The sequence below is a fragment of the Lycium barbarum genome, chromosome 12 (genome assembly GCF_019175385.1).
Source record: "Lycium barbarum isolate Lr01 chromosome 12, ASM1917538v2, whole genome shotgun sequence".
In the NCBI taxonomy this organism is placed as follows: Eukaryota; Viridiplantae; Streptophyta; class Magnoliopsida; order Solanales; family Solanaceae; genus Lycium; species Lycium barbarum.
The window spans coordinates 39,633,848-39,705,936 of NC_083348.1; the positions used below are offsets into that span (position 1 = coordinate 39,633,848).

The 72,089-nt window shown below is 38.9% G+C and overlaps 1 protein-coding gene and 2 long non-coding RNA genes across 5 annotated transcripts; 2 read left to right on the forward strand and 1 right to left on the reverse strand.

Moving 5' to 3' along the window:
* Nucleotides 1-11,254: 11,254 nt before the first annotated feature.
* On the reverse strand, nt 11,255-14,614 carry LOC132623734 (uncharacterized). Of its 2 annotated transcripts, XR_009576365.1 has the most exons (4): nt 14,441-14,614; nt 11,986-12,302; nt 11,683-11,844; nt 11,255-11,590 (listed from the first exon to the last, which is right to left on the reverse strand). It is a non-coding gene; the product is annotated as an uncharacterized LOC132623734 (long non-coding RNA). The 2 variants fall into 2 exon arrangements; XR_009576366.1 differs by lacking the exon at nt 11,986-12,302 and having other exon boundaries at nt 14,441-14,598.
* A 6,420-nt stretch (nt 14,615-21,034) lies between these two features.
* LOC132624221 (RING-H2 finger protein ATL8-like) lies at nt 21,035-23,092 on the forward strand. The gene is made up of 3 exons (XM_060339032.1): nt 21,035-21,403; nt 21,611-21,749; nt 22,854-23,092. Exons 1-3 carry the CDS (start codon nt 21,035-21,037, stop codon nt 23,090-23,092), a joined length of 747 nt encoding a protein of 248 aa, XP_060195015.1.
* A 10,204-nt stretch (nt 23,093-33,296) lies between these two features.
* LOC132622314 (uncharacterized) lies at nt 33,297-57,080 on the forward strand. Of its 2 annotated transcripts, none has more exons than XR_009575862.1 (5): nt 33,297-33,455; nt 33,923-33,984; nt 53,624-53,674; nt 54,372-54,818; nt 56,818-57,080. It is a non-coding gene; the product is annotated as an uncharacterized LOC132622314 (long non-coding RNA). The 2 variants fall into 2 exon arrangements; XR_009575863.1 differs by having other exon boundaries at nt 54,372-54,506.
* Nucleotides 57,081-72,089: the final 15,009 nt, after the last annotated feature.

Genomic DNA, 72,089 nt, shown 5'->3' on the forward strand with positions numbered 1-72,089 from the left:
TTAGAAAGAACCTAGTCTGATATCAATTTATAGGTTGTGCGCTCACCAAACAATATATGGAGGGAACTGGTTGAGTACCAGTTCCCTTATGCAATGCAGTGAGTACCGAAGGCAAGAATTTACCATGAAAAACTCCTTGCTCAAGGGATTAAAAATCATGACCTACCCCAGTAGGATTTCAACTCAACTACATCGAGCAACTTCAGATTACAAGCTATTGCAAACTAGGAATTAACTCCCATTATCCCTCACCCTTACAATAGTTGCAACCTAGGAACTAACCTCTGTAGTCCCTCTACCCTTGCAATACTCCGATTGAAAGAACCTACACTTGACTAACTCTAGCCAAGGAAACTAATACACCTAGACTGACTTTATCCTAGTATACCACTCAAGGTTCTTGTGAAGACACTCTTCCAACAAGCCACATTTGAGAATTCAACTAATACAACTAAGATAACTCTAGCCTAGTGTACCACTCAAGAGCTTATGAAAGCAAACTTGAGACTTTAAAACACCTACACACAGCTTCTAAACAAGAAGAATAGGTTTACAGTTTTAGCATAAATGACAAAGCTCAACAGCTTAAGAACTTGAAGTATCTTCCTTTGTAATGAGGGAGCCCTTCAATCTATTGTAGCTTTGTCTTTGATGGTACTTGAAATAACCTTGTGACGGCTAAGCTTTGTTGTGAATTTAGGTTTTTCAAGACACACCAAAAGACCTTGCAACATGTTGTTGTTATACTAGACTGCTGTGCAGTGAGCAGTTACTGTTTTATAGCTGTGGTTGTTGACTGTACAGACCGCTGTAGCATGCATGAAAAGAGCACCTGGAGGACCAGGTCTCATTCTGGTTCTTCATAGTTTGACAGTCATCTAAACATGGAATAAGACATTTCCTATCTAAAAGCATAATAATAAACTCGTCCACCCCCGGACTGTGTGCCTCTACAGCCACCCTGACCAGACTGAGCTCCACCTCTCACTGCTTGAGAACTGCCCCTGCAGCGCAGATGGCCACCTCTCTCAAACTGATAACCACCTCTACTTTGCCGCGAACCACTTATACCCGAAGATCCATCTCTACTAGCGGATGGTGCTGGAGCCCTGGGAGTCTAAAATCGATAGCCCTGCTGAGCTCCACGTTGTCTGGGTCTAGGAAACTCTCTTGCGAAATGTTTTGGGTCACCACACTCCAAGCAACCCCTGACCAACCGGAGCCGTGTCACTGAAAATGACAAATTAAAATATCTGCCCTGATTTAAGGGTCGAGGGTAAGAACCTCGAGAAGTCTGTCCAAAATTGAATCCATTCTGCCCAAAAGAGCTACCAACTAAAATGTGTAATGCTGAAGGAATGGGGCGGCCAGAATGGTACTCATGACCCTTTCCCAAATGGCCCCCATCCCTGGATAAAGAACTACTGAAACTACGAGATTGATGCATCCTCTTATCGCCACCCCCACTATGAGCCTGAATCCTTGCAGACTCGACCTCAGTAGCATGATCTACAACAAACTGAAATGAAGAACCAGAAGCCACTAGTTGTAAGGTCGCCAACTGCAACGGAAACACCAACCCCTTGACGAACCTCTTCACTTTTTTCTGCCTCGGTAGGGAGTAACTGAACTCCATAACGAGCCAAGGAATGAAATCTGGACTCATACTCTGCGACCGACATCCCTCTCTGCTCTAGACTATTAAACTCATGTCTCTGTCTGTCCCTCAAAGTCTAGGGAACGTACTTCTCTAGAAACACCTAATAGAACTGGGTCCAAGTCAAGGGAAGCGACCCAGCTGCTCGGCACTCAATATAGGACCTCCGTCACATATTTTCTTCCCCATTCAACTAGAAAGAAACATAATCGATCCCATGCGACTCCACCACACCTAACTTGTGAAGCCTCTCATGACTGTCAACGATGAACTCATAAGCATCCTCCCCACGGGTATCATAAAATTCATGCGGCTTCATCTTGGTAAACCTCGAAAACAAATCCTGCTCCTCATGAGTTATAGTCGGGCCAGCAACGGGCCTAAGAGTAAAAGCATGTGGTGGAATCTCATCAATACAGCGTGCCATAGCTGATGCAGGTTGTGCCCTGTGGGTCTGGTACTACTCTGGGGTCTTTCCTCCAGCTCTAGTCTGAGACCCTTCTGGTGTAGCTGGATAGACGCCCGCCTGGGTCAACCCCTCAAGAAGACTCAAAATTCGAACCATGGCATCCTGCAATACTAGTTGAGCCTGGGCTGGTCCCAGCTCATCCTCTCCCATGGGCTCATCATCATGCTAAAATACTGGCTTGAGCGATAAAGATCTAGCTCGGGCTTGGCTAGCCACGGGTGCTCTACCCAAGGCAGGTGCTGCCTCACGACCAATATATATCTACCACGGCCTCTAGCTCAGCCTCAGCCTCTGGCAGCAGGTATTGGCACCTCGTCTCTCCCGACTGTCGCGCGTGTTCTCACCATCTGTGAAAGAATAGGAATAGAAGTCAGATACCAATTTGAATTGTGTAGATACCAATTTGAATAAAGTAGCACGAAAGGAGTGAATAAAATGAAAGTTTCCTAAATGTCCTATATCCTCTCGCAGATAAGTACGGAGCTCATCGTACATATCACAAGACTTTACTAGACATTGCTCTTGTACTTATAAAATCGGTGAATCTAGCGCTCTGATACCAACTTGTCACGACCCAACTCGTGAGTCATGCGGGCACCCACACTATCCCCCCTGGTGGGCGAACCTTTCCTTTAGTTAACACTTATATATATATAATTGTCAAAAGTGCGGAAACAATAATAACTACCATCCAAAACCTGATCTGGACTCGTACAAGAGCACTAAGTATATACAACATTCGGTGTACTAAAAGTTAAAATCTACAAAATATAAACAAGTCTGTCTGTGAAATCAAGAGATAGATATAAAGAGAGGGAAATTCGGGTTGCAGATCTAGTAAGTAGCTCACCCTGGAATCTCTAGCAAGTGGCTCGGATAACTCGCGAGGTCGAGAACTGGAACCCTGAACAAACTCTGCACTCAACAAAAGTGCAACAAGAGCAGTATGAGTACAACACAAGTACTCGTAGGAATCATAGGCCGACAACGATTAAGTCACAATAGAAGGAATTAACAAGTAGAGCAGATAAGCATTCAAATACAGTCCTGAAACATGTTTAAATATATATATATATATATATAGGATCAGATCAAATGTATGAAAAGCCAAGTAAATAGTCAAAAGTAGATGAATGAATGTAGATGCAATGCAATGCACTGACCAACTTTCCATAACCGTACACACATGCTAAGAGCAATGCCTCAAAGCCATGACCCATGGGGGACCAACAAAGCCCATGTACCCTCGTTCCGGCAAATGACCTCAGACACGAGAACTCACTCGCTCCGGTAAATGACCTCGGATCACGAGCACTCATTTCAATCTAATAAAGACCTGGGATCACGAGATCTCATCTCTATTTTACGCTCTTCGGCAAAGACCTCGGAGGCTACACTCTCTCACTGATCATCATTACCTATCACCATCATATCAATCAACCATATGAAATATGGAATGCATGCCTTGCATGATATCAACCTCAACAACAAAACACATCGTAATCTCAACAATTATTTGCCATGAATTGCATATCAAGACTCAATTCGTCAACATTATCCTTCTTTTCCAAGAGATAAGTGAGATATCAAGAGACAGGGATGAATATAATCAGTTCAGAAGTATAACAAATATGACGATAAGCCCATGTAACAATATCCATACCAAACCAGTAGGTTTATCACCACAACCATGCCCGAAGGCCTATCATACTTTCCCCTTCAGCAACAACTATCTATATATGTTTCTCTAATCAGAGTCTAGACATAAGTAAGCCGTAACCTACCTTGAAGCCGAACATGTGCAACTAACTAATCCACTTGAGCCTTGCCTTTCTGAATCACCTCAAATCGATTAAAGTAGACCAAACTAATAATCTATATTAGATTATGGGACTAACGATACCTATATTACCATGCTTCTAAGTCGAAATAAAAAACGAATATAAAAAGGAGACCCTGGGCCCACAAGGGCGAAAATAGATATTCATGTCGAAAATGGTTCACCCATAGTCCAGGGAGTCAAAATACCAAGTTTTATAAGAATCTAATCCCAAATAAGCTTAATTTTATCATTTTGTCAAAACCCCAAAATATGAAGAAAACCCACGAATTTAATCCATTGAAAAACCCCTTTTGAAATCGAAATTTGAATTAGAGGAAACTTATCAAGGCTTTATCAAGGTAATCACTAGGAAATCTACCCCAAAACCATCAATGATTAGTTAAGAAAAATCTATTTCTAGCCTAGGGTTTTTAGTCATGAAACCCCCTTTCAAAACAAATTCCTCTTAAGAAAATTCTTAGTCAACCCATTTTTAAATCATAAAAGAAAGTTAAGAGGCTTACCCACTTGAAGAAACCCAAAAGTCTCCACAAAATCACTCCTTCCCAAACTTCTAGGTCTCAAATTTGTGAATAGAATGAAATAACTCGAATTAGGGAAATTTATGAGTTTCTCATCAGCGATTTCCGCACATGCAGACCATTCCTCGCAGGTGCGGCCTCACATTTACGGAGAAGTGACCGCAGATGCGGCCTTACTTAAAACCCCTCTTTCCCGCACCTGCGGACCAAACCTCGCAGAGGTAGGCCCGCAGGTGAGGTGCTGTGTCCTCAGATGCGGCATACCAGAACCAGCAAAATTATGGGTTTTCATCAAGTTCAAACCAAAACCCGAAACTCATCTGCGATCTCCCAGATACAAACCAAACATGCAACCTCCTATTAAAAGACGCTACGAATTCCCCCGCTCCCTTGGAATTCCTAAAAAAGATCATCTTGAACCGGTCAACCCCAAATGCCCAGAACAATCTTTCCAACCATAGGACCAACACACCCCCGAGTGCCTCGGGAACTAAACCAATCATCTTATCAAGTTATAATCGACCTTCCAGACCTATTAGAACCGACGAAAATTCCAAAACACTCATTAACCTAAAAGTCAACTATTAGTCAATATTTTTCCACTTGTTCACCTAAAAGCTTCTAAATTCCTCAAAATCAACCAAGACTCAGCCAAGTACTTTGGAAACTGGGCCACCCATCCTCGCAAGTCAAATACACTCTAACGAAGTGTTACATCCCGTACTTTTGTATGTTGAAATCGTCATGAGCTAGTCGACATAAGTTAAATAAAAGATTGTCCTTTAGGTTGTAAAGGAAGGGAACAAGTTGGATCCTTGAAAGTTGCAAGAATTCAAGAGTCGCTAAGCCATTATACTTGGATTTGTTACGTCGATAGCGTGTGAGTAAACTAATGTCATCCCGGATGAGTTAGGGTACCCATATGAGGCTAAGTAAGACTTTAAACAAGTGTTAAGTAAGTCTCGTAAGAGATCGAGGGCTAAATGAATTGAAGAAATTAAGTTCGTCGAAACTCAGGAAATGGTAGGCCGAATTCTGGACATGATTTTTTTAGTTAAAGTTCTAGGGGTATATCTTCTTGTATATAAGGAGTTATGGAGTGCATAACCTATTTAAATTCAAGTTCAGCGTGTCTACTTTCCAATGCAACAAACTGTTCGTAAATCAGAGCTTTGTACAAAAACTTATGTACATTTTAATAAACGCTGCAAGTAGCTCGCTTTGGGACCCACAAAGTCGGTGGAAGCTTATCTTGTTATAAAAAGCGGTAGCCTTCATCTCCAAGTCTAATTTTTGATCAAACCAGACCTCCAAGCACCTCTAAACTCTCTAAGCATATCCTAAAGGTTCATACACAAATCCAAGGCCAAACACACCTAAGTTCTTCTAAAAGTGTTGTAGACGTGGTGGAGATAACTTATATGATGTTGTTGATGAGTTGTGAGTTCTTTCAAGTTGAAGGAGTGTTGTTCTTGGAGTTTTTCTTGCTGTTTAAAGGTAAGCTTTTCTTCTCCTACATGGGTTTGATCATATCTAAGTCCTAGCTAAGTTGTTTGGTTGAGATGTCGTAAGATAGCACTTGAAAGTTGTTTGAAATGTTCTTGGGATGTGTTGGGTTTATGATGGATATAAGGCTGTAAATTATATGAATATAGTTGTTTGTGTGCTGGACATGTTGGATGATTTAATCATGTTAGTTGTTATAAATTATGATTAATCACATGAATATGTTGTTGTTGTTGTTGTTGTTGTTGTTGTTGTTGTTACCATGTTTGGGATGTTATTGCTATCATGAGCTAGAAGAAGGAGAGAAAGAATCGAGTTTAACTCTAAATTGAGCTAGTTGAATTATCGTAATTGTTACTAGTTTGAAGAATAATTGCAGTGTGCTTGTGTTGATGTAGAATGAAGGGTAATACGAGCTGATTTAATGGTGTTATTGGATCTGTTTAACCAAGGTATGTAAATACTATTCCCTTTCCTTGCTTTTGGCATGATTTCCTTATCTAGCTAGTTCCGATTAATCGCACAAAGATGTGCTAATTGTAGAGATAGAAATCAGGTTACCATGACCCTATTCTAGTAGTTCTTCCTTGTCGGGAATGAGTTGTAGTTAGCCATGTTTAGCTATACAGTTGAGACGATAGAAAGTTTGATAGTTGAACGTAAGTAGTTAAATCATCGCCTACGGGGCTATAGCATTACACACTTTGGGGCTATTCATCTCTTGATCTACCTTCGGGGCCATTTACTTATTGAGTTGCCTTCGGGGCTATATACAGATGCGCGCTTGCCTTCGGGGCTATGCATTCGCCTTCGGGGCTATTTACGTATGTCTAGATGCCTTACACGAGGCTAAGTGGTTGATATCATGTTGTTTAGCTATTAGATAACATATGCGGGTAAGTTTAGTCAGATTCTTTATTAGCTCTTCAGATTACATTCAGATTATCTTATATTTCAATAAAGTTCAGTTTCAGTCGCCTTACATACTTGGTACATTATTTCGTACTGACGTCCCTTTTGTCTGGGGACGCTATGTTCATGTCTGCAGGTTCAGATAGACAGTCGGAGTGATCGTTTCAGTAGATTTGCCGAGTATCAGCTAGCGTGGTAAGCTCAATGTCTTTCGGAGTTGCCAGATCCAGAGTTTTGTGTATATACAGATGATGGGTAGGCCGGGGCCCTGTCTCGACCAAGTACGGTTATCTTTCAGTAAAGGCTTATAGACTTGTTTTGTCAGTACAATATGTTAGTATAGAGGCCTTGTTGGCCCTTATATATAGTCTGTTTTGGGTTTTGCTACCTGTAGAGACTTATGTAGGCCTTGTTGGCCGTTCAGTTATGTATATACACGGGGATGATCCCGCGTCAGTCGAGTTGGCTATCATTTACAGATATTCCAGTGTATGGCCTTGCTGGACTAAGTTATGATATTGCACTCATAGATCAGCCTCCTTGACCTAGTTTGTCCTTCGGGACACAGATTATACGAGTTTCAGCTTGGTTCGCTTGGGCCTAGCAAGGTACTGGGTGTCAGCCACGCCTCACCTAGGTTGTGGTGTGACACGAAGATAGGGGAAGGGTCAACAGGGGTAAAGGGGTAAAAATGCCTAAATGATCAAATGGATCGTTACGAATTTCAAGTGGGTAGTCGAAAAATGTTGTTGGGTTACCAAATTTGAATCTGAAATTCTTGTTTGTTGGTGATTTGTTGGTCAAACTCAGTTGGGTCTTGAATTTGAGCTGAAATTTCGAGTTGCTATATTCATGTGAAAACCAAGAGTTTGGTCACTGTTGCTGAGCTTAAACTAACACGAACCCAATCGGAGTTGAACTTTTTTATTGAAATTGAGCTTATAATTTTGAACACCCAAGTGAAAGTCAAAGGTATATTTAGCTGAAAATGGAAGAGAATTCCATTGTTGGGTCTGAAAGTTCAATATCTGCGATCTTTTCAGTTTTTTTTTTTTTTTGGGAAAATCATTGAAGATTCAAAGCTGAAAATCAGTTTGGAGTTCAAATTCGACTTTGGTGTTTCTTTTGAGCTTCAAACCCATGAAAACACATCAATAGCTGTTGATTCCACCTAGGAAAATATTAAGAACTTCCATTGTTGAAGATCGAAGAACTTGAAGGCTCGGTTGTGAATCTAAAATTGAGGATCTGCGAATCATTTGAATTCAAACTTTTTTTTTTTGGTGGTTGATTGAGCCTAGTCATTGATAAATCTAGCATGGTATTACAATTTTTCAACTGAAGTTTGGTTGTACATCACTGTCCCAATCTAAATTGGCGATTATCCATTAACTGGGTTGTTGCAACTTGCAAACTTGAAGAGAACTGACTTTTAGCTCCTGGAGTCCCTAGCTTATACTACTTGGGCTGACATCAGGATTAAAATATTATTATGTTGGACTATCTAATTTTCACTTTCCTTTGAATTTCATAGCTAGATTACATTTAGGGCTTGTTTGGAAAGACATCATGTAATTGAAATTGAGTATAATTGGGTGTAATTTGACATGTTTGTCAGGCCAAGTGATTAAATGATCAGCATGTAATTGTGTGTAATTGGAATGTAGTAATTATACTCTTCAATTCTAAAGCGAGGTTGAGAATTTGGCGTAATTATAAGGTTACTTCTTAATTTCTTTTATTTTAAATTTAAATTTATTTTTATTTCTTTTTTATTTTTACTTTTAAAATTGTTTTTATTTTAAAATTATATTTTCTTTTTACATTATATATCTTTCATTTATTTCTTCTCATTTTCCAACCTTCTTGTGATTCCATGTAATTGCTCTTTTTTTATTTCTTATTTATTTTACTTTATTTTCTTCATTTCGCGTAACTGCGTTATTAATTTAGTTTATGAAACTACACTTCCTAATATATAAAAAATGAGTTATAAACAAACTTGACATATAACGAGTGATGACATTAAAGTAGAATTCCGTTGTCGAAGTGAGGTTATAGATACATATTTCCCTTGTCTTATGAATTATATTTATTTAAGTTGTGTTTGAAACTATTTTATGTTATGTTGGAATTTGACATAAGAATATTATATTAACAAAAATGGATTTTGAATTTATGTTGTATTTTCGGTTTCAATTTATTTGCTTTAGTAATAGTGACTTGTTATTTTACATTGCATGCCGTTCTTTTTTCAATAAGAATTGATAAATTATATTTTTGTCAAATATTTGGATAATGTTTGACATTGTTTATTATATTTATAAATATTAATCTTTTTCTTAAACATGTCATCCATGATATTCTTATGAAAAGTATGCTTTTAGTTTTTCTAATTAATTAAGTTAAAATATTTTTAATTTGATAAATATATATCAATTATTTTTTATAATATTTTTTACAAATATACAACTAATAATTAATATATTTTTAAAAAATAATATGTATCCTAAACACCTAATTTGATATCATTTATAAAGGTACATATTTTTCAAATATTAACTTTTAATTTTGATAATTAATTTTTATTTTTAAAATTTACTCAAACTGTGTAATTACACTTGTTCAACCAAACAGTACGATTGTAATTACGTTATGACTAACAAACAGGTCTTCGTAATTATTATACTGTGTAATTACTAACCTGTGTAATTACTACCCTAGTAATTGCACCAATTCTAATTACTGAGTGGCTTTCCAAACAGGCCCTCAGTTAGGGGTGTTCATGGGTCAGTTTGGGTCGGTTTTGGGTTAAAACCAAAACCAAACCAATCTAGTCGGTTGTTAAAATTATTAAAACCAAACCAAATCAAATATAATACATATCCATCGGTTTTATTGTAGGCGGTTTGGGTTGGTTTTTGAATTTTTAAGAAAATTAACGGTATTTCTCTCTTTCATGTTTTTTTCCTACAATTAGGAGAGAATTTTCTATCTGTTTCCAACTTATAATACGTTATTACCCTTTTATTGAGAAAATATCTTAGAATTTATGATTTTAATTAAGTGAATAAAGTTTATAAGAAATACAAAAAATAAATCTAGGTAAATCTCATATAGTTGTTTCTTTGAATAAATGAGTTTGAATTCATGGATTTCTTTTTTAAAATTGGCTTAAGATATAAAGTTCATTAGCCTGTTAGAGATAAATAAAATTTATTATTTAAAAATATTTATAAAAATTAATATATATATATATTATGTATGAAATTTTTCGGTTCGGGTTTTTCTTTGGTTTGCTGTTAGTAAAACCAAAACCAAACCAAATATTATCGGTTTTTAAAAATTCAAAACCAAACCAAACCTAACCCAAATAAATATCAGTTTATTTAATCGGTTTGGTTTTGATTGTATGTTTGGATCGGTTTATAACCAAACCGTGAACACCCCTACCTTCAGTAATTGTTCCTACTTGTATTATCTAGTTACTTGAGTCCGTATTATTTTTATTACGTGCCAATTGTTTCTTGCTTTGCTATTTTATTTTCGTTGTGTGTTTCTTGGTTCCTAGTCTGTTAGTTTGTTTGTCCTTTCATTTGAACAAAAACTCCATTCCGAGTTCTTTCTCCTCTTCCATGGATTTCCAAAGTTCTCCAATATTTGCTTTTGTCTCTGTTTATTCTATTATTAGTTCTATTGTTCCGATCCGCTTGTGTTTCAGGAAATCAAACCGAAGTAAATTCATTCAACAATGCCCCCTCGGGACATTCTGTATTGGATTTTGCCAACACCCTTTCACCTTCCTTGCTTTCTGTTCTGTCTTGCATTTCACCATGGCACACTCTTCCTTTCAAACCTTATTCTATGATTAATTACTATTTTAATTATAGAGTTGTCCTTTCTTTCTTCTAATTGCTTGTTACCTCTTTCTCTACTTGCTCTTCATTATTTTGTTACTTTCAATTGCTTCCGCATATTCGGTTGTTATCATTTGGATTTATTTTATGACGTTTCAAATTTTTTCTGAGCATGCAATTTAGGTGGTGGGGGGTAACAACTTTATACCCTCCCTGTGTGAGGCCTCTTGGCGAGTATGACAAATTTGATGTCTCAATCATACCAGTTGCATCACCTATCAAGTTGATAATTCTTGTCCCAGTTATTGTTTGTGCCTGTTGTCTATTCTGAACGCTTGTCCTTGCCTCTGAAACAACTTTAGGTCTCAGGTCAGACTCCTCTTCATCTGCAAATTATGAAAAACCAAAGCATGGATATGAATTGCTAGTGGGCTTGTGAGGATTCAATGTTGGGTAGGCATGAAGACAAAGAATCGTTGGATTCCTGAGTGGTCTAAGTTGCCTCTGGTCTAAATAGTTGTGTGTCCACATCAACGTCTTCAAATCAATAGTTGGATTCTTCCTTTCTCACTGGCCGTTTTTCCTTAACATGTTATCATAAAAACAAGAAAATGATTACAGAATTAAAAATACACTGTTAATGGATACTGAAAGTAACATGTACGTTCTTGCACCCTTTTGCGTTGTTGTTTGTCTCTGCACTTTTGTTGCACACCATATTCCTCTTCCTTGAAATAGACTATGCTCTTTGTCTTTTGATGGTGTCATCTTTTTGTCTATTCCTCTTCACCTTACGCCTGCCAGCTAACTTGATAATTGTGTTGGCTTCATTGCATGAAAAGAGACTACTTTTCAGAATTTATCACTCCTAACAGGCTGCAAATTATATGAATAAACTCTTAAGGTTACCGTACTACCAATGAATTTCTGTCAAGGGGTCATCCTCTTATACATCAAAGCTTTGATAGCATGAGGACATGGTATGCCAGAAAGTTGTCGTGTTCTGCAAGCGCATTGTTTTGAACTCAAGCTCACTGTGTGTCTATCAGCCCCTTCAATAATCTCATATCCAAAGTCACCTTTAAAATGAAAAACACAAGTATGAGCAATTCTCAAATAATCAACATAAAGCCTCACACATTGGACTGAAGTTAGTAGGCCTCATCATGTTGATAACCTTGAATCTAATGTTCTTTAGCATTGTGATTATGGGTTTGTACCTTGCATCTAAGATTCATGTATTGAATGACTTTGAAACGTTGTTATCCACAACCATATTTTTCATACAATTTCAAAAATGTTCTACACAATGATTGAGGAGGATAATGAATCAAATCTCGTACAACATCTTCATACATGTCCCTTAGCTTCCTTAGTTGGTCATCAAACTACTCCTCATAGGTGGACCATACATTCCACCACATCAGCTTCTTCATTTAACAGATCTCCACCTCTTCATCCAATTAGACTTAATGTGTCTAACACAATTATTATGGTTAGCTTCTGGGAGAACAACTTTCATTACCTCAAGCAAATTCTACAATTCATAAGCAAAGAACATAAAATAAGATGTAAGTAAGAACATTATAAAACAAAAAAGTGGACAAAACTGTAATAAGAAAGACTGGACCATTTATATTATTAAATAACAAACAAAAAAAAAAAGTGGACAAAACTGTAACATGGAAAAGTGGACCGAAATTATAGAAAATATAAATGGACAGACCAATAGAAAATAGAAATGGTTCCTTTTGCATATCTGGAATGCAAGTGTATCCCTCTCCCATGTTTAGTTCCTGTGACATCTTCATCAGTCTCAAGAACCAGTCCCAGGTTCTCTTTGTCTCTTTGTCAAATACATCTCAAGCTATAGGATAAAAATGACTGTTTGAGTCAAGTGGAACAACAACCAAAACCCGACCTTTAGCTTTTCCCTTGAGAAATGTCCCATCCAATTCAATGAAATGTTCTAAACCTTTCTTGAAACCCATCTTCAATGAATGGAAACAAATGTATATTCGATAGAATTTCTTCCTACCTTCGAGAAGTTCATCTTTTGATAAATTGATAATTATATCATTTCCATAATTACTGTCCTCAACTTATTGGCATAGGCTTCTAGCCTATTATAATCATCCTTAAAGCTGCATTGCAGTTTATCCAGAATATTTTTTTTTACCCTCTTGCACTTGTCATGACTTGAATTAAGCTCAAATGCAGTTTTAAAGTCAGCCCGCATCTCTTTCACTTTATCTTTAGGATTATCTTGCAACTTCTTTTTAAACTAGTGTGCAATGGTGAAGTAATCAACTTTACTGTTATCATAAGAAATGAACCAATTATGATATATTTTTAGAATCTTCTAACCTCGGGGCAGTCCCCATCCTTAGAAATGAGACAAACAAACGGGCAACCTACTTGACTCATACCCCAGCCTTTTTGTTGTCACTTTTAATAACCTCAACTCTTTCTTATTTGCCAAAGCATACATTTCAAACACTTCCTAGCTTCAAGAATGTCCTTGAAGATCATACTGTTGTCTAGTTCTTCGTAATCTAACAATTGATCAGTAATGCTCTCAGTCTCAGTTGAGCTATAATTAGTAATAACTCCTACACTAGGTTCAATAGTCTCAGGGATAGGTTCAGCAGCATCATCATTAGGTTCATCATCAATTTGATTAGGTTCAGAAGGCTCAGTATAATTCAGAATATCAGATATATCAATTGCTAACTCACAATTATCAATAACAAATTAGTTAATCACAAAGTAATCAGTACTAGCCATAGCCAATAAGCTCCTAATACCACTACCCCCCTCAATTTCATAGAAACTACCATAAGGGACAACTACTATAAGTTGTTGAACCCCAATAAACCCTAAATTATTACAGTACTCATCTACAATCCTAATACAATATAGATGGTTAGAGTCATAGCCTGCCCAAATATGAAATTACTTTTTATGATACTTGACTTGTGGCTCATAAGTCCATTCCCAACCGTAGTTGAGTATTACGTCCAAGTTAACCATGATAAATAAACTGTAACCAAACACATAATAAAAGGATCAACTATTGTTTGCAGTAATAAGGAAATATAGAACAAGAAAGAATAAGAGATTGACTTTAAGGGACCAATAGAAACTAAACTAAGACATGAACTTCTCTTTTTAAATAAAGGCATGAAATTAAGCAAAATTAGGAAGAAACAAATAAAAAAAGTAAGTTAAGTTATATTCAAGTCAAAGCCCTATCCCTAAACTATCAATACAGAAACACTAAACCACTGACCCATAAACCTTAAACCAGCACGGACATTTAAGTTCACGGGACCACCACAACAGCCAAAACAGCCCTAGATTTGGATCTAATATAAATCAGCAGAAAAATCCATCCACATTCGGGACCACCACTTCAAGCACATGATATACTAATATCCATAAAGTAAAAGCCAAAATTAAGCCCCCGAGATGAATAGAATAAGTTAAAGTTACAGATTTTCTCATATAAGCCAAAAACATACATGAAATCACAAACAAATTGACAAAATCTCAAAACTAGTACATAATCTGAAAATAATTGAGAGAATCTGAAAACCCTGGTATAATCACTAACACTCAACATATTACAACAACAACAAGCAACAAAATACGATTTTAAAAGAGAAATCTTACCTTGAAAAGATGAGAAGCTGAAAATCCTTATCTCCAACTTTCTCTAATCGCGGCTAAGTTTGATATGAAATGAGGTTTCTAATTGAAACCTCAGCTTAAGACGTAGGTGATGATCGAGTCGGGTATAGGGAAGCTTCGGTTTAAAACAATTAGTTGGGTAAAAGATTTAATTAAATAAAAGGGATGGGAAATTGAGATCATGACACGTGTCCAGGGGAAAGGGGCCATTAAACGTGGGAGTACAAATATTAAAAAGCTAACGGCGAGGATAAGGACCAACAAATAGTATGAAAAAGGATATGTACAACTATTTTCAGGTAGTACAGGGATATATATGACCTTTTTCATATACTTTTAAATTTTTTATTTTACCCGTAATGAGATGATTTGTAGCCACACAAATGTCTATTACTTTTTTAGACCACAAGTTTTGAAAATCTTCTTTTCATTCTTAAACTCAATGTTCCGTCAAACACCTTCACATAAATTGAGACAGGGAAAGTATTATTTTTTGACACACTAAGAAAACTACTCTCTTTACTCCATTTTATATGCCCTAGTGGAGAGCCAAATGATACTTTCTCTGATCATGATTTATTAAATATTTTAAATTTGTCAATTATTATGAATTTATAATTTTTTTTTACATAATTTGTAAATATTAATTTTATTTAAAACTAAAAATTTTATGTTTGAATTTATAGAAATAATAATTAGTTTAATTTTGGTATGCAATATGCGCGACCAGTATTTTAAAAAGCGTGGGCGTAAGGCGAAACGTTTTTACATATGCCTCGGCGAGGTGTAAGCTTCATGAGCATTTAATTTTTAGTATTTTATAAATTAATAGAATAAATATATAAATTAAAAAAGATTGAAATTATAAAAAAAATAAAAAAATAAAAAAATTAGTAGAAAAGTGTAAATATATCAACATGCTAATATGTGCACGAATCATTAAACAAAAATCTTGAAAAAGTGAATGACGTAACAATGCATTATACCAATAGCATGATTATGATGAAACATAATTAGAGTTGTAAAAATGATACTCTATCATAATAATTCAAAGATAAAAACGACAACATTATAAAGCTATTGTTTTAAAACTTACAACTATATAATAAATTAATACTCATTATAATACAAATCGTCAGAATAGAGTCTTCAAAACATTATCTAAACTAGAGCGATACCAAATGAAATTATAAAACTAAAAACCCTCATGAAAAAGATAACTTGAAGATTGCTAAAACAAATCTTGAAGAAAATAAAGCATAAAGAAGGAAAAAACAAGCATGGAAGCATAGTAAGAATTAGAGGATAAAACTATTGGCTTTTAGTTTGCACTTTGTGCTAAATAGTGTAAATATGTAGTAAAAGAATATTTTGTAAATCTTCTATTTTAGGTTAGTATAGTTTGTATCCTAATAGGACATTGTAACTATGGTATATTTACCAACTCAATCAATGAGAATAATCACAGAATTAATCTCTTTCATGGTATCAGATACTAGGGTTTCTTTTCATTCTCTTCCGCTGCCCTAATTCTCCAACGTCCTCTACCCACTTTTCCGACGTCTTCTTCTTCTTCTTCTTCTTCTTCTTCGATTTCCATCCATTTTTCTTCCCTTCCATCAATGGCAGACACCAAGTTCCATCCTGCTTTGGCTGTCTCCAACATCAAGAATCACATCCCAATCATTCTTGAGATGGAAACGGATCATTATTCGGCTTGGGCCGAATTATTCAAACTTCATGCCCGGTCTCACCGTGTCCTTTCCCACATTCTGCCAACCGGAAAGGAGAAGGCTCCTATCACCGACGACGAAAAGGAGTTGTGGTCCACTTTGGATGCCACGGTACTTCAATGGGTATATGCAACCATCTCCACGGACTTATTGCATACAATCATCGAAGAAGACCTATCGGCAAAGGAGGCCTGGGATCGCCTCCATAATCTTTTTCAAGACAACAAAAACTCCCATGTCGTTGCTTTGGAACATGATTTCTCTCATGTCAAGATGCGGGATTTTTCAAACGCTTCGGCGTATTGCCAACGTCTCAAGACCTTGGCTGATCAACTTAAGAGTGTGGGGGCTCCGGTGACCGACAACCGCCTCGTTCTCCAACTGGTGGCTGGACTCCCAGAGGCATACAAGAATTTGGGTACCTACATCCGCCAAAGTAAGCCTCTTCCACCATTCTCCGAAGCTCAGTCAAGTTTGTGCCTTGAGGAAAAGGCGTTGGCTGAAATGCACGATGACTCGGCCGCGGCTATGGTGGCTAATTCCAAATGTGATTTTGATGACTCTTCTCATCTGGAAAATTCTGGTCGTTCTCACCATCATCGGGGCAAAAATAACAACAAAAACCGCGGCTCTAGCGGCGGGAATAATAACGGTGGTGGTCGTGGTTCGAGCGGCGGCAGTGGCAGCCGACGCCGTGAAGGACGCCCCTTAGGTGACCAACAGCAGTGGCAACAGCCCTCCTCACCGTGGCAGTGGGGTTGGATGCCTCAGTGGGCTCCCCCTTGCCCGTATCCTACCACGCAGTGGGCTCGGCCACAGCAGCAGTGGCAGCCGCCATCTTCTTCGTCTGGCCCGAGGTCGCTGGCCCAGCCTGGCATTTTGGGCTCGCGACCACAGCAGCAGGCATATGCAGCCGCGGGCCCCCCGACGCAATGGACTCCGACGGATATTGAATCGGCCATGCACACGATGACGTTAAACCAACCCGATTCGAATTGGTATATGGATACCGGCGCCACGTCCCATATGACATCCACAAAAGGTACTCTCTCGTCTTATTTTAATTTGAGCAATCGTAATACTGGCATTGTTGTTGGTAATGGTAATTCAATTCCAATTCGAGGTTGTGGTCATGCTAAATTGCCACCCCCGAACCCTCCTTTATTGTTAAACAATGTCCTTCATGAGCCAAAACTCATAAAGAACTTGATATCGGTTCGTAAATTTACTACTGATAACTATGTGAGTGTTGAATTTGATCCTTATGGGTTTTCTGTGAAGGATTTCCGGACGGGGATGGCTCTCATGAGATGTAATAGTAGGGGTGCTCTCTATCCACTGTCCACCTTCAAATTTTCCACCAATTCACCGTCGACTTTTGCTGCCTTGTCTTCTACCCGTTGGCATGATCGTTTGGGCCACCCGGGAGCTTCTATTTTGGATTTTCTTAGGCGTAATAAAAGCATTGAATGTAATAGTTCTAGTTCATCTAGTATTTGTCATTCTTGCGTTCTTGGTAAACATGTTAAGTTGCCATTTGCTAGTTCTATTTCCGAAACTTTGTTTCCATTTGACATTATTCATAGTGATTTGTGGACTTCTCCAATTTTGAGTTCTATGGGCCATCGTTATTATGTTCTGTTTTTGAATGATTTTACCAACTATTTGTGGACTTTCCCTTTGGCTAGAAAATCTGATGTTTACTCAAAATTCATGGATTTTAAGACCCATATTCTTACTCAATTTGAACGTCCTATCAAGAATGTCCAATGTGATAATGGGAGGGAATATACTAATAGTCAATTCGGAAAATTTTGTGCATCCAATGGGATGTCCTCATACATCCTCTCAAAATAGGAAAACAGAAAGAAAAATTCGTTCACTAAATAATGTCATCCGGACTCTTCTTGCTCATGCCTCCATTTCTCCGTCTTTTTGGCATCATGCATTGCAAATGGCGTCGTATCTCATTAATATTTTACCAAGTAAGCTATTGGGTCACAAATCACCTTTAGAGGTCCTTTACCAACGGAAACCATCTTATTCTCATCTCCGAGTCTTTGGGTGTTTATGTTATCCCCTTTTTCCGTCTACTACTATTCACAAGTTGCACCCTCGGTCAACTCCATATGTCTTTTTGGGATATCCACCAAACCATCGTGGCTACAAATGTTTTGATTTATCCGCAAATAAAATCATTATTTGTCATCACGTTTTATTTGATGAGACTCAATTTCCGTTTTCCAAAATCCATACTCCGGCTCCCACCTCTTATGACTTCCTTGATGATGGCCTCTCTCCTTACTTGATCCATCATATAGCCGCCAGCCCTCCACCGCTGCCCTGTCCCCCTCCGTCGCTGCCCGTGACTCAGGACCACGCCGACCCCTCCCCACCTGGGCAGCAACCTCCATCGTCCTCTACGCAGGACCAGTCCGCCCCTCTCCCCCACCAGCTTCCCACCACCCCGCAAAACTCGACCATTTCTCCACCTGTCCAGCCCAATACCCACACACGCATGGTCACTCATAGTCAGCGCGGGATTTTCAATCCCAAGCACCCATTTAATCTACATGTGGCGGTTACCAAGTCCCCCATACCTCGTAAACCGTTGGATGCTCTACGTGACCCGAATTGGACATTGGCCATGGATGATGAATATGATGCTCTTATTAAAAATAAGACGTGGGAGTTGGTACCCCGTCCACCTAATGTGAATGTTATTCGTTCTATGTGGATTTTTACTCATAAAGAAAAGTCTAATGGTGATTTTGAGAGGCATAAAGCCCGTCTTGTAGGTGATGGCAAAACACAGCAGGTTGGCATTGATTGTGGTGAGACTTTCAGTACAGTCGTGAAGCCAGCAACGATCCGCACTGTCTTAAGTCTAGCTCTATCTAAACATTGGCCCATTCATCAGTTGGATGTCAAAAATGCATTTCTTCATGGCGAGCTCAAGGAGACGGTTTATATGCATCAGCCTATGGGTTTTAGAGACCCATCTCGTCCCGATTATGTGTGTTTGTTGCGCAAGTCCTTATATGGGCTTAAACAGGCACCGAGAGCTTGGTATAAAAGATTTGCTGACTTTGTTTCTTCCATTGGTTTTGCTAATAGCAGGTCTGACCACTCCTTGTTCATCTATCGCAAAGGGCACCACTTGGCTTACATTTTACTATATGTGGATGATATTATTCTTACTGCTTCTTCAGATGCTCTCCGCTGTTCTATTATGGGCCTTCTTGGCTCAGAATTTGCTATGAAGAACTTAGGTCCTTTGAACTATTTTCTTGGCATTGCGGTGACCCGTCACAAGGGTGGTATGTTTCTATCACAACGAAGTTATGCTACGGACATTATTGAACGTGCAGGAATGTCCTCGTGTAAGCCTTCTTCCACTCCGGTTGACACTAAACCGAAGGTCAGTGCCTCTTCTGGCGATCTGTGTGACGATCCCACTCATTTCCGGAGCCTTGCAGGTGCTCTTCAGTATCTTACCTTCACCCGACCGGATATTCTTATGCCGTACAGCAGATTTGTCTTCATATGCATGCTCCACGAGATACGCATATGCTTGCTCTTAAGCGGATTATTCGGTATATTCAGGGTACTCTTGATCATGGTTTGCATCTCTACTCATCTTCAGTTACTGATTTGGTTTCATACACTGATGCTGATTGGGGGGGATGTCCAGACACCAGACGCTCGACGTCGGGTTATTGTGTGTGTTTTGGGAGATAATTTGATATCCTGGTCATCTAAGCGCCAACCTACTCTTTCCCGCTCTAGTGCGGAAGCAGAATATAGGGGGGTTGCTAATGTTGTCTCTGAATCATGATGGATACGTAACCTCCTCTTGGAACTACATTGTCCGATCCCTAAGGCTACTTTAGTTTATTGTGATAATGTCAGTGCCATTTACCTGTCAGGAAATCCAGTCCAACATCAGCGCACCAAGCACATTGAGATGGATATACATTTTGTTCGTGAAAAGGTGGCGCGCGGCCACGTCCGTGTCCTTCATGTTCCGTCCCGATATCAGCTCGCCGATATTTTCACTAAAGGACTGCCACAGGTCTTATTTGAAGATTTTCGGGACAGTCTCAGCGTTCGTAAACCTCCCGTTTCGACTGCGGGGGTGTGATAAATAGTGTAAATATGTAGTAAAAGAATATTTTATAAATCTTCTATTTTAGGTTAGTATAGTTTGTATCCTAATAGGACATTGTAACTATGGTATATTTACCAACTCAATCAATGAGAATAATCACGGAATTAATCTCTTTCACTTTGCATTCAAAGGTCTAAAGTATATCTCTTACTCCGTAAACAACAAAGAGAAAATATTATGAAATTAGGATAAACAATTAGAAAAAACTTTTGACTTTTGTGATTTTTAGTTTAAGAATTTACTACTCCTATTAGTTAACTTTGAATATTTATCTTTTAGAAAATGATTTATTAAGTAATTTTGGCTCAAATTAAGTTCTCGAGGCTTACATCCCAAATAAATGCCCAAAATGTTGGTGCTTACGCCGAGACGAACACCTGGAATGTCGAGGCTTATGCCCCACCAATACGCCTCCGTGACTTTTTGGCACTCCTCGTTTCGGGGCTCGCAAAAAATGCATTTTAAAACACTGCACAACTGGATCACATAAATTAAAACTGAGAAAGTAGTATACTTGTCTAATTTATATTCCATCTTCACTAGTACCTTTCAACACTCTAGCTATATATACACTCATTCTTGGCTGACCCAATTTATTTCGTTTTCATAGCCATAACCGACATTTCAACCCCCTCTTTTAATTATGTTTCTCCCCGCTAATCCGAATAAATTATGGCGTGTCCAGTACTTAGATTTCTTCTAAGCACCAACTCATCATCTCCCTTAACTTCACCGCCACCGTCATCGGATCATGTGTCAATGGAGCCAGACTACGTCATTATCATAGCAGCGCTACTCTGTGCACTGATGTGCATCATAGGACTCAGCGCAACAGTTCGGTTCGTTTGGCAACACCGGGCCCGGCAAGGAGCTACCGGAGGTCAGTCAGCTGCGTTGGCAGCGGCGAATAAAGGATTTAAGAAGAAAGTGTTGCAGTCATTGCCCAATTTCAGTTTTGACCCTTCGGCAGCGACTGCAACTAGTTCGGCGGCGCTGTGTGCTATATGTCTGACGGACTATACAGACGGAGATGAGATTAAGGTAATTCTGAAGGAAAATATTCTATTCAAAATGTCAATGCTTACAATTCTCATATGAAAATAGCTATCAGCATTCTTATTATACAAAGACTATTTTACCTTAAAACAGGAAATTTATTTCTATATATGTTGTAACTAGACATGAATCAAATTGTCAAATCGTAATTAATTTTGATTTCCTATCACTTTGAATAATTTTTTTCAATAGGTTCTGCCACAGTGTGGACATAGGTTTCATGTTGAGTGTGTTGACACGTGGCTGGGTTCACACTCGTCGTGTCCGTCTTGCCGTCAGATACTCGTAGCTAGTCAGTGCCGGAAGTGCTGCGACTTCCCTGCAGTTTCCGGCAATTCCATTCAGGGACGCCGGAGCCGCCATATATAAAAGGATTCAAATTCAACTGATTTTTGTTTCTTCATCAGGAAATTATATGGCACAAATAGGTAAATTAATTTTCCTTTTGGACATGGATAATTTTCGCTTTTCTCGGAAAGTTTATTCCGAATTCATGTTTTGATATTTTGAAAAACTTCAAATAGATATGTTCACATTTTCACTCCAAATTAATCACAAAAATTGAATATTTATTGTTTTATGTCCAAACACAACTCCAATTCCCAAATACAATTTTCCATCCTATCCTTTTTCCAAACGCCCACTAAAACTATACTTCCTCTGTCTCAATTTACGTGGTACTTTGGATAGTTAATTTGATTAAAATTCGAAGCTAAATTGAATTAGATTTGTATACGGGTAAAACCGAGGATATGGATATACTCGGTTTCCCGATGTGAATGTTATGTTCATCATGCTCGACCAGGATAAGACCGGTTTGTAGGGGATCGGGCGCCAAGCTAGATCTAGAACGAGACATTAAGGCAGGATGAAGAGGCGGTTAACCACCATGAGGAGAAGACCGGAATATCCGCCCTCAGCCGGATATTTCGGCACCAATCCCGGCAACAGCTGTCAATAGATTCCTTTTCTTACTTAGAATTGTACTAGGGTTAGGACTCCTCTACTATATAAAGAGGAGACCCCCATTCATTTGAGGGGTTCCTTTTTTCTGGGCACATAAAAGAGAGATCATGTACTAAGCAAGGCAATACAATCATCTGAGTTCATTCATCTTTTCTAAAGTTCTCTTTGTTACTCACTGTTCAAACATCCCATCATAAGGATTCGACCTTGGTTATCAGTACCCCAGGCCAGTCATTATTCATTTTGGTCAGATCTATATATTTCATTTTACTTATTCGTTTATCGTGTAATCTAATCTCGTGTTGAATTAAACCACATATCCTTAGCACCACATACAAATTCAATTGTTTTCTATTTTAAGGCTAAATTGTTTGGCGCCCACCGTGCGGCCAGGGATAATAGTGGTGGTTTAATACAAGTTCTAATTACACTCGATATTTTATACTTGTTCTTTGAGGTTTGATTTCAGGTCTACCAGGCATGTCAGACTCCCATTCTGTCAATTTTCAAGTTGAGTCAAGCCATCACGAGCACAACGATGAGGGCGTACCTAACAACAACGTACCCCCAGTTAATCCTGACCAGGTAGGGTCATTGGTGGGAAACGTGCCGGCCGGTGGGGATAATGGATCCATGCTGCAACAACTCCAAAACCAGTTGGACATGGATATAGCCCAACTACATGCCCAGCAAGAGATCATAGGATAATTACAAAACCGAAATCAAGCACCCGATGTTGCTCCATCGGAACAGACCGAGAAAACGGAAGAAAGGCACGCTGCTCGGAATAACGAGAACCATCTCGGGCAGAGTGTCGAGCTGGTAAGGATGCTCGAAGAATTGACGCAACGAGTCGAATCCGGCGAAAAAAAGATAGAGGCGAACGATAAGAAGGTGGAGAACTACAACTCGGAGGTCGACCAGATTCCTGGGGCACCTCCGGTGTTGAAGGGACCGGATTCGAAAAAATTCGTCCAAATGCCTTTTTCGCCAAGTGCTGCGCAGATGAAAATCCCGAAGAGATTTCGCATGCCCGATATCCCAAAGTATAACGAGACAACGGACCCAAACGCACATATGACTGCATAGACGTGTGCTATTAAAGGCAACGATCTCTCCGACGATCAAAGGGAGTCGGTGCTGCTTAAGAAATTTGGGGAAACCCTGTCTAAGGGAGCAATGATATGGTATCACAACTTGCCCGAGCATTCGATTGATTCATTTGCCATGCTAACAGATACTTTTATCAAAGCTCACGCCGGAGCTATCAAGGTCGAAACTCGGAAATCGGACTTGTTCAATGTTAAGCAGCGAGATGACGAAACCCTCCGCGAGTTTGTGGCCCAGTTTCAAATGGAACGCATGGACTTACCTCCAGTCATTGATGATTGGGACGTTCAGTATTTCGCTCAAGGGCTCAACTCAAGAAGCTCGATCACATCTATGGAGCTAAATCAAAATCTAACAGAGTACCCGACAATCACTTGGGCTGATGTACACAACAGGTATCAATCGAAGATCAGGGTCGAAGATGATAAGATTCTGAGAGCCGCCTCAGTATCATGGCATTCCGATAAAGGGAATGATCGATCGAGGAGAACAACATATCGAGATTCAAAACCATCATATGACAGGTATCAACCTTACCCACTTGATCGAAGGGGCAACGGGCGCAACAGTGAATCGAGCAAGAACGATAGGAGGAACAATCGAAGGAACGATCGAGGCCAAAGTAATCGCGGACTGATGAACAGAAATGTTGTCGATAGAACCTCGGGAAATAGAGAAATCCCAAGGTTGTCCGAGTGTAATTTCTGCGTCGATCTAGCGACCATAGCAGTGGTCGTTATCCGTAACAGGGAAACGAGACACCCAAGGCCAATCCAATATGATCCATAGAAGCGGGATAAAAGCCTTATTTGCAAATACCATCACACTCACGGCCATCGAACCGAAGATTGTAGGCAGTTGAGAGAGGAGGTTGCTCGTCTGTTTAATTTGGGACACCTTCGAGAATTTCTAAGTGAACGAGCAAAAACTCACTTCAAGAACATGGACGCCAACAAGCAAGATAGACTGGAAAAGCCTCAGCAAGTGATCCATATGATCATGGGAGGAACAAACGTCCCCCTGGGGCCAGTAGTGAAACGCACCAAAGTTTTCATAACAAGAGAAAAGCGTATTCGGAATTATGACCCCGACGGTCCTATGTCGTTTAGTGACTAGGACATGAAAGGCATCGTTCAGCCTCATAACGACGCACTGGTAATATCTGTCCTTGTCAATAAATTTAGAATTAAACGTGTGCTGATTGATCTAGGTAGCTCGGCTAATATCATCCGATGAAGAGTCATCGAGCAGCTGGGGCTACTAGATCAGATCGTGCCAGCAATACGAGTCCTCAACGGATTTAACATGGCCTGCGAAACGACGAAGGGTGAGATCACCTTACCAATCAACACGGTCGGAACTACGCAGCAGACCAAATTTTATGTGAGAGAGTGAGACATGGGATACAACGTATTATTGGGAAGACCGTGGATTCACCTCATGAAAGCGGTCCCCTCAACTATGCATCAGGCGTTGAAATTCCCTACCTCAGAAGGGATCAAAACCGTTCATGGTGAGCAACAGGACGCAAAGGAAATGTTCGCGATCGAAGAATCTGTTACGAAGGCAATGATACCGGAATGGAACGAAGGGGAAAGTGCCAAATACAATCACAGATTTCGATCCTGGTGTCGTCGGAGGATCGGAATAGGAATACACTAGATGAAGAGTTAGAGTTCCGAGTTCCGAGGACCTTTGTGGTACTCGATGATTCAGATGCCACTAAATTCATAGTCGAAGAGCTCGAGCAAGTCATACTGTTCGTTCATCTACCTGACAGGAAGGTATACCTGGGCACGGGGTTAACCCCCCGAGCTCAGGAATTTTTTTATTGAATTTCTTAAAAATAACTCAGATTTCTTTGCCTGGTCCCATTTAGACATGATAGGTATCCCACCGGAGGTAACAATGCACAAGTTGAGTCTGGATTTGATTTTTCCTCCCGTCAAACAAAAGCGGAGGCGTAGCCCGAGGTAAAGCATGCGTTCGTCAAAGAGGAGGTAACTAAGCTCCTTAACATAGGATCCATTCGAGAGGTTAAATACTCGGACTGGTTAGCTAATGTTGTAGTAGTACCTAAAAAGGGAAATAAATTTAGAATGTGCGTAGACTATAAAGATTTAAATAAGGCTTGCCCGAAAGATTCATTTTCTTTTCCCAGCATCGATCGCATGATCGACGCTACTGCGGGTCACGATACACTGAGTTTCCTCGATGCCTACTCCGGGTACAAGCAAATATAGATGGACCCGGAGGATCGAGAAAAAACCTCTTTCATAACTAGATCTGGGCACGTATTGTTATAATGTAATGTCCTTCGGCCTAAAAAATACCAATGCCACCTATCAGTGGCTGGTCAACCATATGTTTGAGCACCAAATAGGGAAATCAATTAAAGTTTATATAGAGGACCATTTAAAGTATTTACAAGAAACTTTTTGTATATTAAGGAAGTATAACATGAAGCTGAACCCGGAAAAATGTGCCTTTGGTGTTGGTTCGGGTAAGTTTCTCGGATTCATGGTATCGAATCGAGGAATTGAAATCAACCCAGATAAGATAAAGGCAATTGAAGACATCACCGTGATAAACGACATCAAAGGGGTACAAAGGTTGACCGGGCGGATAGCTGCCCTAAGACGATTCATCTTCAGATCCTCGGACAAAAGTCATCGGTTTTTCTCATTGCTAAAGAAAAAGACCGACTTTGCTTGGACCCCCGAATGTCAGATGGCCTTAGCAGAGCTCAAGAAGTACTTATCAAGCCCGCCTTTGCTTCACACGCCAAAAGCGAACAAACAGTTGTATCTGTACTTGGCGGTGTCTGAGATAGCGGTAAGTGGTGTCCTTATTCGAGAGGAAGAAGGTACGCAATACCCGATTTATTTTGTAAGCAGAACCCTAGGTGACGCTGAAACTCGATACCCGCATTTAGAAAAACATGCTTTGGCTTTACTGAGCGTATCTAGAAAATTAAAACCTTACTTTCAATGTCATACCATATGCGTCGTAACATCATACCCCTTAAGGAATGTCATGCATAAACCCGAACTCTCTGGCCGATTAGCAAAATGGGCTGTAGAGATTAGCGGGTATGATATTGAATATAGACCACGAACTGCTATTAAATCCCAAATACTGGCGGACTTCGTGGCCAACTTTGCGTCGGCCATGATCCCCGATGTTGATAAAGAGATGCTTCTTACCTCGGGGACTAGTTCGGGAATCTGGACCCTTTACATAGACGGTGCATCTAATATAAAAGTGTCCGGGTTAGGGATCGTTCTCAAACCTCCCTCGAGTGACATAATAAGACAATCTATTAGATCTACTGATTTGACTAATTACGAAGCCGAGTATGAGGCTATGATTGCAGGTTTAGAACTGGATAAGGGCTTGGGAGCCGAAATCATAGAGGTCAAGTGCGATTCTCTCCTGGTGGTCAACCAAGTGAATGGAACATTCGAAGTCAAGGACGACCGAATGCGGAGATACCTAGAAAATCTACAAGTTATCCTTCGCCGGTTCAAGGAATGAATATTGGAACACGTGCCTCGAGATCAAAATAATGAGGCAGATGCTCTTGAAAATTTGGAATCATCGGTAGAATCGGATGGGTTCAATTCTGGAGCTGTGGTGGAGTTGATGAGATTGGTCATCGAGACCGGTCACGCCGAGATAAACTCGACCAACCTCACTTGGGATTGGAGGAACAAATACATAAACTATCTTCAAATAGGAAAGCTACCGTCTGATGCCAAGGAATTAAGGGCCCTCTGAACCAAAGCAGCTAGATTTTGTTTGGTCGATGGCCAGTTATACCGAAGGTTATTCCACGGCCCCTTGGCGAGATATCTAGGGCCGGGAGAAACCAACTACGTTATGAGAGATATTCACGAGGGGACTTGCGAAAACCATTCAGGAGTTGACTCACTAGTCTGCAAGCTGATCAGAGCGGGTTACTATTGTAATGAGATGGAGGAGGACGCCAAAGCCTTCGCTCGAAAGTGCAACGAATGCCAAAGGCACGCTCCGTCAATACACCAACTCGGGGAAGATCTTTATCCGGTCTTTTCTCCATGGCCATTCATGAAATGGGGTATGGACATAGTGGGGCCTTTGCCATGGGCCCCAGGTAAGACACAATTTATTTTACTTATGACTAATTATTTCTTTAAATGGGTTGAAGCACAGGCACTCGAGAAGGTCAGGGAGATTGATTTCATTTATGACCGTATAATCTGTCGATTCGGGGTACCCGCAGAAATTGCATGCGATAACGGGAAGCAGTTCATAGGCAGCAAGGTTAGCAAGTTTTTCGAAGAATACAAGATCAAGAAGATCTTGTCCACCCTATATCACCCAAGCGCGAACGACCAAGCTGAATCTACCAATAAGATTATACTGCAGAATCTAAAGAAAAGATTAACCGGCTCTAAGCACCGGTGGAAAGAGGTTCTGCCCGAGGTCTTATGGGCTTATCGCACGACGGTAAGATCAAGCACCGGGAAAACTCCATTCTCCCTGTTATATGGAGCCGAGGCTCTAATACCCGTCGAAGTTGGTGAACCAGTCTTAAGATTCAAATATGCCACTGAAGACTCGAATCGTGAAGTAATGTCTCCTAGTTTGAATCTCGTGGACAAAAAGAGAGAAACTGCTTATACCTGGATAGCCGCACAAAAATAAAGGATGCAAAGATATTATAACCGAAAGGATAACTTTAGGCATTTTCAGATTAGGGACTTGGTGCTGAGGAAAGTCACACTCCACACCAAGAACTCTCACGAAGGAAAATTAGCCCCAAATTGGGAAGGGCCATATCGAGTCACCGGAATAACTGGGAAAGGTTCCTATCAGCTTGAGAACGAAGACGGAAAACAATTGAAAAATAACTGGAACGTGGCACACCTAAAGAGGTATTATTGTTAAAGGTACGAATAACCTTTTTTTTGTTTGAATGAATAAGTGACCATGCAGGCATACAACCTAATGGGCATCGGGAGCTGCACAATGGAAACCCGAGTGTCATAGACTTAAGACTGAAAGCACGTGTTGCACTCTTTTTCCCTTCAACCGTTTTTGTCCCGAAGGGGGTTTTCCGGCAAGGTTTTTAATAAGGCAGCGCCGAACAGCGTGCTACGCAAATAGAGCAGACCGATCGAAGACCAGTGTGCTCGGTCTCCGTATTCATCAGATCACAGGAACCAGACTTCTATGACAGAATGTTGTCCATGTCCGAGAGGCCTTTTGCTGAATTAGTCAAGATGGGAGAGGCCATAGAAGATGGTCTCAAGGCTGGTAAGATCATTAGCGTCTTCAACAAGGCATTTGGACAAGCCACTGCGTGTTACACCTTAGAAATTTCATGTCATCGTGTAGTGAATGAACCAACGCGAGCTTAAGGATAACAGAAATTTCTCAAGACTATAAGAAGGATATTTAGTAGTCTTAGAATGCATACGTTAAGATTTTGAAGTCATATGAATTGATGACATAAGGATTGATAAGGATAAGTGAAGTATAAGTGGGGTTTAGGAAAGGTTTCGTAAATTATTGCATTAAGAATTGTTGGTAAGGACTTGAGGATGAGTTATAGGGATGTTTATATCATTAATGAAGTATTAAACAAGTGTCAAGAAGGTTGTATAAGGATTGGAGATCAAACGAAACGACGAGAACAACTTCGGAAAAGTTGTGAGTTACACGGTCACCGTACACGGACAATATAACTTTATACGGACCATATAAGGGTCCGTATAACCTAACAGAAAGAAGTTTTTCCATGGTGGTAAACCACGAACACTTATACGGACCGTACATGGTTATACCGACGTACAAGTGGTCTGTATAGTACCCGACGGGCTGGACAAGTTGTAAGTATAAATACATGTTCCCACTCTTATTTTCTCATTCTTTTCACTTCTCCACTTCACTCCAAACTTATAGACTATTCCATACACTTCTTCAACATAAATTCAAGGGAAACCAAAGATCAAACACTAATATTCAAGGGAAATCAAGTATATGGAAGCTTGCTAGGGTTATGGAAGTTAGAAATTCCTTTGGAATTGAAGCAAGGGTTTTCTCCAAGTGAAGCAACCCCAACCAAAACCCGTTCCTACACATTCAAAGGTGATTTTTATGATTATTTCATGCTATTAAGAGTATTGGATGGTTGAGAAACTTGAATTATAGAAGAGGATAGAAAGCGGGGTTCAAATGTGGAAATAGTAGTATTCATGAGTGACAACTTGGGTTGAATCATAGTTCTTGGCATGTTATGATTATGGTTTTGTTGTAAATATTATTGTGAGTGTGGAAGAATCACTGTGTGTAAACGGACATGACGGAGAGTGTTGGCCATGGCTATGGATGGATTTGAAGTGGAATTATGAGAATTGGAAAATGTATAGTTTGATAAAAGCTATTGATAATGATATTGTAGCGTTGTTATTGATGTTTGGGAGTTGTTTGCTATATGGGGAAGCTGTATAAACAAGAGAAATGTTGCCCAATTTTTATTAGCCCTTAATTGATTTAGCTTAAGCTTGCGAACATTGCCGATTATCTAATTTTAGTATGAATATTCTTGAATGTAGAATCGCGGGCCGGAAAGAAGTCATCTAGTTGATAGAGTAAGGAGATATAAAGGTATGTGAGGCTAGCCCTTTCTTTCTAAGGCATGAATCCTATGACATGATTCTCTCTATTTATCTATGTCTTTCCTAATTTCCAAGAATTCATAAGTCCGTGATTTCTAAAGGCTTCTTACGAGGCGAAGATAAGAGAAGTGCTATGAAGACGAATATGATCATGATATCCATAATCTAATCGGAGGGTACCGACCTTACGTCACTCCGATAGAACTATAACTTTCACTTGAACCCCTATGCATGTTTCATGTTGAGTATATTAGGATGATTACACCGTGCCTATATGGCCGGGTAGCACCGCTAAGGTGGGCGGCTTGTACACCGTGTCTACGTGGCACAGGCAGCACCACTAGTGGGCAGCTTGAGATGATCGTCTCGGACGCGGGATGCCCGGATGCGGGATACTGACGATAGATGATTCAGATAGTTATATATATGTGTGTATGCATACATGACATGATGTTGATTATGATGTAAGTGAGCATGCATGATCCGTCTCCAGAGGCAAGCAATCACAGTTGTTACTTTCCTTATGTTTCTGTATTTCCTTACCATGTTATCATATATGCCTTACATACTCAGTACATTGTTCGTACTGACGTCCTTTCTTTTTGGACACTGTGTTCATGCCCACAGGTAGACAGGGGGACGACCTAGATCCTTAGGAGCACATTCAGCTGACACACAGGAGCACCCCTTTATTCCGGAGGTACAGTTTTGATGTATTCTTTTGTGTATATATTCGGGCATGACGGGGTCCTGTCCCGTCCTCATGTTCAGCACTTCAGTTAGAGGCTCGTAGTTACATACGTATGGATTATAGCTAATAGGTGACATCTCAGTGTATATCATTTTGATAGCCATGAGGGCCTACGTATATATATATATATATATATATATGTGTGTGTGTGTGTGTGTGTTTTGGAAGTAATTCATGAGCAGTTTATTATAAGTCAAGCCTTGAAGCTTATGTGTGTATAGGTTGAGTATTAAAGTCAGTATGATAGGTGGTATTCGGTAGCCAACTCCGGGTACCAGTCATGGCCCCTAGCTGGGTCGTGACACTGCGGGAGTCTTCCGTAAAAAGAAAGAGGACGTGGCGAGCATATCCCACATACCAAGCGTAGACCCTAAAAGGCGGGAAGAAGCACAATATTCTCTACCAACTCCACTCCCTGTCAATTACCCGACTTCACTTAACAGCCCTATGCCTATATTTTATGCACAACCAAGCTTTACCACCACTGAATCAACTTATGTGGCTCCACCAAGTGCCTGAGTACCCGCTTCTATTTACTAAGTACCACCACAACAAACCTATAGACCACCATAACAGAATTATCAGACAGTAGCCCATGATTACCACCCACCGTAAAACAACCCACCACACTACCAAATCAACCACCACCACCAGCATACAATGCTCCACATCTTGCTTTCGAGAGAAAGCCAGCGAGAGAATTTAAAATAATGCTTGAGCCGAGGGCTCGACTCTTTGAAAGGATACACGCCGCAGGTTTAATCCAAAAAGTCCCTCCAAAACTGGCTCAGCTCGGGAATAGGTTTTTCAGGGCCGATCGGACTTACGCCTATCATTCAGAGGGCAATGGGCATAGCACAGAAGTCTGCATAAATCTCAAACATAAGATCTAATATGTGATTGACAAGGGGGAGTTTATCCTGGAAAACACAGCTCCCAATGTAAACACGAACCCGTTGACCAACCATGAAAACAATGGAGTCCACATGATTGAAAAGGACGAAGACTGGGAAGTTTCCAGGGAATTGGTCACCATAACGGTTAAGTCCATTGAACAAACAGTACCTTCCCTCAGACTCCAAGATTGTCCCAATTTCAAGGTCCTGATCCCGGCACTAGAAATTCCAAAGGCTATACCAAGTTTCAGAACCTTAGTCCCAGCACCGCTGGTGGCTCAGGTGGCATGACAGATAGTGCCCGCTCCCAAAGAATCAGTCACTATGCAAGCAGCCATGGCCCAAGGCATGAATCGCTCAGGAAGATGTTACATCCCTGAATTCTCGTATAGCCCGAGATATGTAGAAACCCCAAAAGCCAGGGTCCGGCCACATGTGTGAAAATTGCATAATGTTGAGAGGTAGAATGACTCGGGTCGGTCAAAAATTAGGGTTAGTCAAATTTCGTTGCTCAAGGATGGTCCCGCCATCCCTAAACACCAAAAGGGCAGTTAGTCCTTCAAATTGATGAAGAGATCTTTATGGCATTATAAATTATTTAGAAATTAATTGGTATTTATGGCATTCATGAAATATTTTGTTAGGATTAATCAAAGGCAAAACAATTTTTGAATAACTATTCACTTAATCGCTAAATTGTCAAAAAGACAAATTAACTACTTTCTTTAAATCCAAGGAACTTGAGTAATTAAGAGAATTGACCATTTGCCCTTCAGCCTTTAATTATGTGTGTTTGCTTAATTGTTTGAAATCAATAAAACTGTTTTAGTGCATTAGATTAATTAATCAATTAGAGGGTCATTATTCAAAATTGGTTTTTATTACTAATTGTTTACATTATGGCCACAATTGAATTGATCAATTCATGGTTTAAGACAATTATGGTCATTTTTGCAAAGTTAGCCTTTGAGTGGCCTTAATTGAAATGACCAAATCCATTGGCAAAGCAATTGAGGTCATTAGTGCAAATCTAGCTTTAATTGGTTAATTAGGATAAATGAGGTCACAATTGAAATAATTAATTGGATTAAGTTTAACTAAAGGACATAAATGCAACACTCATTTAGATTTAAATCCAATGAAGGCTATACTTGAAATCAAGGTTGTTTAAATAATTATACATGTTTTAAAATTAATTAAAAATGCTAATCATATCCTAATTTCTATAATGTGATCAATAATCGACACTTTAGCATTTTTATTTATTTTAGTCTACCCATTTTGCCCCTCGTAGGCGTATATAAGCATGATATACGCAGATATATACACATAATATACGTATATAGGGCCCCTTCCTTTTCTTATTTAATTATGGACCGGGTCCAGCCCACTAATTGGACCGACCCGACCCAATACCAAACGACCCCTAAAGCCTATTCCTCTCTCCCCTTTCCTCTTCCCCCCCCCCCCCCCCCCCCCCCCTCCCCCTCCCAAAAAAAAAACCTAGCGCTGCCCCAATATTCCTTCTCTCTCCATGCCAAAAATGGTAATAGCGTAGAGACCTCAGGCTTTTTGTAGTCCTTGCATAGCTATTTTCATACAATAATTAATGTTTCAACATTGTTTTCGCTCAAATTCGTCCAAACACGGTAATTAATCTTTTAGTTTTACTCTTTCTTTTGATTTTGAGTCAAACTTAAACTTTCTGTGTTTTTATTGTTGTATCACATTATTATTTTCACGATTTCTTATTGGTCCATAGTTGTTGGTTCGGATCGATACGAAACAAGATAAATATGACCGTATACATTCGTTTCTTTGTAGAATCTAGTCGTTAATTTCATAGACTCACATTTTTCATCTGAAAAATCATTTTGTACCACATCGGTGTTTTAAGTCTTTGGAAGTATTTTGGGATTCTATTTACCCTCTCAATTTCAGAAGTTTTGAACTCTCACAGCTTGAATTTCGAGTGAATAGCTCTGAAATTTCGAGTTCTTAGTGTAATATTTTTTTAAGACTTAACTGTTAAAGGTAGAGTCTCACTAGTCTAAAATATTCATTTACTTGTTTTTTTTTTTTTTTTTTTTTTTTTTTTTTTTTTGTGGGGGTTGAGTCTTGAGATTGGAAGCACAAGGCTTCAAGATCCATTCTTGACACAGGCTGCACCAACAAAAGGTAATCTTTTATCTTGCTATTGCCCCTTTTTTTCATTCATGTCCTGCTTATTATGGGATGATGCATTTTGTTATGAGTAATTAGATTAGTCGTTAGTTTGTTCAAGCATGATTCCTGTTTAAGTTAGTTAGAGGTCGAACCTGGCTTATTGTTAATATACTTAGATTAATCTTTATTCTAGTTGCTTAAATGATTAGTGTAGCACTGTATAGTTGGCTTAAGGGGTGATTTGACTCATTGGTAAAGCTTGAACTAAGATTTCTCTGCTGAGTACTGATAGGGACATTGTTTGATCCTGTGCTCTCTTGATGGGATGATATTTAACTGTGAACTTAATAGTGTATGACTTGAGTAATTTCTAAGTAACACTGCTTGATCTAGTTTGAATCTCTAAATCCTTTGTGTTTGATCATAGAACAGGAATGATATATGCTAGATGGGACTGTGGTGTGTCTTTTGAATTGAATAGGAAGGGTCTGTCAGTGTGCCAATCAAATCAGAGGCTCCTGAACCTTTTGATTTATTTCCTTGATCCAAGCATGATTGTCTGTGTTCTGTTGATCACATCTAGTGCTAGTAAAGTGTTGTTACAGTTCGTATTTTTGCAGGCGGGGTTAGCGCTCGGAAAAGCTACTTTGAACTCGCTGGTACTCTTTCGGACTTTGTTTTAAAAGAGTCGCCACCTAATTTTTAGTAAATTAGGAAAACCAGTTTTGAAGGGTTTATTCATACGCCGTGAAAAATCCTTCTTAATCCAAAGTTCTAGTTAAGGGTTCTGGTGATCCCCTAGGGAAGGTATTAGGCACCCTAGTATTAAGGATTCGTACTATACGGTTGACCTTTGAATCCCAATGTGTGAGCATTTGCATGAACTATTTATTTGGTGTTTATTTCCCGCAAAAGTCTGTCATGTTGCATATCATTTTTGAAAATAATTGAATATATTCCCCTTACATATAGGGTATTTAGGTTCGGATTTATGATATCCGGATAAAATTAGTTCCTTTTACATACAAGGATAATATTATTTTGTAAAGGCAACACGTTTGGAGTAAATGAAACTCGTTCATGCTTAGACTCAAACATGGTCCAGGTTAGTCCGTTTAGGACGTTTTTTAGAACACCTTTAAAACTTTTAAGAAGAATAATTGGCACGAGTTTAATAAAGCTCGGGTTTATAATCAAATTTATAATCTTGATATTTTATCTTAAAACTTGATTTGCTTGTAATAAAAAACCATTTGTCATAAACCCTCAGGGGTTGGCCTGGTGGCAATTGACTTGAGCCTTGGGGTGCTCCCCTTCAAGGTCTCAAGTTCGAAACCCGCTGGGTGCAAACAATTTCTGGGGGCCATCGGACTGGGGAAACCCTGAATTAACCGTGGTGCACTTGCGGGAAACTCCTTGCCGAGGGCCTGTGCACCCCCGGGATTAGTCGGGGCTCAAAGAGACTCGGACACCCGGTGCTAGTCAAAAAAAAAAAAACCATTTGTCATAGGCTTAGACCCAAATCACACCCCTTTTATAAAGTGATTTAAGATTGCTCAGTTTTGGCCAAAAATTTCTTACGCCTTGCTTCTGTTCCTGGGCTAAGCCCAAAACCTATTTGTTTTACTTTGTCCAAAAAATTGGTTAAGTGGAGCTTGAAATATGACCTTTGGGTTGGGCCTTGGCCCTTAAACTCTTAACTTATTTTCGGAAAAATAGTGTTCGTGCTTCAGTACAAGCGATTATATAGATGTACATATATGCCTAAGCCTTATTATTACTACAGGATTCGTCTGATTTTGGTTTTAAAAGAAAAGCAGAACCCATTTTCATAGAACATGTCTTTTACATAGTTCTAAAAAATGCTTTCGTCTGATTTGATTTTAACAAAATAGAACTCATGTTTTGTAAAGCGTATTCGTTAAAAACAGTTCCGAAGACTACCTTTTTGCTCGAACAAAAGCAGGGTTTTCGAAAACTTATCTGTGAGAGGCATTTTTTCTTAGTTTTGCAAAGATGAAACCTGATTTGGTAAAAAGGTAATAACAATATACTATTTCCTATAAAGATGGGAACTGATCCTTTTATTTACTTCTTTTAGCCGTTTTTATTTCTTTTTGGAAAATGTTTACGCTAATCCGGATTTTAAAATTGCGTTGGAGCCTAAGGTCTGACTAAACGACATATGCACCATTCACCTACGATGCCTAATTCAAAAGTAAAGATTCCAATAATAATGTAAGTTTGTACAAGTACAACATTTCAAATAAAGGAATAGATTGACATGCTGAAATTTAAAAGAGGAAAGAAGTGAGTTAGGGGTGTGCCAAACCCCCTAAAAAAAACCATTCTCACCCATGGCTGGGCCTTCATAATATTAGCTTCCATTTTAGACTTAATCAATTTGAAAGAATATTCCTGTTGGGCCAAATCCCTATCTATTAAATATATGTTTGACGGACCTAATTTTGTCATAATCATACATAATATATACATATATATCCACATATTTCCCCATATGATCACAACTGCACGACCAAGGACTTAATCATATACCATTGCTCCACTGGAAATTTCAAGCCATGATATACCAATAGGAAAAGGTTGTCACCACCCTTTTTCCTGACACCGCACAAGTTTCAAGGGGTTTCATGAACCCCCAGCATGGCTGGATATCGAGGAGTGGTTAGACCTATCCCCAAAACCTTCTCAAACTCCCAAACAAACCAATGTAGCCATAGTATATGATCATAGTCTCAAAGCCGTGCACAAGTATCAACTTGTGGGAAATATTTTGAATACAAGTGTCTTTTAAATGAATTCAGAATCAAGGTGAAAGACTGGAACAAGTACAGTAATGTAATAATATACATTCAATGTATACAACACTATTAGAATTCTTGATTAAATGAATGACCCAAACAAGTCATATTTTTTTGTTAGCCTATGTGTACTGCCCATAATCAACCTACTTTCTTATAGGTATACACATAATAAATCCTTGTCATACACATGATATGTGTATACCATGTTTATACTCCCCTTATTTTACAAGCCTAGGTAGATTCGCTGTTTAAATTATATTCTTACTTGTCCAAATGCTATGCACAAGGCAAAGTTAATTAAAATCCCAAACTTAATTTCCAAGCACATCAAAATAATGATTTACCAATTCACATATTCATAGCAGATCTAGGAATAGAAGTTTAGTTTGTTCAAAATGATCACAGAAGCACAATAGAAGGGTGCAAATAGAGGAGAAATTCCACAACTTGTAATCCTCAAGAAATAGGGTTGTAACATCAAAGGACCTAAATAACAACACCAAATGAAAACTGGGACTGTCCAGTTATAGATTCCCATAAAAGACCACATAAAACCTTTGTATTAATATAGCAGATGCATGATCATGTTACAACAAAGCTTCACACCAATTACCATTTAAAATGGACAGGGACAGAAACCAACTACATATGCACTAAATGATCTAAAAAGAGAAAGCATGAAGTTCAAGACTCAATCTTCACATTATCTAATCCCTTTAAACTCCTAACAGATGACACTTGCTACCTACAAACTAAGACTAGTTCATTTATTTTAGACACACTAAAGACTACTTCTTAAAATGATCTTATTCATTATTCCTAGTCCCCTAGGTGCACCCTAGACCTTTGATCATGCTGAGTTTCCTATCCCTTTTATCCTTTAAGTCCTTTTTTTTTTTTTTTTAAGATGGCGGGATTTAAGGAAATCTTATCCCTTTAAGACAAGGATGTCCCCCATGGCATGTAGACTGGTCATGAATCCCCTTATTTGGGGGTAGATACTATGAGTCAAGCTGAGTTTGGCTCTTTTCTGCCCCTCTTGAGGTGTCTTGAGAAGACCAGTCTAGACCAAGTGGCCCATGTTGTCCTTGGGAGTGCTTGGCACACCTCCATAACCAACATCAGACCAACTCTCACTGAACACCATTCACTTTAGCATAGGCACAATAACACTAGTCATTTCATTCTTCTAATTCTGTGTTTAAGAGGGCTTTAAAATACTAATGATGTCGGATTAGTTGTTGCTAGGCAGATCACAGTTCTTATTTAGGCTAGGTTATACTGCAGTTTTCAGCAAAGTCTAGGTGACACTAGTTAATTCAAGAAGTGGAAAGTCTTTACTAATTTAAGATCAGTCTAATGTTCATTTCCAAGTTTAGATTCAGTCAAATGTCTTCTCGTGACCACAGTCCTCACATAAAAATCATACCAACCTCAATGCTCATTTCTTAGAAAAAAAAAACAAGCAAACAAATAGACAAGGCAACCTCAGGAAAAGAAGAGTAACATGTATGCAAATATCAGGAAAAAAAAATATAATTCACCTCTTTAGGACTTAGTTAATGGTAATTCAACCTCCCTAATAAGGACATGACAAACACCGACTTTTTTCTAAACTTGGTTTTAGGCAATATAAAATTCAAAATCCCCAGGGCATGACAAAATATGACAAGTGACTGTCCCTTTATTCTAACTCAGTTTTAAACAACAAAGAATCACAAGGATTTCCCCCCAAGGCTGGGCAAACCACCATTGGCCTATTACAAGCTCTTACTGAACCTCCATAGTCCTGAGAACAAGGTCCAAGGAGTTGAGAAAGCCTTAGGGTGCTTAAAGAAGGGCAGGATAGGCTGAGCTCATCACCTCCCTATCCCTTTCCTGCACCTCACTTTCAGCCAAAAAAGATCCTAGGTTCCACTGGTCATTACCTCCAGCTCATACCTAGGCTCACCTTTTAATCTCCCAAAGCAAACCCCACCCCTTTACCTCACTCTCCTAGACCAACCACCAAAACTCATGGACAAAGATGGCTTGCCACTGCCCACCCCTTTAAAATGAGCCTCATCTAAATCCTAACTAATCATATGAATCAAACAGTTTCTAGCCAACTTTAGTTTTAAACTCGTACCATATGAGACCTCACGGAATACCTTTAGTCATTAATACTCAAGAGAGTGGTGCAATTAAGTTACTTAAGAGTTCTAAGCAAAATTAGGTTGAATATCAAACTTCAAGTTCAGGACAATTCCAATTCCAACTGTTCAATCATTTCTTTAGACAGTTAAATAGACATCAAGACCTTAAATTACCCTTTTTAAATCTATCTTAAACTTCCTATGATAAATCAGACATAAAACAGAAAGGAAAGTAAGGCAATATGAATGCAGGGCCCAAATTCTACTCAAATGAAACCCAACATGACACTTAGTTCTGTTAATGGCACAGGATGTTCTCTCTTTTGTTTCAAAGCAACCTTAACAGATTCTATAGACTCTTATCAACTCCTAATGGGCCCTTGACACCCCATTATCTCATCAATGGTCCTTAGTTTTAACTCCATTTTAGGCTGTCCTGCTCTACTCTAAGATGTCATTTCCTTTAAAGCTACCTTTTAATGCACAATATACCATTATTCAGAGTCATTTGACCATCTCAAATGCATTCAAACAGACCTGGGGAGATCTCAGACCCAAACAAATATAGGCAAACACAACTTCAAATGCTTTAGCCAATTGCCATAGATTTCTAATAAACAAGTTCAATTCTTCTAAGCTTGTTTTAACCTAGTCATGATCTTTCCTAAGCTTTATACCAATCAAAGACTCATATCCTTTAATTGACAATCAAATAAGAATACAAGATCTCAGTAAAAAAAAACAGGCTCAGAAAGAAAAGAGTCACATTCTCATTAGAAATAGGAAACAATCACTTCAGAGTCTCCAAAATAAACACCACAGCACTATGAATGTTCCACTACATTGAGCAGGATTTACATTAGCTTAAAAATTTCATCAAACTATCATAATTTATGTGATCCTATTCTTATCAGACTCAAGCATTTGGACATCAAGAAAGTGACCTTCAACATTCATAACTACACTAAGTCTACTGCAGGATATTCATGGAGTCTACTCTAGGATATTTAAACATTCATTGCATTGTTTAAGCATATACATTCAAACTATTTCGAAGAAGACCACTTGCTAATGTCAGACCTAGTTTAAAAGGTAAAGAGTAACAAACTCCATATCTGTATCCTAACAAAGAAGCAGGGTAAAGCATTACCTTTTTGTGGTGCAGCCTGATCAAAAATGAATTTGAAAACCTTAAGTGCTTCCAAATCACACAACCCAGCCTCACAGACCAAAAGAAAGAAAAAATGATTTTTTTTACTCAAAGAAAGACTTCACAACTAGTGCGGCCTTAAAATTTTACTAAAAGAGGCTTAATATTTGAAATTTGCCCCTCTTTAGATTTCTCCAAACCTTTTTAACTTCCGAAAACCTTTCAAAAAAAATTAAACTTGAAGAAAATCAGATTTTTTTCTCAAAAATCCTGTTTCTCCTTTTTCTATTTTTTTCGACCTTTTTCAAAACTCGTTTTTGCAAGGGGGTTGGGGTTCTTCTTATAGAAACCCCAAAATCACCTAAGACTTTCAAGTAGACGATGTGGGACAAATGCAATCACCAGAAAAATGCCTTTCAATACTAGATCTACGCATCACATGATTTCTCAAGCATATGGATGGTCAGATTTGAACCCTACCTGGTTCGATCCGACCTTTTCCAACTCGACCGATAAGATTTAAGCATAGTACAACAATGATATTGCTAAGTTCAGCATAACAAAGTAAAAATAAAGTAGAAAATTGATTTATTACCATGTTTGTGATTTAAAATCGTGAATTCGAGTGCCATATTAAATGCTTTAATCAAAATGGACACAATAAAGCTGCATGCAATTGCTATATTATGCAGATTTGCCATTTTTGGCATGTGGAGAGAGAGAGAGAGAGAGAGAGAGAGAGAGAGAGGCGACGATTAGGGTTTTTTAGGAAAGGGAGAGGAGAGAGAGAGAAGCGGGGGTAGGAGGCGGGGATTGAAAAAGAAAAAATATAAAATGAGGGGTGGGGTGGGTGTTTTGATGATTTGAATTAAAAGGGGATTTGGGTCGGGTCTCAGCCTGATTTGGGCTGGACTCGGTCCATATCCGGATTTTTAATTACATGGGGCCTTGTATGCATATATATACACCAAGTGTATACATATATGTATGCTTGGTGTATACATATGTATACCTATTGTATATAAAAAACCCAAGTAACTAAATAAAAATTTTATGATTGAAAAAGGTTTTAATTGTGGGAAAAAATTAGACCGTAATTATTTTATTAAAATAATTAAAGAGAAGTCGGCCAAATTACTAATGGGTCTAAATTGGCCTTAATTAATTAACCAACATAATTATTTAAAATAAAAATTAAACTATACAATTAGAAATTTTGAAATTAAATTAAACCAATTATTCGAAATAAAACATTAACAGACGTATTTTGCAAGATAATTCTAATTTCTATAAATCTTGGGCTGGCTAATTTAATTATGGACAAGACAAGACATATTTATATAAGAAGGATCAATTTTGCAGTAATTATCAATTAATTAACTAATTAGCCTAATTAAAACATTTACGGGCAATTACGCCTATTTTGTTTTTTTGACAAATCATGCAAAATATACAAAATCAGAAGTTTTAAAAGGTTAAACAGTTGATCACTTAAATTATTTAAATTTCTAAAACTTCATTAATTTAAATGAAAATAAAGTATTTGCACATTTTTGATAATTTTAAATAATTAAATAATGAAAACCCCTCTCTCTCTTCCCCTCTTTTTTTCTAATTAATTAATTAAATTCAAAAATATCTCATAAAATATCATGGAAATATTCATTAATTTCTAAATAAATTTATGATGCATGAAAATCCCTTTTATCAATTAAAAGGGGTGAGATATTGACCTGGACAATTTATAAAAAATCATTTAAAGCTTTCGAAGTGCCCAGTTCATTTTATTTATTATCCGGGGACTCTGAGTGTTTGAAATAAATTACTGGAGGTCAAAAATTAGGTGTTAACAAGTGTTATATACAAGCTTTGAAAGACCTTAATGAGGTGAAGCATGCCTAAACAAATCCTGATATTTGGGTAAGATGCTTGAGAGGACCTGGGTAAGGTCAATGCATCTAAATAGGACCAACTTTGATCTAAGAGGAGATTGTGAAGCCCCTTTTTTTAAACTTGTCTAGGGTATGTGTGTAATGGTATAAACAGGACCTAGCATAATCTGACTAAGCAACATAACTATAAGAGAGGAAGTCAAATAGAGTAAAAGTAGGGGGAACATAGAGGTCTTAAGATTAGACCAATTAGGATTGATCTGGAACAATGTCTGTATGTTGAATGTCTATGTGTAAGAGGTGTTCCAGTATTGAAACAATAAAATCCTGTATGCTACATCCATATTCAAATTGCATGAAGTCCTTGATCTGAGCTCTGGTAGCCTGATTGAGATGAATGCAGTGCCACAACTCAGTTGTTTCTGCTTGCTTGTACTTTTGAGAATGTTGCTTATATGTTTAGTTATCATTGCTTGGCTGTTTAACTGATATATACCTCTAAGATGTAGGGGAATGAGATTTATGATATGATTGTGTCATGACCCAACCAGAGAGCCATGACGGGCACCCGGAGCTAACCTACCGAACACCTCTTAACATACTTTTCATAATAGTATCTAGGTGAGCCACATGACTATCTCATATTTACTACGAATTGAAGAGACGAAAGTTCCATCAACACATATACACATCTATATAAACAAGGGTAACCATGCCCATATGTACAAGCCGACAAGGCTATCAAAATAAAATATAAAATGTGAACCGATAAGGCTATAGAATATCTAGCTGTGTACATCTGTCTACGAGCCTCTACATGGAGTGTGTAATATCATAAAGATGGGATAGGACCCCGCCGTGCCCAAGTATGTACACAAAAAGAATAATACCAACTACTGCAGCTTCAGATCAAATGGAGCACTTCTATGAAATCTCTGACGAAGCAGCCTAAGGGCCTGGTCTGTCTCCCTGTCTACCTGCGGGCATGAACGCATCGTCCACAAACAAAAGGATGTCAGTACGAACAATGTACTGGGTATGTAAGGCATGAATAGCGACATGATGAAAGCATGAAGATATCATAAGATAAAGAGAACAGGTTATACCTCATAATACCTCTTAATACAGATTTTCATGTATACATAACCTTTCTCTAAAGGAAACATTTCATACATGTACATATAATGATACCATACCCGGCCATGTAGGCTCGGTGTCACCATACCCGGCCATAACAAGGTTTGGTATTGTCCATACCAACCATATCAAGGATCGGTGTTGTCAATACCCAACTGCAATGGTGTGCGCGCAATAGATATCATATCAGGCTATATAAGCTCGGTGTCACAAAATAATTATATACATATATGACATACATGAGTATCCAAAGAAAGCATTACAACTCTATCAGGGTGACATAATGTCAGTAAACCCCTGATTTCTATTATGGAATCACCATTATCATCATTATCATCGTCATTATGAAGAACTCTATCAATACTATCATAAGAATCTTGGAAGTCATGAGCTTCTAGCTTATTCTAGGAAATAGGACATTATGGATGTCGTAGATAGAATCACAATAAGGAAGTCATGCCTTTAGAAGGAAAGGGTTAGCCTTAACATACCTTTACGTCTTCTTAATTACTTACGTTCTCATCCAAAGTCCTTAAAATCTACATTAAAGAGGATTCATGCTAGGGTTAAGTCTTGAAAACACTCTTAAGTTCAAACTAGTGTAATTAACGAGCTAACGAAATTTGGGCAGACCTCTCCTATTTTGTCAGCTTCCACTATATTACATAACAACTCCCAAACAACAACAATAACATCTATAATATCATAATCAAGAAGTTATATTCAATTTAGTCTCAAATTTGTCCAAAATCCCCTTTCAAGTTCATCTCATAGTCATCAACTTCACTCCAACACTTTATGACGTCTCTACTTTAATTCTTTTCCTTTACAAGGGTTAATAAATCTCTTCATCAACTCAATCATGTAATAATAGGAAGAACATACCTTATAATAGAAGAACTTCACCTTACTCAAATCTTTCCAAGATCAAGTTTATCACCACCTTAAACAGAAACAAGAACAATCATCTTCCATGGATTATCTTTGATGTTGATCTTCTCTCTTGATGATATGGAAAGGTTTGGAATTTTATGGAACCATCAAGAACTCTCAATAATCCTCTAGATGTGTGGGGAAATAAGTGTGGAAATTTAATGTTAAAAATGGGGTCCTTTGGGATTTAAAAAGGGCTGAAAATCGCCCCACCGCTCCGTGTTGCGGTAAGTATGTGGCTCAGCATACTGAGTATGCGGCCGCATACTCCCTCCACAACATGGGGGTGGTGTTAGTCAGAAATCTCAGCCAAAATGGCCAGTGTTCTGCCAATATGCGGCCCAGCATACTGAGTATGCGACCGCATATAGCTCTATTTTCCCCGGTTTCGTGAAAATGTATTCTTTTCGATTCGTTTGACCTCCAATCCTTACAGAACCTTCTTGGCACTTGTATAAAACTTCATTAATAATATAAGGGGCCCTACGATCCCCCTAAAGGCAATTCTAAGCAATGTATAACTCAAATGAAACGATATCTTCCCAAAACATGACTTAATTTTCCAATCTCTCAACAAACTTACTTCCGCCGCTTCATATGACTCTAGAACCTTAAGGTACATACTTATAATTATTGGATACCCTACTTAACCCTATAAGGGATTCATTCCCCCTTTGCGCTTACGTTATTTTACTCATAATGCAAATGGGCACAAAATTTCCAAGGTGTAACATTCCTCCCTCGGTAAGAACATTCGTCCTCGAATGTTATACTCTTAGGGATCCTACAAAATTTTTGCCAGAGTTTCCCTTATAAATATGCCACTACCATCTTGTCACAACAATCCAAAATATACAACGCCTCATAGGGATACAACGATAATAACAATAATGGCCACTCACGACCAATAAATCATCAATAGAAAGCATTACGTACCTGAAGGCAATGATGGCTCTATCTGAACCTCCTCTGGGAGTGGAAACAGATGTTGATACCTGAACTTCATATCTTCCTCATCTTCCTAAGTCATTTCTTCTCTATTATTGTTTCTCCATAAAACTTTAAATGAAGTTATATCTTTAGTTCTTAATCTCCGAACTTGTCTATCTAGAATAGCAATGGGAACTTTTCCATAGGATAATTTCTCGGTGACCTAAACATCATCCATTGGTCCAATTCTGGAAGGTTCTCCAATGCACTTTCGAAGCATTGACACATGAAAAACTGGGTGACACCTGGCCTACCTTGCGTGCACCTGGCCTACCGAAGGTAGATTTAACTCATAAGCCACCTGGCCTACCTTGTGTGCAATCTTGTAAGGTCCAATATACCGAGGACTAAGCTTACCCTTCCTACCAAATCTCATTACACCTTTTATAGGTGACACCTTCAAGAACACCCAATCATTAACTTGGAATTCTAAGTCTCGTCGGCGATTATCTGCATAAGATTTTTGGAGGCTCTGAGCTGCCAATAATCAATCCTGAATAAGCTTGACTTTTTCCATGGCTTGCTGGATCAAGTCTGGCCCTATTAATTTAGTCTCTCCCACTTCGAACCACCCAACTGGTGATCTACACTTGCGCCTATATAAAGCCTCATACAGGGCCATTTGGATACTTAAATGATAACTATTGTTATAAGAAAACTCAATAAGCGGTAAGTGATCATCTCAACTACCTCCAAAATCTAAGAGACATGGCCGTAACATATCCTCGAGAGTCTGGATGGTGAGTTCAGCTTGTCCATCAGTCTGTGGATGAAATGTTGTGCTAAGACTCACCTGAGTCCCAAACCTTCTTAGAAGGACTTCCAGAAATTAGTCGTAAACTGTGCTCCTCTATCAGAAATGATGGATACTGGAACACCATAGAGTCGTACTATCTCTTTGAGGTAAAGCTTTGCATAATCTTCAGCTAAGTATGTAGTTCTGACAGGCAGGAAATGAGCTGACTTTGTGAGTCTATCCACAATTACCCATATAGAATCTTGCTTATACTGAGAACGAGGCAAGTCTGTAACGAAATCCATATTAATCACTTCCCATTTTCAAGTTAGAATTTCCATGACTTGCAACAATCCCCTAGGCTTCTGATGCTCAATCTTTACCTGCTGACAGTTAGGGCATTGAGCTATGAATTCTGCTATGTCGTTCTTCATTCCATCCCACCAATATATGGATTTAAGATCATGATACATTTTTGTCACTCTCGGATGAACAGAATAGCGGGAACAATGGGCTTCCTCCAAAATCTAGTGACGTAATCCTGCCATATCAGGATCATATAATCTGCCTCTATACCTGAGATCTCTATCTGTTGATATCTCAAAGGATGACTTTTTCTTCTAAGGAAGTGTATTTCTGTAATGAACTAATATGAGATCCTCATACTGGCGCTCTTTCACCTCTGCTAAGGACGAAACAGCTGAATTCTTGATGGTAACTCCCATATTGCCCGAGTCCATTAACCGAACTCGCAAGCTAGCTAACTTCTGAAGCACACAAGCTAAATCTCTCTTCTCTGGTTTAACATCACATAAGCTAGCCATAGATCTATGGCTAAGAGCATCAGCTACAACGTTCGTTTTTCCTGAATGGTATAGAATGCTAACATCATAATCTTTTAACAGCTTTGACCATCGCCTTTGTCGTAGATTCAACTCTTTCTGCTTGAAAATATATTGAAGACTTTTATGATCTGTATAAATATCAACGTGAAAACTATACAAATAATGCCTCCACATCTTCAATGCATTAAACACAACAGCTAACTCTAGATCATGGGTCGGGTAGTTTTTTTCATATTTTCGCAACTGTGTTGAAACATAAGCAATAACTTTACCATGCTACATCAACACACAACCTAACCCCATGCCTGAAGCATCACAATAAACAACATAGCCCTCCGGTCCTTCTAGAAGTGTCAGAATCGGGGCCAAAGTCAATTTATCCTTCAGTTCCCAAAAACTGCGCTCACAAGTATCCGTCCATTGAAATTTAGCTAATTTCTGAGTTAGCTTTTTCAATGGTGTAGAAATAGAAGAAAAGCCTTCTACGAATCTTCTGTAATAACCTGTCAAGCCCAAAAAATCACGAACCTCCGTAGGTGTTGTAGGTTTCGGCTAAGTCTTTACAACTTCAATCTTCTGGGTATCCACCCGAATTCCATCAACTGAAATAATATGCCCCAGAAAAGTCACAGAATTCAACTAAAACTCACATTTTGAAATTTTTGCATATAGCTCCCGAGCCTAAAGAACTCTAAGGACAGCACGTAAATGATCCGTATGTTCTGCCTCGGATCGAGAGTATACCAGGATATCGTCAATAAACACAATCACAAACAAGTCTAGGAAAGGCCTGAACACATTGTTAATCAAATTCATGAATATCGCCGGTGCATTAGTCAATCTGAACGACATTACTCAAAATTCAAAATGATCATATCTAGTTCTGAAGGCCGTCTTTGGAATATCTTTCTCCCTAACTCTCACCTGGTGGTCCCCGATCTCAAGTCTATTTTTGAGAACCATTTGGCACCCTGCAACTGATCAAATTAATTATCGATTCTTGGGAGCGGATATTTATTCTTGATCGTTACCTTATTCAGCTATCTGTAATCAATACACATTCACAAGGAGCCATCTTTCTTTCTTACAAATAACACGGGTGCTCCCCGCAGCGACGAACTAGGCCTAATAAAGCCTTTCTCAGCATATCCTTCAATTGCTCCTTCAACTCTTTGAACTCTGCAGGAGCCATTCTATAAGGAGGAATAGATATTGACTTATTATCCGGTAGCACATCAATGGCAAAATCAAGCTCTCGCTCTGGTGGAAGGCCTGGAAACTCATCTGGGAATATGTCCGGAAACTCATTCACTACTGCGACAAATTGAAGAGTTGGTGGCTTTGCTTCTATATCTTGAACCCGGATTAAATGATAAATATAAACTTTAGCAATTATCTTTCTTGCCTTGAGATAGGGAATAAACCTACCTCTCAGAGATGCTGTATTACCCTTTCACTCTAAGACTGGTTCTCCCGTAAATTGGAAATGAACTATTTTCGTTCTACAATCAACATTTACATAACAAAGAGCCAACCAATCCATACCCATAATAATATCAAAATCCACCATATTCAATTCAATCAAATCTGCCATGGTGCGACAATCATAGACTATAACCACATAATTTCTATATACCCGACTAGCTATCACTGGGTCACCAATTGGTGTAGATACTTCGAAAGGTTTAAGTCACTCATGTTTCATCCCAAGTCGACCAGCAACATAAGAATTAACATATGACAATGTAAAGCTTGGATCAATCAATGCATATACGTCATGCGAAGATACCGATAATATACCTGTGACAACATCGGGGGAAGACTCAAGATCCTGTCGCCCAACCAATGCATAAATACGGTGTTGAGGACCACTTGAACTGGGTACTCCTCCTCTACCTCTTCTATGACCTTATGGTGTCTGTGAGCTTTGCCCCGGAGGGCGTATAGATGATGAAGCACCAGCTACTGATCCTGTGGGTTGAACCGTACCTCTACCACCTCGGAATAGACACTCATGCATAGTATGGCCTGACTGGCCGCAAGCATAGAAAACATTCAGACCTAATCCGCATTGTCCCTAATGTAGCTTACCGCACTGAGTACATCATGGTAAGGGTGGTCTCATCTGGCCTGAATCGCCGCTCGACTGAGAACCCGAATCTCTGGCTCGGTCCTGAGTGAATAGTTCTATCAAATCTCTGGCCAGCAAGTTATGGAGGTGCACTAGTTGCTGAATGGCCTGAGTGCCTAGAATACTACTTCCTCTGACCCTCTCTGAACTCACTAACAGAACCTGAGGATCTAGCCCTCTTACTATAATCCCTATCATGCTCACGCTCACCTCTCCATTGTTGCTGCCGCTCTTTCAGATTCTGGGCATGGGACTGAATGCGAGAAATATCCATACCTTCCTAAAGTGAGGCTGTCAGACACTCATCCATCAAATGTGGCCCTAAACCATTCACAAACTGGTGAACGCGATCTCCCATATCAGCTACCATGGCCGGAGCATACCTGGCCAGAGAATTAAAATAAAGGCTATACTCTAGGGCACTTATATTCCCCTGTCTAAGATTCAAGAACCTATCAACTCTAGCCTATCGAACCTCTGGCGGCAAATAGTGTCGGAGGAACGCATCTACAAACTCTTGCCATACCGGTGGAGGTGCGTTAACTCCTCTAGATGACATCCAAACAGTATACCAATGAACTGCAACATCATGTATTCTATAGGAGGCCAAATCCACCGACTCAACATCTGAAGCATGTATTACCCGCAATATTCTCAGCATTCCATCTATGAAGCTCTACGGGACCTCATCCTATTTTGACCAACAAAATTTCAGAGTGTTCAAACTAATGAAATCACGGGCTCTGACACTGACAGCTCTATCACCATGACCTGCACCTTGCCGCTGGGCCTGAGCGACGACTAACTGCGTCAGCAAATGGATGGCCTCCCTTATCTCCTGGCCGGAGGCATCTGGTGGAAGAGCTGGGGGTGTTGGAGCTGGGGCTGAGGCTCCTCCGTGCTCCTCTAAAATGGGTAGAGTATGTGAGGACCGAGATGACATCTCGTTCTGGGACTCACCCTCATCTACTTCTGTTGGTAGTACTTGCTCAGTCCTCCTACCTGCCACTGTCTTGCCCTTCTGGGCTACTGTAGTTTTTCTCTTCACAAGTATCACTGAAAATATAATGCACGGTTAAGAAAAGAGAGATTCTTACATCATGACTCTATCGCACGATCTATCATTTGGAAGAAAGGTCAATAATTCCTAAATGCCCGCAGCCTCCTGTTTATAAATGTGGCATGCTTCACACCCATAAACAAGACTCTACTAGGACGAACTGCTCTGATACCACTCTTGTCATGACTCAACCGGAGGGCCATAACGGGCAACTGGAGCTAACCTACCGAGCACCTCTTAACATACTTCTCATAATCGTATCTAGGTGAGCCACATGGCTATCTCATATTTACTACAAATTGAAGAGACACAAGTTCCATCAAACATATGCACGTCTATATAAACATTAGTAACCATGCCCATATGTACAAGCCGACAAGGTCATCAAAATAAAATACAAAATGTGAACCGATAAGTCTATAGAACATCTAGTTATGTACATCTGTCTATGAGCCTCTACATGGAGTGTGTAATATCATAACGACGGGACAGGACCCTGTTGTACCTAAATATGAACACTAAAGGAATAATACCAACTACTGCAGCTCCGGATGAAATGGAGAACTTATATGAAATCTCTGACGAAGCAGCCTAAGGGTCTGGTCTGTCTCCCTGTCTACCTGCGAGCATGAACGCAACATCCACAAATAAAAGGACGACAGTACGAACAATGTACTGGGTATGTAAGGCATGAATAGCGACATGATGAAAGCATGAAGATATCATAAGATAAAGAGAACAGGTTATACCTCATAATACCTCTTAATACGATTTTCATGCATACATAGCCTTTCTCTAAAGGAAATATTTCATACATGTACATATAATGATACCATACCCGGCCATGTAGGCTCGGTGTCACCACACCTGGCCATAACAAGGATCGGTATTGTTCATACCCGACCACATCAAGGATCGGTGTTGTTCATAACCAACTGCAGTGGTGTGCACGCAATAGATATCATACCCGCCCATATAAGCTCAATGTCACAAAATAGCTATATACATATATGATATACATGAGTATCCAAAGAAAGCATTACAACTCTATCGCGGTGACACATAGTCGGTAAACCCCCGACTTCTATTATGGAATCACTATCATCATCATTATCATTATCATCATCATTATGAAGAACCCTTATCAATACTATGATAAGAATCTTGAAATTCACGAGCTTCTAGCTTATTCTAGGAAATAGGACATTATGGATGTCATAGATAGAATCACAATAAGGAAGTCATGCCTTTAGAAGGAAAGGGTTAGCGTTAAGATAACTTTACGTCTTCTTAATTACTTATGTTCTCCCCCAAAGTCCGCAAAATATACATTCAAGAGGATTCATACTAGCGTTAAGTCTTGAAAAAACTCTTAAGTTCAAACTAGTGTATTAACGAGCTAACGAAATTTGGGCAGCACTTCCCCTATGTTGTCATCTTCCACTATATTACATAACAACTCCCAAACAACAACAATAACATCCACAATATCATAATAAAGAAGTTATATTCAATTTAGTCTCAAATTTGTCCAAATTCCCCTTTCAAGTTCATCTCATAGTCATCAACTTCACTTCAACACTTTATGACTTCTCCACTTTAATTCTTTTCCTTTTCAAGGGTTACTAAATCACTTCATCAACTCAATCATGTAATAATAGGAAGAACATACCTTATAATATAAGAACTTCACCTTACTCAACACTTTCCAAGATCAAGTTCATCACCACCCTGAAGAGAAACAAGAATAATCATCTTCCATGGATTATCTTTGATATTTTGATGTTGATCTTCTCTCTTGATGATATGGAAAGGTTTGGAATGTTATGGAACCTTCAAGATCTCTTAAGAACCCTCTAGAAGTGTGGGGAAATAAGTATGGAAAGTTAATGTGAAAAATGGGGTACTTTGGTATTTAAAAAGGGCTGAAAATCGCCCCACTGCTCCGTGTTGCGGTGAGTATGCGGCTCGGCATACTGAGTGCGGCTGCATACACCCTCCACAACATAGGGGTGTTTTGGGTAGAAAGTTCAGCCAAAATGGCGAGTTTTCTGCCAATATGCGGCCCAACATACCATTTTCCCCGGTTTCGCGAAAATGCATTCTTTTCGATTCGTTTGACCTCTAATCCTTATGGAACCTTCTTGGAACTTGTATAAAACTTCATTAACCATATAAGGGGATCTATAGCTCCCCCTCAAGGAAATGCTAAGCAATGTATAACTCAAATGATACGAAATCTTCCCAAAACATAACTCAATTTTCCACTCTCTCAACAAACTTACTTCCACCGCTTCATATGACTCTAGAACCTTAATGTTACATCCTGTGTTTTCATGCATTGGAAAGCATACGAGTTAAATGAATCGGATCAAACAAGTTTCATCGAGGTTCGAAATTTATTTGAATAAAATACGGTCCAAGCTATAATATCCCGTATTTTTGGACTAGGAAATTGAACCGTCCATCCTAAGAAAATTTACCCGAGCCCAGAGGATTTGTTCTTATTCAAGCATGAAAATCAAGAACTCGGTATATACAAGGAATGAAGTCCCGAAATGATTTAAGACTTAGAAGTGGGATGACGGTGATTGAAATAATATTTGGTGTATGCATAAAGAGGATATGGACTAGTGTTATATCACATTATCATGGTAATGAGTATATGAAGTGTGTTAGAAGTGATCAATATTGAGTGAATTGTGACCAAGAAATTAATTATGTGAGTAATCAGTTAAATGATGGGATAAAGTGGGAAAGCAAGGGATTAATTATGGTATTTATTATCATTATGTGGATAGGTGTCAATTAGGGTGCATGCACGTGTAATCAAGGGAAGGAACTAGCTAATGACTATGCCAAGTATAAGATGGCTAGGTGGCAACCTTTTAAAATTCATTTGCAGGGTCATCTTTAATGGTAGGACCCACTTTCCACTAAGAGAACATGATTGTCATATCAATTAGAGAGAGTATGTCTTGTAAGACTAAGGATTTGGGGCAGCAACAAAATTATACAAGTAGAAAAATAGTATTTCCATTTTGGAGAGGTTGTACGTGAGTTTCTACTTTGGGACAACAGCAAAAGCATACATGTCCAATCTTATATATTTCTATTTTGGGAAGAACGTTAACGTAACTCCCATCCTTATAGCAGCAACACAACTTTGTATTGATATAGTAGCAACGTGATTTGCAATTCTAAGGGAGCATGGTAAAATTTTTATCAAGAACAACGCACATATTTTACACATTGCTTCAATCTCGTTGTCCTGTTTTGTCGTGTTATTGAATCCGGAATTTCTTCGAAGTGGAGTAAGGTGGAAGAAGAGTATTTCTTGACTTATAAGGTAAGATTTTATCCTTTTTCATGTATTTGAGCGTGTCCAAGTCCTAGCGAACTCATTTGATAGGAGAATAAGAAAGATATACCGTACATCATATTCTTGTTGTCGTTGGGGTATGAACTATTTGGGTGGCTGTTTTAATGTTTTGAAATGGCGGGAAAACCATTAAGGATAATGGTGTTGTGATTGTTATTGTACTACACGTTTATGAAGGAAAATAAGTGTATAGAGTAGCTGGTATATTGTTGTATATTGGGTTGTTTTGAATATATTCTTGATTTGCTTCATGGCTAGAAATTCAGGAGAATAGATGGGATGTGTTATTGATGTTCTTGAACTTATTGTTGGGTTATGGGATGTGTAAGAAGTAAGGGAAGTGCTGCAAAATTTCTTATAGAAACGAGCTAGTGGCTCGATATACGATATATACTTGTAATCCCCGAGTTGACAAGTGTATTGTCATTATTATAGGTGGAAGTGCTGTGGTTTGAGTTGGTACTGAGATCTATTAGACGACAAGAGGTATGTCAAGGTTATCCTTTCTTTCATTTTGGCATGACCCATGGTAGAACGAAATGTAAACGAATGTTGCTCCATTTTGATTCTACTATTAGAATGTTAGAGAAGTTTACTCTTTGACATTCTTATGATTGAGCTTCCAAGCATATTTTTCCTTAAATTCCTAAGTCCTGAAGGGGCATGTACGAGGTTTTACATTTCCATACATTTCTTGATTAATTCCAAGTCCCGAAGGGGGCGTGTGATTATGATGACTGGAGAGTCACTCCGAATATATATATATACACACACACACTTATGTAACATAATTTTATATATATATACACACACACACACACACACACTTATGTATCATGATTTTATGGGGAATGAGAAAGGGCTATGGCATTATATACACAAACCACCTAATCAACTGGTATATGATGATTATGATGCCCGAAGGGGCCTATATGATATGATGCCCGACGGGGCGAAGCTCGAAGGAGCAAATGGATAAAGGTGCATATACATAGATATATGTTTTCAAAAGTACATTATGCATATTCATGGTCCTTAGCAACAGTCATAGGTACAGGTTGACTCTTACATTCTTCTTATACTTTGAGTCTTGATATTTTGCTTCATTTCTTTCTTACATACTCGGTACATTATCCGTACTTACATCCCTTTGTTTGGGGGTGCGGTGTTTCATGCCACACAGGTTCAGACAGATGAGTCTAAGACACTCGCCATAGGATGTTCCCGGGCTATCAGCTGGATTGGTGAACTCTATTTCTATTCGGAGTATTGCCGAGTCGGAGTACATATGTATATATATGTGTCATATGCATTATGGGTACGTCGGGGACCTGTCTCGACCTATGTTATGGTTTCTAGGTTCATGTTAGAGACTTTGCAGATAGTGTTTTGGGTATGGTGTGTCGAGATGTTGACAGTGTCTATAGCAGTCATGTAGATCTGCACATTCATGTGTATTCTTTACGAAGAGTTTTACTGAGTTTACGATAAATTGATAGCAAGTATGAAATGAATGGTTTATGGGATCACGTAAGGATAATAGAAAAGGAATGAATAACATGGTGACACTCGGTCAGGCAGGACATCGGGTGTCGATCGCGGCCCTCCGGTTTGGGTCGTGACATTTAAGGTACATACTTATAATTATTAGATACCCTCCTTAACCTTATAAGGGCTTCATGCCCCCTTTGAGATTACGTTAGTTTACACGTAATACAAATAGGCACAAAATTTCAAAGGTGTAACAGATTGGGTCTGTTTAATGCTTAGGAATAGTCTGTGCCACCTCTGTGAGGTTAAAGTGATATAGAAAGTAATATGATGCCATTTTAACTCATTTTATGTCCTTATATGAACTCAATTAGGTTTTATAGATGAAAGTAATCCCTATCTATGCTTGAATAATCCTTCCTGCTTGTGTTTGCACCTATGTGAACATTTAGTTACAAGTGGCTTAAAGCAGTTCCCTTATGATCACCAGGGACTAATAGTAAGCCAAAAGCCACATGACCTGGATGAGTTTTTTTAACAGATGTTCTGGAGAGAGGGTTAAGGGATAGCCTGGTAACTGTCTGGTTCATAACACCTTCAATCCATATAAATAGCACCATGGCACTTCCATGGCCTATGGGGGCAAGCCTACTGTATGAAGCCCTTGTAATCATATAGACTCAAGGGTGTAAAATTGGAACCAAAGATATCCTAATGAATGATTTGATGAAATTAAATGAAAAGCTTAATTGCATATATGTATTTAAATTGGACATAAAATGGGGAAGGTCTAAAAGGGATTTAAAAATTCTGAACATTAAGCTGTTGTACCTTTGAAAGATCATATAATGCCCATCTTCAAGAACACTGATAAGAAACATGCATCACTCTTCTCACATCCTTTCCTTTATCCATTCTAAACTTGTATCTTTCATGTGACTCATATTGTTCTTGATCCATGTTTGTTGTCATATGAAATCAATTGGAATCTATAGTGATAAAGCTGCACCATCTGCACATGTTTGGGACTGCTTGCATTTTTTTTGCTTATAGTATGTGTATCCAAATATAAGTACTCTTCCCTGAAGAATGTATATCTTACATAAGGTCGTTTGGACTTAGAACATTTTGACATTGCTTGTATTTGGCCCTGCTTGCACCATGGTTACTTGCCTTGTCTGCAACTGCTTACTCTTAAGATAGTGTTGCATCATGCTGGTGGTCATTAGGCTCAGAGAGGCCCTGATCCTTCCTGTATCTCCCTTGCATATTTAGATCTATTTGTACTCTGCTTCTACTGGTGTCACAGTAGTTAGAGCTTAGTTATTTGTCCTATGTGTTACCTATTTTATAAGTGATTACTTTAGCTAGGGAATCTGATCCCATTTGCTTAGTCCTATCCATGCTATGTCCATTAAAGTCATAAACAATGCCTTCCTGCATATTATTGCATCTTGTACAAGGTCATCCAAGTTTGAGAAATGCCATGATTTAGCTTATGTGTGTGTTTGCTTTGACTGTGCATAAGTCATGTACATTATCCTTTATATTGTGGCCATTGTGTGGGCAACTTTGTATCATCCTCATGAGTATCAGACTTGCTGTTTGCCTCTGTCTATACCATATCTATGTATTTCAGTTTGCTTCTGTTTGTACCATATCTATGTGTCTCAGCTTGTTTTGTCTACACTATGCTTATGTGTTTTAACTGCAAACTGCTGTCCTCTGTTTTAAGACATCACATCTTGTCTAGACCATGCTATTGCTGAGTATGAATGCTATTCTATCATTCTTCTTCCCTGCTGCTATGTATGGCTAAGAAATTAAGGTAACCTTGAGGTTGGTTTAGCCTTCCCCCCGATAGCCTGCCATGCCCAAGGTTCATGAAACCTTTTTTGATCGTGTGCGGCATCGGGGATACGTATGGTGATAACCCCCCATGTTGCCTGAATCTCTGCCATTAAGGCCCAATGCTATATCTTTGTCTCTATTTCTTTTTTATTTTTTTGAAAAAACCTGCATATGTATGTGTGTATGTAACTTGCATAAATACAGTCAATTATGTGATAGGTTCAGTAAAAATAAACTAACCGGGTCCCTCTCTTCCTTCTCCTTACTTCACGGCTACTTGGGCCTAGGTCCATCCACCCTTTGGTCCAATAGGGAAATTCTTTCAAAGATTATCGAGTCCGAGGAAAGAAATGGAATTTAATATTGTTAAAGACGCAAAGAAGGCCCAGCCATGGACGAAACTGGCTAACTAGGGGCTTGGTACGCCCCTAGTCTTCCCTCTCTTGCATTTTTATTTTTGCTAGCTTTAAAATGCAGTTTTATTGTATATTTGTATTTGTATGAAGTTGTAAAAACACACATATTATATTGGAATGTTTAAATGTTTGAACTAGCCGTCTTAGGACAACGGTGCTTATGCCATTTAGCCTACTTTAGGTCCCTAAAAATGGATTTTTAAACCCGCTTAGCGTAAATAAATTTTCGAGACAAAAAATGGAAAAAATTGTTTCTTTCAGTACAGTTTTTTTTTTTTGAGAATGGATATGTGAAAACAAGTAAAACCTTTAAAGCTTTGACATGTTTTTCCTGTTAGAAATATATATATATATATATATATATATATATATATATATATAAACAAGATCAGTTTTCCCTTCAAAATACACTAAGTATGGATCTTGTAAAAAATAAAGGAAAAGTTTTGGGTCCAGAACCCGAATAATTAAAAGGAATTGGTGAAATTTTGGGCTGTAAACTGTTGACTATGATCAATTGTAAAAGGAAAGAAATGCGTTAGGCCAAGCCCAATCAAGTTTTAAAGAAAAACTATAAAACGGTTTGGGTCGAGCCCAGAAGGAATCAGACCTGTTTAGTTGTATGATTTTATTAGACAAGCCCATTTTGGCTAGATAACAAATACAATTTTGTAAGTGTTTATAAACAAATCCGCATTCGTAATACCAAGTTTTAAGAAAGGTGTTCTAAAAAACGTATTAAACGGATTAATCCGAACTATGTATGAGTCAAGCATGAACAAAACCTATTCCGCACTTAAAAATAAAGTGACTCTTCATATCTTTACAAAATCAGTACTATCCTTATATATAAAAGGAAACTAGTTATATCCGGATATTATAAATCCTAACCCAAATACCCTATATAAAGGGGGACATACTCAATTTATTTCCAAAAAAAGATATGCAAATGACAGACTTTATAATGCGGGAATAAACGCTAAATAAACGGTTCATGCAAATACTCATACATTGGAATTCGAAGGTCAATCGTATAGTACGGATCCTTAATACTATGGTGCCTACCACCTTCTCACCAGAACCTTTACCTAGAACTTTGGATTACGAATACTTTTTGACTGCATAAGAATAAATCCTTCGAAACTAGTTTTCCTAATTTCCTAAAAATTAGGTGGCGACTCTTTTCAAAACAAAGTCCGAAAGAGCACCAACAAGTTCAAAGTAGCTTTCCAAGCGCTAACCCCGCCAGTGAAATGCGAACCGTAACAGTGCCAAAACCGTAGGAAACCATCTAATCACCTCAAGACTTCCCATAACCATTTGCACCTCCTCAAATTATCATCAAGTACCAACACAAATCATTATAACTGTCCAAATAGCTGCCCTCGATAAAATATCCTCAAGCCCTCTCGCAAACCTTGATAACACTCGGTAAACCCATCATACCTCGATTCTGAACTGAAATCCATCGCACCCTTATAAGTGATTTACTAGAATAGCCATAAATCCTTATGGTAATGTAAACATAGTTCCCCAGCTCAGTTTAAACAATTCTGATCCAAAAAAATGCACCACTCCCCAATAACCACTAATGGTCACTCGAACTGACTTCAAATCTTCGTGAAACCGATCTTAGTCCTTTCATATATCTGCTGCGATCACGTCTAATCCCTTTTCTCATGAATAATCAATCATGTGCCATCACCTTGACTCCAAAGGCTGAATCCTATCCCAGTCATCAACTTAGTACGGAAGAACCATGCTTATGATTGCAGTTTCCATGTTTATCAACTTTCACCCGATACGCAAATCTGATAGAACCCCATGAACTCTAAATACATCAAATTCTCCTCGTACTTCCACTTAACTTGCCCACAGCTCCGACCATCTTGGCGCAAAACCTGCGGCCTTATTTAATACACCCTTAACTGTCAAATCTTCAATTGTGACCCCTTGATATGCCCTTGACAATTCTGAAAGTATCAAATCCCGCAATCTTTGCACCCAACCTCGTGTAACTACTCCCTAGGATTTAATATCCGAAATACTCACCCCTGCTACCCAGTTAGAAACACTTACAACATAATCCCCTACCATGAATATGGTCTCACCTCAAATATAACTCTAACTTCCAATTAACAGGGATACCCACGATTCCTTCTTAAAGCGTACTTAGCACTCACACCTCAAACAATCGAGAGTTCCCTTACCTCACCCGGCCCCAAAACTAATCTCTTCTCTAAATCTAGCGCATCACATAAACCATTTTTCATGAAGTCTTCCCACTAGAAATTACCGACCAACCCCGGTTATCCCAACAAGAATCAATCATTGACCTACCGCTTCAAATGTTCTTATTGACGACCCCTTACCCAAGGGTCCTTAAACGATGCTTGCTCGCGAAGAACCACCTCTTGCCTTAATTGCCGAACCAGAACACCTCTAACAATTTGTGCGACTATCCCCCTCCTTCGATCAACTCCATAGAGTCATAATGCCAGTAGTAGTAGGAACTAGTCGAGTTTTACGCAGCATATGCAATGACCACACCCTTTGTCCAAGATTAGACGCAACACCTGATAAATCCTTGAGTACTAAAACTTCAAACTTGCCCATCACTAGAGTCATTTCTATTAGTCAACCACTGGCTGGCATTAGCCTACGAGATAACCGAACATACAAACTCATCAATGAACCCTTACATCTACTCTACTTTATATAACCGTAACATAACTCTCAAATCAACAAGCTCTTGATTCAAATGATCCACTTTTATCACTAACTTTGAAACACCGAACGAACTGACAAACACGCTCGTTGCTGAAGGACCACAGCTACCCAATACCTTAAGTTCCTACTCATTAGAAGTAACCTTGCCGTCTGATCTAGAACTGATAGCCATTTTCTTGAAGGAACCCATAAACTACTAGTTTTTACTCTACCACTGCGATCTTGTCATGTGGAAGCCCGACTTAACTATTCATAACCATATATGACGTCGACCCTCGTACATCTTGTAACCTTATCCTAATGAGCATATCAAATACCGATTATTCCCTTCATATAGCGGAGACTGTTCTATCCCAATTCTCTTCATTTCGCCTCCGTCCCATAACACCAGAAGTACTCTTACCAATATCCCCTAAGAAATCTTACTTCCTTACACGTTACTACAAAAGTCGCCTTTCTTGTCCTTATCCTCAACTTTTTTTCATAATCTTCAAGTCACTAACCTTTCGTCAAATCCGATGATCCTCCCCAAGTTACACTTGTTTCCTGATGTTGACATCAATACTCTTCCGTTACTGAATTGTTGACTTGCCATTGATACACCTTGTGCCATACATCTACCATACTAAACTTGATGATGCCGAAACTTCTCCACCAATCACACCTCGAGCAAAATATTCTTGTGAAACCATGAATTTACTCCCCCGACTTTCGAGCAACTCACTGAACATGGAGATCATGCATTCTTCTGTATTATCACTCCACCTTCCCATATCGAACTAAAGAATCCCAATCATGGCTTAAAACTGGACTTGGCCACAGACCCGTATCAGAATAACAAATCACATAACATACCCCACCACGTCATATCAAACCTTTCATTAATGAATTCAAGAATGTGCTCCCACCATCAGTGAGAGAATAGGACAAGAAAGTTCAGATACCAACTTGAATTGACTAGATACCAATTAGAATGAAGTAGCACGAAAGGAATAAAAGAATGAAAGTTTCCTAAATGTCCTATAGCCTCTTGAGGATGGGTACAGTTGTCTACGTACCGTTCCTCAAGACTCTACTAGACATTGCTCCTGTACTCGTGAAGCCTGTGAACCTAGAGCTCTGATACCAACTTGTCACGATCCAAATCATGGGTCATGATGTCACCTACACTACCCCCCCAGTAGGAAAACCATTCCCAAAACATTAACCGTTTTTAAGAAACAAGAGCGAAACTTAAATACATTGAAACATAAATCAATATCATAGTAATTTAAAAAAATGCGGAAAGAAAGACTTTTATTACAAAACTTCCTAAAATCTGGTCTTAACTTGTACAAGAGCTTCTATAAGGAGTTACAAACTTGAAATGACATATAGACTCCAAATGAAAGTAAACACTACCCGTAGGAATAGAATGGACAGAATACATATGAAGAGACTCTGCGCTGCAGGTCTAGCTAGTAGCTCACTTGAACACTTCTGATGATATCCTCGGGATCTAACATGAGGTCTTGTACACAAACCTAGAATCAACTCTACACTCCACAAAGATTGTAGAAAGAGTAGTATGAGTATAAACACATGTACTCGTAAGTATCATAGGCCAATAATGATTAGCTAATGCATATAAATGAGCAGAAATAAATAGATAGAGCAGATAAGTTATCAAGAACAATCGCTATCATGTTCAGATAACAGTTCATAACAATTTCAGCACAGTATCTTATTATTCTCATATCATAAACCTCGGGTAAATCTCTAACACTCAATCCGTCAAGTTTCCAATAATAGGACCTTGAATTCAAACACTAAATCGAACAAGTCATCAACAATTCCTATCAAATAATCAACCAAGATTTCCATGAGAAAGTATACAATGCAATGATATGGAATGCAATACCAATGGGATGCAATGCAGTGATATGCAAATGCTATGCAATGCCTCCATGCCTCTTCCCCGTACCTGTACACACATACTAAGGGCAATGCCTCATAGTTATGACCCATAGGGGACCCGCGAAGTCCATGTACACCTCATCCCTGCCAGAGACCTCGGGCATCGAGCACTCTCTCGCTCTGGTAAATGACCTCAAATAATGAGCTCAAATTCTGCTTTGGTAACAACCCGGGATCATAGACTCTCATCTCTCTTTTACGCTCTCTGGAAAAAACCTCAGAGGCTACACTCTTTCACTTATCATCATATGCAACACACATCATATCAATTCATCATATGAATAAGTGTGTATGCCATGCATGATATCAACATCGACAGTAATCATATCAAAATTTCATTCGTTACTTGTCACGAATTACACAACACAAATTCAAGCCTTTTTCATGATCTTTCCTTTTTCCAATGATAAGTGAGATGACAAGAGAGAGATGTCATGAACCAACCATAGGACCGTGACAGGCACCCAGAGCTGACCTACCGAGCACCTTCTAGCATCCATCTCATGATCATATCTAGGTGAGCCACATGGCTAACTCATAATTACCACAAACTGAAAGAGATGCGAGTTCATAAAATATATGCACGTTAATATAATCACCATCAACTATGACATTATACATAAGCCGACAAGGCCGCCAAAAAATGATATACAAACATGACCCGAGGAGGTTATAGAACATCTAACTATGTACAACTGTCTACGAGCCTCTACATAGAGTGCATAACATCATAAGGATGGGAAAGGGCCCCGCCATCCACATAAAAGAATAATACCACTAAACTGCAGCTTCGAAGCAAATGGAGCGCTACTGCGCAATCGCTGATGCAACAACTTAGGGGTCTGATCCGTTTCCCTGCCTACCTGCGGGCATGAACGCAGCGTCCACAAGTAAAAGGACGTCAGTACGAATAATGTACTGAGTATGTAAGGCATGAACAACAACATAGTAAGGACAAAAAAACATGAGATAAAAGAGATAGCATGTACATCTGAATGCCTCTTAAGGCGGATGTCATGCATGCTTAGTTTTTTTAAAAAACATTATATATATATATATATATATATATATATATATATATATATATATATATTGTTGCAGAACGTGCAACCCGATCCATTTATCATATCATCCCGCGTCCGGGGCATCCCGCATCCGGAGTAACATCATAACGTACCTACTACAGTGGTGTGCACATCTACGTGCCGTACACGGCCGACTATAGCGCGACTCGGTGTGAGAAAATAGCTACATATATGTAAAGCATGCATGAAAGCCCAAACAAAGCGCTACAACTCTATCATAGTGACGTAAGATCGGCAAACCTCCGATTTCTATTATGGAATCATCGTCATTGCTATATCTCACCTTGAAAGAACAACTACCATAAGATGACATCAATAACAATGAATAAAATCAATAATCATGGAACAAGCTCAATAATACAATAAGAACATCAAGAACTATAAGCTTTGGTATCTCTATAAATGGAATCGTCATCATCATGAAGAACATTTATCAATAATATCATAAGAACCTTGAGAATCATACGCTTCTAGCATTTTTAGAAATAGGGACATTATGGATATCATTTGTGGGTTCACAATAAAGGAATCATGCCTTAAGAAAGAAAGGGTTAGCCGTAACATATCTTTACGTCTCCTTAACTACTTAACGTTCTCCTCCCAAGCTCGCAAATCTACATTCAAGAGGATTCATACTAAGTTTAAGTCTTGAAAACACTCATAGTTCAAACTAGAGTAACTAATGAACCGGCGGAATTTGGGCAGCACTTCCCCTACTTTGTCTACTTCCACCAATTTCCAAAATAACTCCAAATCAACCATAAAAACATCCACAATACCATAATCAAAGAATTATATTTAATTTAATCTCAATCTAATCCAAAATCTCCTTTCAAATTCACCTCATAGTCATCAACTTCAATTCAATACTGTGTGACTTCTCCACTTTGATTCTTTTCCTTTCCAAGAGCTACTAAACCTTTAAACCAACTCAATCATATAAATAAGATGGAGAACACACCTTATAATGGAAGAACTTCACCTCAATCAACTTCTCCCAAGATCAAGTTCATCACTACATTGAAGATAAGCAAGAACAGTCATCTTCCATGGATTATCTTGAGGTTTTGATGTTTGATCTTCTCTTTTAATGGTGTGGAAGGTTTTGGAATGTAGTAGAACCTTCAATAACTCTCTTATAATGTGGAGAGAAGAGTGTGGAAAGTAGGTGTGAGGAATGGGATCTTTTGGAACTTAAAAGGGGTTTAAATCTTCCTCCCGCTTCAATTTGCGGTGGAGATGCGGCACTACATACTCAGTATGCGGTTGCTTCTCCCCTCCTCTCCTTGGGGAAGATGTTGGGCAGTGAGGCCCCTAATTTTGTGGAGTTTACGGCCAACATGCTGCAAAATTATTAAATACCCTCCTTACCTTGTAAGGGCTTCATGTCCACTTTGAACTTACGTTAGTTTACATATAATGAAAATGACGCGAAATTTTCCAAGGTGTATCATTCTTCCCCCCTTAGGAACATTTGTCCTCGAATGTTAGGTTCGTAGGGATTCTACAAAAAATTTGCCAGAGTTTCCCCAGTAACTATACCACTACCATCCCGTTACAACAACTCAATATATATAATGCCTCACAGGGCTACAATAACAACAACAATAATGGCCCCACACGACCAAGAAATCATAAAAAGAAAGCATTACGCACCTGGAGACAATGGTGTCTCTGTCTGAACCTCCTTTGGGAGTGGAACCAAGTGTGGATACCTGGACCTCATATCTTCTTCAGCTTCTAAAGTCATTTCTTCCTTATTCTTGTTCCTCCATAGAACTTTAACTAAAGCTACATCTTTAGTCCTCAATCTCTGAACTCGTCTATCTAGGATAGCAATGGGAACTTCTTCATAAGATAATTTCTCAGTAACTTGAACGTCATCTACAGGTAAAACTCTGGAAGGATCTCCAATACACTTGCGAAGCATTGATACATGGAAAACTGGATGGACTGACTCTAAATCTGAAGGTAGATCTAACTCATAGGCCATCTGTCCTACTTTGCGTACAATCCTGTAAGGCCCAATTTACCGAGGACTAAGCTTACCTTTTTTACCAAATCTCATGATGCCTTTCATAGGTGACACCTTCAAGAATACCCAATCATCAACTTGAAACTCTAAGTCTCGTCGGCAATTGTCCGCATAAGACTTCTGTCGACTTTGGGTTGTTCATAATTGGTCTTGAATAAGCTTAACCTTCTCGACTGCTTGCTGGATCAAATCTGGCCCTACTAACTTTATCTTCCCTACTTCGAACCATCCAATTAGTGATCTACACTTTCGTTCGTATAAAGCCTCATACGGGGCCATTTGAATACTGGAATGATAACTATTGTTATAAGCGAACTCAATAAGCGGTAAGTGTTCATCCCAACTACCTCCAAAATCTAACATACATGCCTGTAGCATATCCTCGAGAGTCTGAATGGTATGCTCAGCTTCTCCTTCAGTCCGGGGGTGAAATGTTGTGCTAAGACTCACCTGAGTCCCCAAATCCTCTTGGAAAGATTTTCAGAAGTTAGTTGTAAACTGCGCATCCCTGTCAGAGATAATGGATACCGGAACACCATGGAGTCATACTATCTCCTTGATATAAGGCTTTGCATAATCTCCAACTGAGTATGTAGTCCGGACAGGCAGAAAATGAGCCGATTTTGTAAGTGTATCCCCAATTACCCATATGGAATCATACTTATGCTTAGAATGAGGCAAGCCTGTAATAAAATTCATATTAATTACTTCCCATTTCCAAGTCGAAATTTCCATAGCTTGCAACAATCCCCCAGGCTTTTAATGCTCGATCTTTACCTGCTGACAATTAGGAAATTGAGCTACAAACTCTGCTATGTCTTTCTTCATTTCGTCCCACCAATAAATTGACTTAATATCATGGTACATCTTTATCGCTCCCGGATGAACAGAATAATGGGAACAACAGGTTTCCCCCAAAATCTGGCGACGTAACCCTGGAACATCAGGAACACATAATCTGCCTTGATGTCTGAGAACTCCATCTGTAGAAATCTCAAATTGTGACTTTTTCTTCTGATGAAATGTATCTCTATAGTGAGCTAACATGGGATTCTCATACTGGCGCTCTTTCACCTCAACTACTAATAACGAAACATCTGAATTCTGAATAGTAACTCCCGTGTTACCCGAGTCTATTAACCAAACTCCTAGGCTAGCTAGCTATTGAAGATCACGAGCTAACTCCCTCTTCTCCGATTGGACTTCACATAAGCTACCCATGGATCTACGACTGAGAGCATCGACTACGACGTTCGCTTTCCTCGGATGATATAAGATGCTAACATCATAATCTTTCAATAGTTCCAACCATCGCCTTTGCTGCAAATATAACTCCTTCTGCTTGAAAATATACTGTAGGCTCTTGTCGTCTGTATCAATATCGACATAAACACCATACAAATAATGCCTCCACATTTTCAATGCATGAATCACCGCAACCAACTCTAGATCATGGGTTGGATAATATTGCTCATGTTTCCGCAACTGCCTTGAAGCTTAAGCAATAACTTTACCGTGCTGAATCAATACACAATCTAGTCCAACACCTGAAGCATCACAATAAATAACATAACCTTACGATCCCCCTGGAAGTGTCAGAACCGGGGCCGAAGTCAATCTGTTCTCCAACTCTTGAAAACTGCACTCACAAGTATCCGTCCATCGAAATTTAGTTGATTTCTGAGTCAGTTTCGTTAGTGGTGCAAATATCAAAGAAAATCCTTCTACAAATCTTCTGTAATAATCAGCTAAACCCCAAAAACTACGAACATCAGTAGGTGTTGTAGGTCTCGGCCAAGTCTTTATAGCTTCAATCTTTTGGGTATCCACCCAAATACCACCAGCTGAAATAATGTGCCCCAGAAAAGTCACCGAATTCAACCAAAATTAACATTTTGAGAACTTTGCATATAACTTCCGGGCCTGAAGAACTCTAAGGAAAGCATGCAAATGATCTGCATGCTCTGCCTCGGATCGAGAATATACCAGGATATCATCGATAAACACGATTACGAAAGAACCCAAGAAAAGCCTGAATACACTATTCATCAAATCCATAAATACCATTGGTGAATTAGTCAATCCAAATGACATTACTCGAAACTCGAAATGACGACCATATCTGGTTCTGAAAGCTGTCTTCGGAATATCCTTCTCTCTAACTCTCACCTGGTGTTACCCTGATCTCAAATCTATCTTTGAGAACTATTTGACACCCTGCAACTGATCAAATAAATCATCAATCCATGGAAGTGGATACTTATTCTTTATCGTCACCTTATTCAACAGCTTGTAGTCAATACACATCCGCAAGAAGCCATCTTTCTTTCTGACAAATAACGCAGGTGCTCCCCACGGCGACGAACTAGGCCTAATAAAGCCTTTCACGAGCAAATCCTTCAGTTGCTCCTTCAACTCTTTCAATTCTGCAGGAGCCATCCTATAAGGAGGAATAGATATTGGCTTAGTATCTGGTAGCACATCAATGACAAAATCAATCTTTCATTCCGGTGGAAGACCTAGAAGTTCATCCGGGAATACATCCGGAAACTCATTCACTACTGGAATAGATTGAAGAGTCAGTGGCTTTGCTTCTGTATCCTGAACCCGGACTAAATGATAAATGCAAACTTTAGTAATAATTTTCCTTGCCTTAAGATAGGAAATAAACCTACCTCTCAGAGACACTAAATTACCCTTCCACTCTAGAACTGGTTCTCCTGGAAACTAGAAGCGAACCATTTTCATTCTACAATCAACATTGACATAACAAGAAGCCAACCAATCTATACCCATAATAACATCAAAATCTACCATATTTAGCTCAATCAAATCAGCCATAGTGAGACGGTCACAAACTACAACCACACAATTTCTATATACCCGTCTAGCTTACCAACCAACCCAAGCATTCAGCCAGTTTATAATAAACAAATTCTTAAAAATCACAAGATTAAAGTAAAAACTCATACAGACTCTGTTTTTAAATACAAGAAACTGAAAATAACTCCCCAGGACCTAGTCTAGACAGGTACAAGAGCTCCTACTACACAAGGAAAATAAAATAAATGACTCAGCCTCTGCTTGGAGTGAGATGAGCGAGGTTGTAGGAGGATGCCTAAGAAACTTCAACTTACACCTGCAACATACCTACTCCCAAAAAGGATATAGCAAGAGTAGTATCAGTACACCCCACGGACTGGTAAGCATCATAGGTCGACTAAGATTAGTTCACGCAACACAATATAAAGTCAATAAGATAAGCAGATAAGTCAAGACCCTCAGGATTCTCAATATAGGTTATCTAACTTGTCATTTAAACTCATTCCACCTTCCCTTAAGCCAATTTCTTAAGTCTCATATTCTCATTTACACTAACATCTAGTTCCTAACTTTTAGCCCTAAAACCTTTTTATCCAGTTCACTTACCAGTTATGATACCCCCATGGGACAAACTTACCACTTAGTACTTTATCCTTACACTTATCTTTATCATAATCACCACCTCACACAATCTTAATGAAATCATAAAAGATGCACAATGCAAAATAACAGGCTGGAGTACATACATGCAAGCCGTAGAATTATGAGATGTAATGCAATGCAAATGAGATGCAACGGCCCAACTACGTTGTACATACATGCTAGCTGATGTCATTGCTCAATAGTCATGACCTACAGGAGACCCATGGTGTCCATGTACGAATCGTTCCTGATACTCATCGGACCCGAGCATAAATCGCCGCTCCGAAAAGAAACTCGGACGCGGATCCACCTCATATAGATTACTCACCGTTACATTTCTACCAAAGATTGGCTGACAGATAGTACCTCATATTCCACCTAACTCGACCATATGACCAAATAACGCAACTGAGACATATTCAAACTTCCTGCCCAATGTATTTCCTCATAACCACATGCAATGTATGCAATAATGCAAGTGAATAAACAAGTCATGAATCAAGCCCTTGATGGGCGTAGCACTATCACGATTTCCTTCAGTCCTCCAATCCAAACCTCTTGTTAGCAGGTATGATAATCATATGAATATTTCAGTATACTTGGAAATAAGGACGGAAATCGAATACCCCTAGGAATACATATTCTAATCAACACAATACCCCTCTTTCTAGCCATGATGAATAATCAATTCCCATCCCGTACACATAAACCCCAACAATGGTAGCACTCAAATAAATACTCATTATACTCTACTTTCTATTTACACACAATTTTTCATTGGGTTTTCAGAATATATTCATCCAAACTCCGTGTCTGAAGACCTAATCATGCAATCTCCCGTCAACTCTAAGTGTATTTACGATTCACTAATCAAAGTCTAACTCAAGTAAACCATAACCTACCTTGTTGACGAACAACCAATTGAATCTCCATGAATTGTTCGCCTTCCTAACCTTCATTCGAATCCATGAGATATGATAGTCGTGGGGAAATATGTGGAGGAAGTAGAAAGAGTCTCTTTTCTTGGTGTCAAGGGTTTTTCCTTCTTGTGGAAACCTAATAGCAGCCTTGGAGAGTCTTTTATTAAAAATGAGGGTGAAAAATAAACTAAGTGACCAAAACGCGGCTACTGCCCTGCCTCGTCCGCTGCGGCGGATGAGGTCCCGCTATAGCAGGACCGCTGTGCCGGTCCCTTGACCGCTATAGCGGTCCGCTTACTACCCTGGGCCCACGACTTCTAACTCTATTCGAAATTGATTTTTCCCACTATTAATCCTTAAAACACCCTATAGGGCTTATTATTTACGATCATAGACCTAGATTGGACATGGGTTCGCGATGTATTAAATAACGACCGGACGGGTCGTTACAGAACTATACGCTTTGAAGCTCAATCATGTGAATGTCAAGGAGTAGACTACTCTAACGTTCTAAGAGTAGAATCATTATGGAGCAACATTTGTTTAATCTTGGTTCTATCACAGGTCATGCCAAAATGAAAGAAAGGATAACCTTAACATACCTTTTTTTTTATACCAAGTCGACGCCTGCACGAACCCTTTGCTATGACGCTCGCCTTTGTACCCGAACCTAAATTGAAAATATTTATTTAGTCATATTCTATGAACTCCACATATCAACTTATATATACCGTATATCAACGAGGGTTTCAGTTTACAAGAATTCGGGCATCATCTCCTCTGTTTCTACTATGTCTCCAAATCAACAACAACAACCATAATAACAATGACAACAACCAATTCAACAATAATACTACCAATCTTAATTCCAACAATAATTCATCTAATTCACCATAATTAACTTGATATAACTCCTACGCAGCCAAAAGAGCACCAAAAAAAACATGTACGATTTCTCATTATCAATTCCGTATTCTATAAGCTAATCACTTGTTATGGCATGGGATTAACTCTAATTACACCAAAAAGGAGAGGGTATTACCTTAATTTAACTTGATGATCACCTAATTTAGTTTGTACAAACTTGCAACACTTCTCAACTCAACCATGAAGACGGAGAAGTGGATTATCCGATAGCTATACATCTTCCGAGGGATAATTCGTATCATAACCTTGATAACCTTTACCTCACGCTATTTTTGAGTTAATGACAACACCACAAATCCTAAGAAACTAAATAAACATTAACCTTACCGCGACGAAGTATGAAACAATGAGATCGAAACGGTGCGCAAAACTCGTAATAAAATTGAATAACATTTTTGTGTGTATATGTATACATATATGGACGTATAGTTGCTGCTTGTTCATGAGATTTTATGCTCATGGTTTCTGGTCACTTTCTTTTTAGGATAAATTTAATAAGCAAAATGAAAACCTCCTAAATTAGTGAACAAGATGAAGCCTTATATATTATAGTTACTTAGCGGACCATGGGGTCCACGTGCCTCTTCATTATTTTAGGTAACAAGTTGTATGGTTTCCACCACTCATATTAGCATGGTTAGTCATTAATTGACTTCCCCACCAGATCCCACGTGGAAGTGCAATAGTTAGCATTTTGTCCATTATCTTAATTTATGCTCTTATCCTTACTACACTCCAAATTAACCAATTAAACTCATAATTAATTTTTGACCTCAATCCACTTGAATAACAATCATTTTTAGCACGCTTCATATACTCATTATCATGACCATATCATATACCACTAGTCCATAACCTCTATTGGCACATACAAAATATTATTTTCAATCACCTTCATTCCACTTTGGAGTCTTAAATAATTTCGGGACTTCATCCTAAGTACATATAAGCTTGGGGGTAACCTCGTTTTCCCCTACTTATGTCTTTTAACTTGCAGGCTTTCTAATACACGAAAACAAGGGATGTAACAGAAACAACAACAACAACAACAACATACCCAAGCTATTAAATCAACTTCCATCTATATAATACCAAAAGAACAACCTCAAACAGCCCAATTTATACAACATCTCAAATATGATTTCCAACCCTTACTTCATATATTCTCAATCAAACAATTTAGCCAAGACATATACGAACTCAAATACATGTAGAAGAGGTAAAATCATACCTTGATCCAGCAAGAACAAGCTTTATCTTAAGCTACTTTGACTGGAAGAAACATCCAATGTAGCCACAACACAAGAGAACTATGTTCTACTAGCACCACGGGATTCCCGACATTAGATTTGGGTAGATTACCATGATTTCACTCTTGGATCATAGAAGAACACTTAGAGAGTGTTTAGGAGGGTTTATGATCTGATTTGCTCAAGCTAAATGTGTGAAATGATCCCCTCCCCTCACCCCCCCCCCCCCCCACCCCAACCGCTTAAATAATGTTTTGGAGTCTTCCACCGCCTCAATTTCATGCCCAAATCTACGGGCCGTAGTTCCATTCATGGTCCGTAGATGTGGCCTTAACTGGGACTACTCTACAATGTTTCTTAAAACGTACATAACTTTTTGTACAGAGCTCCGATTGACGAATGGTTTGTTGCGTTGGAAACTAGACTCGATGAACTTCAATTTGGATAGATAATGCACCCTATAACTCTTCATATAATTAGAGATACACCCACAGAAAGTTGGTCCAAATCCTGTCGTAACTCATGACCAAAATGTAGGACTTCGATGAAACTTAATCCTTTCGGTTTGTTTAACCTCTAATCTTCACGACACTTACTTAAAACTTGTTAAACATGGTTTAAGCAAGTGTAAACTTAAAGATAATCTTGTTCTGAGCTTACGTCGACTAACTTAAATCTAGATGTAACAATTAAGACCTGAAAGGAAATGGTTGCGGGTGAGATGACAAGAGTTGAGTCGATAAAAGATGATATCATATCATAAGAGCTGTGCATT

Coding starts and splice junctions, on each gene's coding strand:
- LOC132624221 (XM_060339032.1), top strand. CDS start 21,035: ATGGCGTGTCCAGTACTTAGATTTCTTCTAAGCACCAACTCATCATCT. Junction 21,404..21,610: donor CAGACGGAGATGAGATTAAG/GTAATTCTGAAG, acceptor TTTTTTCAATAG/GTTCTGCCACAGTGTGGACA. Junction 21,750..22,853: donor CGACTTCCCTGCAGTTTCCG/GCAATTCCATTC, acceptor GTTTGATTTCAG/GTCTACCAGGCATGTCAGAC.